The 72,089-nt window shown below is 43.2% G+C and overlaps 1 protein-coding gene across 2 annotated transcripts; it reads right to left on the reverse strand.

The window, feature by feature from the left end:
- Positions 1–326: 326 nt before the first annotated feature.
- Positions 327–40,885, reverse strand: ostn (osteocrin). Of its 2 annotated transcripts, XM_021587202.2 has the most exons (6): positions 40,549–40,885; positions 7,761–7,865; positions 4,195–4,287; positions 2,678–2,898; positions 1,189–1,311; positions 327–737 (listed from the first exon to the last, which is right to left on the reverse strand). In XM_021587202.2, the coding sequence occupies exons 1-5, from the start codon at positions 40,576–40,578 to the stop codon at positions 1,227–1,229; spliced, it is 534 nt and encodes a 177-aa protein (XP_021442877.1). In that variant the 5' UTR covers positions 40,579–40,885; the 3' UTR covers positions 327–737; positions 1,189–1,226. The 2 variants fall into 2 exon arrangements, with proteins under 2 accessions (XP_021442877.1, XP_021442878.1); XM_021587203.2 differs by lacking the exon at positions 7,761–7,865 and having other exon boundaries at positions 40,549–40,859.
- Positions 40,886–72,089: the final 31,204 nt, after the last annotated feature.

A 72,089-nucleotide genomic window follows, 5' to 3' on the forward strand; every position in this document is an offset into this window, starting at 1 on the left:
CAAGCATTTCGCTTCACTCGCATTAACATCTGCTAACCATGTGTATGTGACAAATCCATTTGATTTGATTTTTTTATTTGAACACAGGGATAAATACACAGGGGATAACAAGTGACACCTGGAGGGGGTGGAGACAATAATGAGGACAGGTGAAACTGATCAGGGTGTGACAGTCAATGTGCTTTCAACATTGTGAATTCAAATATAATCAATTTAACTTTACTCTGTCTTCTTAAGTATGTGTGTAAACTGTACTGTCAGAAATGAGCAATCACAGTACCAATGCAAAGTTGTACCAATACATGGGAGTAAAACACTTGAGTCAGTTGTTGTCTTATAATCAGTTTTTAATGTCAAGGCCATTGCCACCCAGTCAGCCTTCAGTCAAAGTGAACAGACAGACCATGTGTGCATGTACTACAAACGAGCAAAAAAGGCAAGAGTGCCCACAGGCATTATGGGTAAATAAGTGTGTTGCTATGTTAGTGATGTGCTTTTTAGGACATTGCCACACTGTATCCCCCCACAGTATCACCACTGAGGACGGGGAAAGGAAGTGGGGAGAAAGGGTGGGGGGAGGGTATTTTACTTCACATCAGAACTTTAACGAGGAAGTGATTTGTGCCATGGTGTACTTATGTAGGGTGATGGGGTGAGATGGGGGTTGGTAGGGCAAGAGGAGTTGTCGTGGGGTGTTGATGTGCTTTCCATGCGTCTTCTACCTGTGGTAGAATCCCCTGTGGAAAATTGAGAAAATAGACACAGATTACATTGAGTGGTCTTCATGAAAATTGTTGTAAGAATAAGTTATATCTGGTCTGATCCACTGTAGAGTTACTGTATTTTGTAGCTACGCTATGTATAAGAATGGACATGTTTTTCCTGACCTTGTGACCTGCTTTTCCTTATTGCCCATTATTAGGGCCCAAATTTGTTCCTGGTCAGGTCACAGGGCCCTATGTTATGAGTCATTCATATTACACTGTTGTGTAAAGTATATAATGGTGTGCGGTAAAACTGGGTCTTGTTCATTAGGCACTAAACGGAAGGAAATAGATTGAAACAAAGAGGGACTACCAAGACTTGTCCATTAAGAAACCCTATTTTTTCTGTAACAATACGTTTTAAAACTGTTGCATTCCCTAATGAACATGACCCTGTGTACACCTCTGTGGTCTTGTCCTTTACCTGTCCAAGTAAGGGGATGGGTGGATGGGGGGGGGGGTCTACCCTCGGCTGCTAGGTAGACGGCCCACTCCGATCCGGTCGATAGGAACACTCACTCGCCTCCGTGGCAGTTCAACAACTTTCCTGTTGGGGGATATAAACCGTCACCATTTACCTTTCACTTATCCTATGGGCCTGGTGTTTCCCAGATACAGGTGAACTTAACAAAAAGCTAATTGAATGGAGAATCTCCATTGAGAATGCTTTTCAGTCCTGGAATAAACATATTTGTGTCAACTGTCAATAACTAATTTGTGGTGAAACTGAAGCCAAATGTTCACATTGCGTGGACAATGACGTTCTTTCTAATTCTAATTGAATAATTTAATGCATATGAAAGTGTTGTTTCCCTTGGACATTTAGACTGCCATGCACTGAAATAGGAAGGTTGCTGTCCATTCTGTCCAGGGGTGTTATATCAGTGGTCATAATGCAACCTGTTTCCTCTGTTACGACAACGGCCGTCATCTGACATGGTGGTCTTATAACACCGTCATGTTCATGTCACAGTGAAATGTCAAATAAAGTGGAACTCACTAATACAATATATGCATTTTCAACAAATGTTTTATTTGTAAATGTCCAGGAGGTAAACCTTTCACAGGTCTCAACATTTATCATCGGTACAACTATGACTAAGGCACCAAGTCCATACAAATAATTTCAAACCTTATTTTAAATGCATGACTGATTTGACGGTGAAGCTCTGATAATTCATCATGACTTGGCACTAAATCTCACACAGTTCATTCGCTTGGAAGAAACAGCAAAGCCTTTATTCCACAATGCACTTGCCAATCAAAAGCCTGTTTTGATCTTCAACCAATCAAATCTGCCTGTGTGTAAGCTACAACCAATTAAAGCGGCCAGTGTTTTGATGCTCGTCCAATCGAAATGGCCAGTGTTTGGGCTATGATAGAAAGATAACAATATTATATATTTCATATCTTAAGTAATAAGTAAGAGAGAGAAGAGTGGGACTATTTACATTGACACCCCCCCGTCTCCATTTGTTTTGTACACTACTGCTACTCGCTGTTTATCATCTGTGCATAACTTCACCCCTACCTACATGTACAAATTACCACAACTAACCTGTACCCCCACACACTGACTTGGTATCGGTACCCCCTGTATATAGCCTCGTTATTGTGTTACTTAAATTATTTTTTACTGTGGTTTATTTGGTAAATATTTTCTTAACTCTTCTTGAACTGCACTGTTGGTTAAGGGCTTGTAAGTAAGCATTTCACGTTAAGGTCCACACTTGTTGTATTCGGCTCATGTTACAAATAAAGTTATATTCTGTGTCCCGGGAAACTGCCCCTTTAACTATACGTGTGTAGGTCTATTCATGTATGTGCGTCAGGTTGGAGTACGGAAGTGCTTTACTGATGTCTTAATAAATAGCATCAAAAGTAGTCTCTCTCTCTAAGTGGTTAGTACCTACCTCTGCTTGGAGCCCTTAGGGTCCATGGTGCTGATGGAGAGGCGGTCCAGTGGAGTGTTGGACCCTGGGAAGCTCCTCTTCATCTTGGTCTCGATGACATCGTTCTCCAGGCGGTCCAGGTGGTCAAGTAGTAGTAACTTGGCCGTCAAAGCCCCTGCTGCCTTTTGCTCACTGGACCGGGCCTGCAGGCCTGACTCCTCCAGAACCACCGGGTCCAGGTACTACAACAACAGCAATAGGAAAACACAGAAAGTCAATAAGAACTAATAACACTAGGTTGGAAGTAAAGAATGGGATAACATATTGAGGTCTGAAATAACCTTTACCACAAGGTCAAAATGGATGGTTAATCAAGATAATGCGCTCATTAGCGTTAGCTGTCACACAAAATGTTGTTGCTTTGTGGTATACTTAAAGTGATACTTAAAGATTTTGGCAATGAGGCCCTTTATTTACTTCCCCAAAGTCAGATTAACTTATGGATAACATTTTTGTGTCTCTGAGTGCAGTTTGAAGAAAGTTGCTAACTAGTGCAGACAGACAGACAGACAGACAGAACGTCCCCCGTCCCTCCCTTGTCCCTCTCTGACGTGGCTGTTGTTTCTGCCTCTCCTGGGAACAGCGCTGTGTGGTATTTATAGCTCAGCCCAGGCAGCGCCACAAAAGCGATGACAGACTGTCATCTCGCCATTTCGTTCCACATAATCAGATTGGGGGAGAGAAAATGTTCTGACCATTCCGATGAGAGACAGAATAACACAGCCACCACCGTCCGTGGCCGTGCAGATACAGTACCTTCCCCAACTCCTCTGCCTGGACCTCCCTCACTCTGCGTGCATGCGTGTCCTCAATCACTGACTCACTTACTAACAGCACTTACTCAGCTGGATCCAGGTTGCTCTTTGCACCTTCCCCTTGGCCCTAACCCTTCACCCTTCAGTGTTTGTAGATCGGAAGGGTCTAGATAGTTATAAGCAGTGTAATGATGGAGCTTCCACCATATTACTTCCACCTTACAGATCTGCAAACAATGAAGATCAAGGACTAAGGGGAAGGGGGACGCTCCTCCCCTCAGCCAGTTTACTATCCTGGGGTGGGAACGAGGAGTACACCACAATTGGGTTCCAATAGGATTTGCCTTCTTTCAAATACCTTGATTGTTAGCTTAAGCTTGCATGCCAGATTAATTTAGTTTGCACTTTTGGGACTATTCCATACGTTTCATTGCCCCCAAGCAAGCTCAATGAAGCACAGCTTGATACTATTTGAACACAAGTCTGGACCACACAGGTGTTAGGAGATTTATATAATACTATATATATTATATATAATATATTATATTATTATGTTCAGGGTCAGTGGTTCTTCCTGGTCAGGTCACTTGGCACCAGTCATACAGTAGTTACTGATACATGGAACTCATACGTGACCAGGTGAACCCACACCCACACACACACACACACACACACACACACACACACCCACACACACACACACACACACTATCCTGATCTCACCTCTGGGCTCTCCTGGGTGAGGCGAAGGCTGTCTACGCTGCAGTGGAACAGAGTCACCGTCAGGAGACACGAGAGAAGCACACACCCCAGCATCTGAAACACACACACACAGATCAGGATCAGACATACACATCTGTACTTTACAGTGTACAGAACATGAAATCAAAGCTATAACGTTGTAACATATTCACGAGTAACAATAATAGTTGTCACATACAATATACACTTTGTCCAAATTTAAGTAGTATAAACCATACATAGTTCTCACTTTGTTTTTTTTAATCGCTTTGGTGCAATTTTCAAAGGTATGTGGTACATTTTTACAAATCTTAGTACAAATCTCAAAACCAATCATCAAAAACGAAGTTGCTTAAAAACTCATTTCAAAACAAACAAAAAGTCAGTCACTTTTTCACCAAACTTAATCAGTGTTCCATTTAGAAATACATGTTTCACATTGCAATACATCTTCATATAAAGTCATTTTTTTGTTAAAACACATTGCAGTATTAATCTGACTGCTCTTAATTGATGATCACTGAATCGTTTGGTAAACCTATAGATTTGACATGTAAACTAATTTGTCTACTACAGATTTTGAGAACTACATATTGAAAATGTAAGTCTTTAAAGTAGAAACCTGAAAAGTACGATATACAGTACCAATCAAGAGCTTGGACACACCTACTCATTCAAGGGTTTTTCTTTATTTTTACTATTTTATACATTGTAGAATAAAAGTGAAGACATCAAAACAATAAAATAACACATATGGGATCATCTATCATCAATGAAAATATATTTTAGATTTTAGATTCCTCAAATAGCCTCGATGACAGCTTTGCACACTCTTGGCATTCTCTCAACCAGCTTCACCTGGAATGCTTTTCTAACAATCTTGAAGGAGTTCCCACATACAGTATGCTGAGCATTTGTTGGTTGCTTTTCCTTCACTCTGCAGTCCAGCTCATCCCAAACAATCTGAAATGGGTTGAAGTCATGTGATTGTGGAGGCCAAGTCATCTTATGCAGCACTCCATCACTCTCCTTCTCGGTCAAATAGTCCTTACACAGCCTGGAGGTGTGTTAGGTCATTGTCCTGTTGAAAAATAAATGATAGTCCCACTAAGTGCAAACCAGATGGGATGGCGTATCGCTGCAGAATGCTGTGGTGGCCATGCTGGTTAAGCGTGCCTTGAATCCTAAATAAATCATAGACCCCTGTGACGAGTCAGGAAGCAAGTTCAGGGAGTGAATAATTTAGTAAATGAACGAAATATGATACAAAACAAGAACCACGAACAACGTACAGGCATGAAACTGAAACAGAAACAATAACACCTGGGGAAGGAACCAAAGGGAGTGACATACATAGGGAAGATAATCAGGGAGGTGATGGAGTCCAGGTGAGTCTGACACGGTGGTGCGCTTAACGATGGTGACAGGTGTGCGCCATAACGAGCAGCCTGGAGACTTAGAGCGCTGGCGAGGGAGTATACGTGAAAACTCTGCCACAATCACACATGGAGAGATCATTCGTTCACCTACTCTGCGTCTCACAAAGACACAGCAGATCGAACCAAAAATCTAAAATATGGACTCAGAAATTGCAGCCCAAATAAAAGCTTCACAGTTAAAATAACAGACACATCTCAACATCAACTGTTCAGAGGAGACTGCTTGAATCAGACCAAAGGACAGATTTCTACCGGTGTAATGTCTTTTGCCCGTGTTTCTTGCCAAGAGTGTGCAAATCTGTCATTAAGGCAAAGGGTGGCTACTTTGAAGAAACTCAAATATAACATATATTTTGATTTGTTTAACACTTTTCTGGTCAGTACATGATGCCACGTGTTTTATTTCATAGTTTTGATGAAACTAGTAAAATAAAGAAAAACCCTTGAATGAGTAGGTGTGTCCAAACTTTTGACTGGTACTGTATACACAAATGTACAGTATTACAATGATGATGACTATTTAGATTTTTTTAAATCTGATATTGACAAGATCCAATGTACTCTAACAAATAAAATCAATGTTTATTGGTCACATGAAACGGATTAGCAGATGTTACAGCAGGTGCAGCGAAATGCAATACCAATACGTACAATGCAATACCAATACGCAAATAATTCAGAAAGCCCAAAACAAGCAAGTAATGCATACCCTGTACAGTAAACATGTATCCAAAATCTTATGAACTGAATCACATACAGGACCACTACAATACATAAGTACAATACAATACTGTAATATACACCAGTGTTCCAGAAGTGGCGGCCAACAGGCCAAATGGGGTTTTATTTGGCCTCCCAAGTACAAAAAAAGTATATATTTTTTTGTTGGATATTCAGCACTGTAAAAAACACCAGGAAATTTTGTGATGGGGGGGGTTCCTCTCTAGGTTTCTTCCTAGGTTCTGGCCTTTCTAGGGAGTTTTTCCTAGCCAACGTGCTTCCACACCTGCATTGCTTACTGGTTGGGGTTTTAGGCTGGGTTTCTGTACAGCACTTTGAGATATCAGCTGATGTAAGAAGGGCTTTAAAAATACATTTCATTTGCTTTGATTTGAAATCAGCTTCAAGTGATTTTAATTTTGGAAATCTGTTCTCACACATAATAGAGTGACGTGATTATATATAAATGTAAGCACAGTTTGAAATCATTATGTTTTCGTCAAATGTTATTTCTGTTTGTGCTTCTTGCGATCAATTTGAAGTCCACAAATGATTTGCAATTATGTTCCCCCCCCAACCATCCATAGTTGATGATCCCTGCAATACACGATTACAATATAGGTGGAAAATTAGCTTTACCACCCTCCTTCAGGCCATGGATGAGGCATGCAATGATTTCAATCCAGGTGCATAAACAATGAGGACATTTACTGCGATTTCGATGAGAACCTATGGGGATGCTCAAGACAGACTTGATGCCAACTAGTGCCTGCTAAAAATAGTTTAGTTCATTTCTTTAATTTGATTACATTGGAAATATGTTTTCAATGATCCCACGTTTGATCAAGGGATAGAAATTGTGGACATTTAATGTTCAGTCAATTTTAATGGGTAGTGCAATTGTGCACTGTAATTTATAGTACTGTATCATATCACATTCAAAGGGCAATTTTGAAAAATCTTACAGTGCTTGTTAAATAACAATTGTATTTTGGTCATTAAACCAATGTAGTTATTACATTTCATTGTTAACTTATATTTTGGATCAATTGTTGTGTGGTGAAATATGTCAGCAAACAAAATGAATGCACAATGAAAGGTTTTGAATATTAGACTAACTACATTACAGGTGTTACCAGTTTGGAGTTTTGTACTAATTTAAAAAAAAATGTCCCACATACTTGTGAAAATAGTACCAAAGCGATAAAAAATACTAACACATTCACACACCAATTACGAAGTCAGTAGTGTTTCTGTGTGTGTGTGTGTGTGTGTGTGTGTGTGTGCATACGTGCGTGTGTGTACTGTCTGTGTGTACCCCTCTCCAAGATGTCAGACGCAGAAACACTGGCCGTTTAGGGTTACTGCGATATAGAGCTTGGTATTTACCTTTACGCAGCCTCCATCTGTGAAAATACTGGGAGCTCGGCATGGCTCGCCGCCCTGAATGTGAGAATGGGGTGGATGTGGACCCGGACACACCTCATCCCTTCCCTTTACACAAACACATGACCACAGGATGTAACAGCCAACCCCAGTCTCCCCTAACCCTAGCCTGGATCAGTGACCGGGCTAGTCCCTCAGCTGACTCTACTGTGGAAAGAAGCACATCTTGTTGGGACTATAGGGGAGAGTGGGGACACAAGAAACAAGGGACCTCTGTAACAGGGTATGTACAAATAATCCCTGTTCTCCCCTAGTTCCCTATGGGTGACTTAGTTCCATATACACATGCCTACTGTCTGTCTGTGTCTCACCTATCCTGTATCACTGATATCTTAAGCTATTGGATAACACAGGGGTGGTGTCTCCTGGGACTTACATGGAGGTGGTTCCATCATCGGCCTGTTTGGTTTATTGTGCCCCCTTCTGATTACTATGTGTAATAACACCAGAACCATGATAATGCCACGACAATGCATTTGTGCTCCTGTTGTGAACTTCAGAATAGTTGTACATACGTACCAGGGTCTGGTGTAAATGTTATCTTAATTAAGTCAATTCAAGAAATGAAATTCCTATTGTAAATATGAAGATCATTTTTAATTAGAATTGGAATTTCAGTTTACTTTGTGAATGGACTGACTTCAGATAGAACTGACCAGAGCCTGATACTTAAGTTGTTTTAATAGTCGCTTATCTGTTATCATTTCATACTTCAAACTCTCACTAGAACACTAATTGGCCATGTCCAATTACCTGTACTTGCGTTCAGAGCCATTCCTAGCCTTTTGGGGGCCCAAAGCGAGATTTTCTTGGTAAATTCCTGCATTTCTACAGATTAACCCGCAAGGCACAGACAAAATGTTGTCCTCCGCTTTCTCTCTGTTTGATGCACTGGTGTGTGACTCGGCTGTGTGTTGCTTGTGTATTTGCCATTTCACTGGCTATGCTTGTTTCGGGAGGTGATTTGTGGGCTGTATTTGTGAACTCACTGTAGCTAAAAGCAAACTTTAAGAAAATTAATGTCAAGAAGAGAGACATGTAAGCCCAGCTAGGCAAGCTAGCCTAGCTAGCCTGTAGTTTAAACTGCAGGTCACTAACTAATGTTTTCAACGCTGCAGGAGCTGTGTTTATTTTGCTCTATTCTGGGACGATGTGGACCGTCTTGACATTCAATGCAGCAAATGTTTGCCTGCAGAGGACTACAGGGGCGAAGTGGCTACTCTTAGCAAACAAGTAGCGAACTAACACATGCTACTGGTGAATGCATGCCCACCTACTTTCTCTGTCTCTTCTACTCCAGTATCTGGATGCCGCTCTGAGCTGGTGGGAGTGTATGTGTTTTTATTAGGGATCCCCATTAGCTATTGCCAAGGCAGCAGCTACTATTCCTGGGGTCCAAACACATTAAGGCACTTACATTTCATATAAAACAGAATGTAAAATAGTACATCATATCATGTATGATGCTACAAGCTTGGCAGACCTGTACTGTATTTGGGGAGTTTCTCCCATTCTTCTCTGCAGACCCTCTCAAGCTCTGTCAGGTTGGATGAGGAGCGTTGCTGCATAGCTATTTCCAGGTCTCTCTAGAGATGTCGGAAAAACATCCCCACAGCATATTGCTGCCACCAACATGCTTCACCGCAGGGATGGTGCCAGGTTTCCTCCAGACGTGACGCTTGACATTCAGGCCAAAGAGTTCAATCTTGGGAGCTCTGTCAGAGTGACCATCGGGTTCTTGGTCACCTCCCTGACCAATGCCTAACTCCACCGATTGCTCATTGTGGCTGGGCAGCCAGCTCTAGGGAGAGTCTTGGTGGTTCCAAACTTCTTCCATTTAAGAATCATGGAGGCCACTATGTTCTCGGGGACTTTCAGTGCTACAGAACATTATTGTTACCTTTTCCCAGATCTGTGCCTCGACACAATCCTGTCTCGGAGCTCTACGGTCAATTCCTTCGACCTCATGGCATGGTTTTTGCTCTGACGTGCTCTGTCATCTGTGGGACCTTATATAGACAGGTGTGTGCATTTCCAAGTCATGTCAAATCAATTGAATTTACCACAGGTGGACTCCAGTCAAGTTGTAGAAACATCTCAAGGATGATCAATGGAAACAGGATGCACCTGATCTCAATTTCGAGTCTCATAGCAAAGGGTCCGGAAACTTTATATATATATATATATATATATATATATATATATATATATGTGTGTGTGTGTGTGTATAAATATAAATACATTTCCCCAATTCCAAAAACCTGTTTTTCTTTTGTCATTATGGGGAATTGTGTGTAGATTAATGAGGGGAAAAATATATTTAATACATTTTAGAATAAGGCTGTAACGTAACAAAATGTGGGAAATGTGAGGAGGTCTGAATACTTTGAGTTCCCCATAACATTATTACACCACTACATATCTACAATACAAAGTGTATTTGTATTTAATATGGATCCCCATTAGCTGCTGCCAGGCTAGCAGTTGCTAGTCCTGGGGTCCATCAAAATTAAGGAAGATATCAAATATTTATTTAAACATTACAATATATTCACATTCGATTTCACAACATATTAAGTGTGTTTCTTTAGGTTTCTGTAGTCTGCCACTACATATCTACAACCCAAAATCCATGTTAGCGTGTCTTTGCATGCACGTGTCGGTGCCTGTCTGTGTCTCATAACAGTACCCGCTGTTCCATAATGTGTATTTTTACCTGTTTTAAAAATATGATTCTACTACTTGCATTAGTCACCTGATGTGGAATAGAGTTCCACGTAGTCATGGCTCTACAGCTGAAGTCTGAAGTTTACATTCACCTTAGCCAAATACATTTAAACTCTGTTTTTCACAAATCCTGACATTTAATCGTAGTAAAAATTCCCTGTTTTAGGTAAATTAGGATCATCACTTTATTTTAAGAATGTGAAATGTCAGAATAATAGAAGTGAGAATGATTTATTTCAGCTTTTATTTCTTTCATAACATTCCCAGTGGCTCCGAAGTTTACATACACTCAATTAGTATTTGGTAGCATTGCCTTTAAAATGTTTAACTTGGGTCAAACGTTTTGAGAAGCCTTCCACAAGCTTCCCACAATAAGTTGTGTGAATTTTGGCCCATTCATTCTGACAGAGCTGGTGTAACTGAGTCAGGTTTGTAGGCCTCCTTGCTCGCACAGGCTTTTTAAGTTCTGCTCACACATTTTCTATAGGATTGAGGTCAGGGCATTGTGATGGCCACTCCAATACCTTAACTTTGTTGTCCTTAAGCCATTTTGCTACAACTTTGGAAGTATGCTTGGGGTCATTGTCCATTTGGAAGACCCATTTGCGACCAAGCTTTAACTTCCTGACTGATGTCTTGAGATGTTGCTTCAATATATGCACATAATTTTCCTCCCTCATGATGCCATCTATTTTGTAACGTGCACCAGCCCCTCCTGCAGCAGAGCACCCCCACAACATGATGCTGCCACCCCTGTGCTTCCTCCAAACATAACAATGGTCATTATGGCCAAACAGTTATATTTTTGTTTCATCAGACCAGTGGACATTTCTCCAAAAAGTACCATCTTTGTCCCCATTTGCAAACCATAGTCTGTATTTTCAATGGAGGTTTTGGAAAAATAGCTTCTTTCTTGCTGAGCAGCCTTTCAGGTTATGTCGATATAGGACTCGTTTTACTGTAGATATAGATAATTTTGTACCCGTTTACTCCAGCATCTTCACAAAGTCCTTTGCTGTTGTTCTGGGATTGATTTGCATTTTTCAACCCAGAGTACGTTCATCTCTACGAGACAGAACGCGTCTCCTTCCAGAGCAGTATGACGGCTGCGTGGTCCCATGGTGTTTATACTTGTGTACGATTGTTTGTACAGATGAACGTGGTACCTCCAAGTGTTTGGAAATTGCTTTTCCCATGATGTCAAGCAAAGAGGCCCTGAGTTTGAAGGTAGGCCTTGAAATACATCCACAGGTACACCTCCAAATGACTCAAATTATGTCAATTAGTCCATCAGAAGCATCTAAAGCCATTACATTATTTTCTGGAATTTTTCAAGCTGTTTAAAGGCACAGTCAACTTAGTGTATGTAAACTTTTGACCCACTGGAATTGTGATAAGGTGAATTATAAGTGAAATAATCTGTCTGTAAACAATTGTTGGAAAAATGACTTGTGTCATGCACAAAGTAGATGTCCTAACCGACTTGCCAAAACTATAGTTTGTTAACAAGACATTTTTGGAGTGGTTGAAAAGCGAGTTTTAATGACTCCAACCAACTGTATGTTGTACTGTGTTCCTCTGATAGTCTGGATTGTGAAGAGAACTCTGGTGGCATGTCTTGTGGGGTATGCATGGGTGTCCGAGCTGTTTGCTAGTAGTTTAAACATACATCTAGGTACATTCAGCTTGTCAACACTTCTTACTAAAACAAGTAGTGATGAAGTCAATCTCTCCTCCACTTTGAGCCATGAGAGATTGACATGAATATCATTAATGTTAGCTCCCCGTGTACTTTTAAGGGTGAGCCATGCTGCCCTGTTCTGTGCCAAAAGTCCCTCTTTGTGGCATCTGACCACATGACAGAGCAGTTGTCCATGTGTGACAAAACTAGGGCCTGTAGGACCTGCCTTGTTGATAGTGTTGTTAAGAAGGCAGAGCAGCGCTTTAATATGGAAAGTCTTCTCCCCATTTTAGCTACTGTTGTATTAATATGTTTTGACCATGTCAGTCCAGGGTAACTCCAAGCAGTTTTGTCACCTCAACTTGCTAAATTTCCACATAATTAATTATGAGATGTAGTTGAAATTTAGGGTTTAGTGAATGATTTGTCCCAAATACAATGCTTTTAGTTTTCAAATATTTAGGACTAACTTATTCCTTGCTACCCGTTCCAAAACTAACTGCAGCTCTTTGTTAAATGTTGCAGTCATTTCAGTTGCTGTAGTAGCTGATGTGTATAGTGTTGAGTCATCCGCATACAACAACACACTGGCTTTACTCAAAGCCAGTGGCATGTCATTACTAAAGATTGGAAAAAAGTAAAGGTCCTAAACAGCTACCCTGGGGAATTCCTGATTGTTCCTGGATTATGTTTGAGAGTCTTCCATTAAAGAACACCTCTGTTCTGTTAGACAAGTAACTCTTTATGCACATTATAGCAGGGGGTGTAAAGCCATAACACATGTGTTTTTCCAGCAGCAGACTATGATTGATCATGTCAAAAGCTGCACTAAAGTCTAACAAGACAGCCCCCACAAACATTTTATCATCAATTTCTCTCAGCCAACCATCAGTAATTTGTGTAAGTGCTGTGTTTATTGAGTGTCCTTCCCTATAATTGTGCTGAAAGTCTGTTGTCAATTTGTTTACTGTGAAATAGCATTGTATCTGGTCAAACAAAGTTTACTGAGGGTTGTAACAGGCTGATTGGTTGGCTATTTAAGCCAGTAAAGGGGTTTTTACTATTCTTGGGTAGCGGAATGACTTTAGCCTTCTTCCAGGCTTGAGGGCACACACTTTCTAGTATGGTTAATGTGGCAAATAGGAGTTGCAATATTGTCCACTATTATCCTCAGTAATTTTCCATCCAGATTGTCAGACTCCTGTGACTTGTAATTGTTGATAGACAACAATATTTGTTTACCTCCACACCTACTTCACGGAATTCAAAAGTACAATTATTGTCTTTCATAATTTGGTCAGATATACCTGGGATCTGTAGTGTCAGCGTTTGTTGCTGGCATGTCATACCTAAGTTTGTTTATCTTGCCAATGAAAAAGTAATTCAAGTAGTTGGCAATATCAATGGGTTTTGTGATGAATGAGCCATCTGATTCAATGAATGATGGAGCCATGCAGCCTTTTTTACCAAAATGTAATTTAAGGCGCTCCAAAGCTTTTTATTATCAATCTTTATATAATTTATTTTTGTTTCATAGTATAGTTTATTTTTATTTAGTTTCGTAACAGGATTTCATAATTTGCAGTACATTTGCCAATCATTTGGGTTGCCAGACTTATTTGCCATACCTTTTGCCTCATCCCTCTCAACCATCATTTTTTAAAATTCCTCATCAATCCAAGGGGATTTAACAGTTTTTACAGTCATTTTCTTAATGGGTGCGTGCTTATTAGTAACTGGAATAAGCAATTTCATAAATATGTCAATTGCAGCTTCTGGTTGCTCCTCATTACACACCACATACCAGCAAATAGTCCACTTACGCTAAGTGGGGAAATAGGTATAGCCAGTTACAATTGTAATGGCTTAGTAGATCATTAAAAAATAAGATACATTTTTACCTAGCTAAAAGCAAAATAATATAATATCTAATGTTTACAGGAAACTCATTTTACAAATATAGATGAGGTTTGGTGGAAAAAAGGACTGGAGGGAGAATTATATTTTTGTCATGGGCAAAACAATCTCAAAAGGGGTGATTATACTAATTCATATGCATTTTATCTGATTGTGCAAACTGAGCAAACAGATCCTCAAGGAAGATGGATTCTTTTAAATATTCTATTGGACCAAAAACTGATCTGGCTAATTAATCTACAGTATATGGGCCAAATAATGATAATCCACACTTCTTCCAAAATATGTATAATAATCTATTAAACTCAGATTATAATACGGTTTTAAGCACCTCAATGGATCGTAAAGGAAATCACACTACAAACTATCACCCTCAAGCACTTAAGGAGATCACGAAGATCATGGATACATTAGAACTAGTGGATATATTTAGGCTGAAAAACCATGCCCTAGTGAGATATACATGGAGAAGGCTTAATCAAGCTAGCCGTCTTGATTACTTCCTAGTCTCATTCTTGCTGGCATCAAAAGTTTTTAAAAAGTATTAATTCAGGAAAATGATGTCATGGCTTTAGAAGCTTCTAATAGCCTAATTTACATAATTTGAGTCAATTGGAGGTGTACCTGTGAATGTATTTCAAGGCCTACCTTCAAACTCAGTGCCTCTTTGCTTGACATCATGGGAAAATCTAAAGAAATAAGCCAATACCTCAGAAAATAATTGGAGACCTCCACAAGTCTGGTTCATCCTTGGGAGCAGTTTCCAAACGCCTCAAGATACCACGTTCATCTGTACAAACAATAGTACGCAAGTATAAACACCATGGGACCACGCAGCCATCATACCGCTCAGGAAGGAGACACATTCTGTCTCCTAGAGATGAACGTACTTTGGTGCGAAAAGTGCGAATCAATTACAGAACAACAGCAAAGAACTCTGTGAAGATGCTGGAGGAAACAGGTACAAAAGTATCTTTAGCCACAGTAAATGGAGTCCTATATCGACATAACCTGAAAGGCCACTCAGCAAGGAAGAAGCCACTGCTCCAAAACTGCCATTAAAAAAAGCGAGGCTACGGTTTGCAACTGCACATGAGGACAAAGATTGTACTTTTTGAAGAAATGTCCTCTGGTCTGATGAAACAAAAATAGAACTGTTTGGTCATAATGACCATCGTTATGTTTGGAGGAAAAAGGGGGATGCTTGCAAGTCAAATAACACCATCCCAACCATGAAGCAGCATCATGTTGTGGGGGTTCTTTGCTGCAGGAGGGTCTAGTGCCCTTCACAAAATATGTGATATGTGGATATGTTGAAGCAACATCTCAAGACATCAGTCAGGAAGTTAAAGCTTGGTTGCAAATGGGTCTTCCAAATTGACAATGATCCCAAGCACACTTCCAAAGTTGTGGCAAAATGGCTTAAGGACAACAAAGTCAAAGTATTGGAGTGGCCATCACAAATCCCTGACCTCAATCCCTTAGAAAATGTGTGGGCAGAACTGAAAAAGCTACCCGAAACGTTTGACACAAGTTAAACAATTTAAAGGCAACGCTTCCAAATACTGAGTGTATAAACTTCTGACCCACTGGGAATGTGATGAAATAAATAAAAGCTGAAATAAATCATTCTCTCTACTATTATTCTGACATTTCACATTCTTAAAATAAAGTGGTGATCCTAACTGACCTAAAACAGAGAGTTTTTACTAGGATGAAATGTCAGGAATTGTTAAAAACTGAGTTTAAATGTAGTTGGCTAAGATGTATGTAAACTTCCGACTTCAACTGTAGATGGTACTATAGAGGTACAAAATAGGTTAGATGAAAAACAAAAAGAAATGGAGGTACTTATGCAAGAACGATGAAGTGTAATGTATTAAAAAAATAAAGCGAATTGGATGGAAAATGGTGTTGGAAAATGGTGAAAAGGCACAACATTTTTCTTGAATCTTCAACATAGAAAAGCTACCAAAAGTAATTAACAGAAACTCGTTACAAATGATGGAGTCATCAATGATTCACCAAACTATATTTTGAAAGAGGAAGTAAAATATTTTTAGCATGTTTTCTTTTCAGTCTCCTCCATTTCCACTGAATGATGTTAACTGTGTGAATTTCTTTCCTAAAAAAAAATATAATAATAATATTAATGTAAAATTGACAAATTTACAGAAAGACCTGGGTGAAGGCCAACTTACAGAAGAGGAAGTTTGAGGCAATAAAATATGTTCAGTCTGGAAAAACACCAGTGCTGAAGGTATGCCAGTAGAGGTATATCAGACCTTTTTTTATGTACTCAAAGATTGATTATTAGCATGTTTTAAGTACTCAACAAGAAGGTCTGATTTCATTACTGCTAAAACAGGACCCAGGTGGTAGGTATAAAGATCCAGTCCATTTAAAATATTGGAGGCCTTTTACGCTTCAATGTTGTGATGCGAAAATCCTGGCAAAGTGCATAGCAAATAGAATGAAAAAGGTTTTTCCATATACTCTTCATCCAGATCAGACAGGTTTTTTACATGGACGATATATTAGAGATAATATACGACAATTATTTGAAACAATTGAACATTATGAAACATCAAAGATACCAAGCCTGATCTTCATAGCAGATTTGGAAAAGTTGTTTGATAAAGTACGACTAGAATGTATATATTAATTATTAATTATTCCTGGATAACTTTAATTTCAGTGACTCTCTTATACAATGGGTTAAAGTTATGTACAGCAACCCGAGATGTAAAATAGTAAATAATGGTTACTTCTCAGAAAGTATAGAGCCTTTAAGAGGAGTATAACAAGACTGTCCATTGTCTCCAAATGTATTTGTTATGGCCATTGAAATGCTCGCTATTCAAATTTGATCCAACAAGAACATCACGGGGTTAGAAATCCAGGGCATAAAAACAAAAACAAAAGTATGCCGTTGACTCTAGTTTTTCTTAAGTCCGCAATCTGGATCCCTGCACAGTCTCATTGAAGATCTTGATCACTTTTCTAGCCTCTCTGGACTAAAACCTAATTATGACAAGTGTACCATATTGCGTATTGGATTGTTAATAAAAACATTACCTTGAAGTTTAGCAATAAAATGGGCGGATGGTGAAATAGACATACTTGGTATTCACATCTCAAATAATATAAATGAACTTACCACAATCAATTTCAATAGAAAGTTAGCAAAAACAGATAATATTCTGCAACCATGGAGAGGTAAATACTTGTCTATTTATGGAAAGATCACAGTTTACTTAGCTACTAATGGCACTGCATACTCCAGATGACTCACTTTTTTAAATCATATGAGCAAAAAATATTGAATTTTATTTGGAATGCTAAGCCAGACAAAATTAAACATGCCTATTTATAAAATGCATATGAGTTTGGGGGGCTAAAATAATTAAATATTAAAGCTTTAAACCACTCACTAAAGCTTCACTTATACATAAATTATAATTAATCCCTAAATAGTTCTCAAGTAGATTATTAAGAAAGGCTTGTCCTTTGTTAAAAAATGGACTGTTTTGCCTTTATACAGATTAAAACTTCTAATTTCCGACTAATTGAAAATGAAATGTTGTTTAAAGTATCACCCTTTTTAAACAAGCCATACAAAGCTAGTTACAATTTCAGTTTTATCCTCCAGAAAAGATAGAACAAATATTTTAGCCCCCCCAAACTCATATGCATTGATTAAACTGAAATATACTGATTATTAATAAAAAAAAACATTCTTTATGGAAAAAATATGTAATTTTTTATTATATTTATTAATGATATTAGGAATAGAAACCTATGCAGCTATCAACAATATATGGGAATATTTTTTTTATTTTTTTTATTTCACCTTTATTTAACCAGGTACGCTAGTTGAGAACAAGTTCTCATTTGCAACTGCGACCTGGCCAAGATAAGGCATAGCAGTGTGAACAGACAACACAGAATTACACATGGAGTAAACAATTAACAAGTCAATAACACAGTAGAAAAAAGGGGAGTCTATATATACATTGTGTGCAAAAGGCACGAGAAGGTAGGCAAATAATTACAATTATGCAGATTAACACTGGAGTGATAAATGATCAGATGGTTATGTACAGGTAGAGATATTGGTGTGCAAAAGAGCAGAAAAATAAATAAATAAAAACAGTATGGGGATGAGGTAGGTGAAAATGGGTGGGCTATTTACCAATAGACTATGTACAGCTGCAGCGATCGGTTAGCTGCTCAGATAGCAGATGTTTGAAGTTGGTGAGGGAGATAAAAGTCTCCAACTTCAGCGATTTTTGCAATTCGTTCCAGTCACAGGCAGCAGAGAACTGGAACGAAAGGCGGCCAAATGAGGTGTTGGCTTTAGGGATGATCAGTGAGATACACCTGCTGGAGCGCGTGCTACGGATGGGTGTTGCCATCGTAACCAGTGAACTGAGATAAGGCGGAGCTTTACCTAGCATGGACTTGTAGATGACCTGGAGCCAGTGGGTCTGGCGACGAATATGTAGCGAGGGCCAGCCGACTAGAGCATACAAGTCGCAGTGGTGGGTGGTATAAGGTGCTTTAGTGACAAAACGGATGGCACTGTGATAAACTGCATCCAGTTTGCTGAGTAGAGTGTTGGAAGCAATTTTGTAGATGACATCGCCGAAGTCGAGGATCGGTAGGATAGTCAGTTTTACTAGGCTAAGTTTGGCGGCGTGAGTGAAGGAGGCTTTGTTGCGGAATAGAAAGCCGACTCTTGATTTGATTTTCGATTGGAGATGTTTGATATGGGTCTGGAAGGAGAGTTTAGAGTCTAGCCAGACACCTAGGTACTTATAGATGTCCACATATTCAAGGTCGGAACCATCCAGGGTGGTGATGCTGGTCAGGCGTGCGGGTGCAGGCAGCGAACGGTTGAAAAGCATGCATTTGGTTTTACTAGCGTTTAAGAGCAGTTGGAGGCCACGGAAGGAGTGCTGTATGGCATTGAAGCTCGTTTGGAGGTTAGATAGCACAGTGTCCAAGGACGGGCCGGAAGTATATAGAATGGTGTCGTCTGCGTAGAGGTGGATCAGGGAATCGCCCGCAGCATGAGAAACATCATTGATATATACAGAGAAAAGAGTCGGCCCGAGAATTGAACCCTGTGGCACCCCCATAGAGACTGCCAGAGGACCGGACAGCATGCCCTCCGATTTGACCGATTTGACACACTGAACTCTGCACACTGAATATCTGCTCAATCCCATATTTACAACCAACTGATTGCAGCATTAAGTAGGGAACTTGTTTGCCTGCCATATATTAATAAAGATTGGCTGAAAGGAATTGGCATAAATAGAAAAATATACCAGTTTCATTTGAGGACAAAAATGTTGACTGCTGTGCCATACAGGTTGCAAAATAAATGGGAAGAAATGTTTGATGTACCGATTCCATAGCACATGGTTTATGAACTGGTGCAAATATCAACACTTTATTCAACACTTAGAGTTTTTAAATTGAGATGATTAAATAAAATTATTTCCACCAACAGAATGCTGTATATATGGGGCATACAACAATCTCAGCTCTGTAGATTTTGCTGCAAAGAGACAGAATCACTAGATCATTTATTCTGGTGTTGCCCCTGTGTAGCTTGTTTCTGGTCACAGGTCCAGGGATGGTTAAAAAATCACAACATGCACTTAAAATTAACCTTACAAATAGCAGTTTTGGGCGATTTGGAAAGCCATAGTCAATAAATAACGTAATAATACTCGTAACATATTAATACTCATCTTTAGCTCACAATCTGTGGATACTATAAAAAGTATGTAAAACATCACAGCACAATAAAAAAATATATGGCACATGGAAACCAAACGAGGGTGGTCTATGGTGATAGGTGGGGTGGGCTGAGAGTGGCTGAGGGCTGGGATTAAAGAGCTTATGTTTGATAATGTTATTATTGTTATGTGATTTCTTCGTATAAAAGTACCATGTACAGTATGTAAAAGGTGAATGCAAAATGTGTACGTAAAATGAATGTATATGTAGCAGAAAAGCTGTAAAAAAAAAAGATGTTTGTCCCCCGAAGACAGGGGGGTGTGTCACGCCCTGGTCTTAGTATTTTGTGTTTTCTTTATTATTTTGGTCAGGCCAGGGTGTGACATGGGTTTATTATGTGGTGTGTTTTGTCTTGTTTTTTTTGTAGGTGTTGGGATTGTGGCTTAGTGGGGTTATCTAGTATAGTCTATGGCTGTCTGGAGTGGTTCTTAATCAGAGGCAGGTGTTTATCGTTGTCTCTGATTGGGAACCATATTTAGGCAGCCATATTCTTTGAGTGTTTTGTGGGTGATTGTTCCTGTCTCTGTGTTTGTTTGCACCAGATAGGCTGTTTAGGTATTTTTTTATTAAAAATAAATAAAGAAGTGTAGTTATTCCCTCCGCAAGGCAATCAAACAGGCAAAAGGTCAGTACAGAGACAAAGTGGAGTCGCAGTTCAACGGCTCAGGCACGAAACGTGTGTGGCAGGGTCTACAGACAATTACAGATTACAAAGGGAAAACCAGCCATGTCGCGGACACTGCCGTCTTGCTCCCAGACAAGCTAAACACCACACAACGCCCGCTTTGAGAACAACACAGTGCAACTAACGCGGCCCGCTCCCAAGGAGTATGGGCTCTCGTTCTCCGTGGCCGACATGAGAAAGACATTTAAACGTGTTAACCCTAGCAAGGCTGCTGGCCCAAAAGGTATCCCTAGCCGTCATCAGAGCAAATCAAATGTTATTTGTCACATGCACCAAATACAACAGGTGTAGTAGACCTTACAGTGAAATGCTTACTTACAAGCCCTTAACCAACAATGATTTAAGAAGTTAAGACAACAATTTTAAAAAGTGTTAAGTAAAAAACAGATACATATTTTTACTTATGTGCAGACCAGCTGGCTGAAGTGTGTATGGACATGGTTAATCTCTTCTTATCCCAGCCTGCTGTCCTCATTTTCTTAATAAAGACGTCCACCATTGTTCCTCTATCCAAGAAAGCATTGGTAACTGAACTAAATGACTGTCGCCACGTAGCACTCACTTCTGTCATCATGAAGTGCTTTGAGAGGCTAGTTATTAAGGATCATATCACCTCTACTTAGCTGACACCCTAAACACAATTTGCATACCGCCCCAATAGATCCACAGACAATGCAATCGCACTGCACACTGCCCTATCCCATCTGGTCAAGAGGGATACCTATGTAAGAATGCTGTTCATTGACTATAGCTCAGCCTTCAACACTATAGTACCCTCCAAACCAAAAAGATCATCAAGGACATCAACCACCTGAGCCACGACCTGTTCACCCCGCTACCATCCAGAAGGCGAGATCCAGTACAGGTGCATCAAAGCTTGGACTGAGAGACTGAAACAGCTTCTATCTCAAGGCCATCAGACTGTTAAATAGCCATCACTAGCCGGCTACCACCCGGTTACTCAATGGAACACTAGTCATGTTTTTAATAATGTTTACATACTGCGTTACTCATCTCATATGCATATACTGTATTGTATTCTACTGTAATTTGTACTGTAATAACTGCTTCTCCTAATGTTGATACATTTCTGAAATATGTTATTTTACTTTAGATTTGTGTGTATTGTTGTGAATTGCTAGATATTACTGGACTGTTGGAGCTAGGAACACAAGCATTTCACTACACCACAATAACACCTGCTAAATATGTATATGTGACCAATAAAATTTGATTTGATAATTATGCATTGAAAGTTGATAAACTTGTAACCTCACGTTTGTGAAAATGGCCCTTGAATATTTGGTGAAGGAATTTGTCAAAACACATTCAGCATTGTTCACACTCTCTTAAGCCTTAGCCCCATCTCTTTAAGCATTAACATGTAAGGCCATGTTGGAGTCAGCAGAAATCACATTATAAATATTCCCTTACCTTGAACGATCTTCATCAGAATGCACTCCCAGGAATCCTAGTTCCACAATAAATGCTTGATTTGTTCGATAATGCGCGTTTAGTACACAAATCCAAACGCTCGTGCAGGTCCATCCGAACGTCGGACGAAAACTTCAAAAAGTTATATTACAGGTTGAAGAAACTTGTCAAACTAAGTATAGAATCAATCTTTAGGATGTTGTTATCATAAATCTTCAATAAAGTTCCAACCGGAGAATTCCTATGTCTGTAGAGAAGCCATGGAACGCAGGTCGCCATCATGTGAAATGCGCTTGACCAGGACCTGGCTCTCTGCCAGACCACTGACTAAAAGAGCTCCCATCCGGCTCCACAACACAGTAGAAGCCTCATCAAGTTTCTAAAGACGCTTGACATATAGGTGGAACTTTATCCATATCCCACTGTGTATTCAATAGGGTCTGGGTTGAAAATCGACCAACCTCAGATTTCCCACTTCCTGTTTGGACTTCCTGTTCAGGTTTTTGCCTGCCATATGAGTTCTGTTATACTCACATACATCATTCAAACAGTTTTAGAAACTTCAGAGTGTTTTCTATCCAATACTAATAATATGCATATATTAGCAACTGGGACTGAGGAGCAGGCCGTTGACTCTAGGCACCTCTGGGCACCTTTCATCCAAGCTACTCAATACTGCCCCTGCAGCCATGAGAAGGTCAATTGTTTAACTTGGGTCAAACATTTCAGGTAGCCTTCCACAAGCTTCCTACAATAAATTGGGTGAATTTTGGCCCATTCCTCCTGACAGAGCTGGTGTAACTGAGTCAGGTTTGTAGGCCCCCTTGCTCGCACACGCTTTTTCAGTTCTGCCCACATATTTTCTAAAGGATTGAGGTCAGGGCTTTGTGATGGCCACTCCAATACCTTGACTTGCTGTCCTTAAGCAATTTTGCCACAACTTCGGAAGTATGCTTGGGATCATTGTCCATTTGGAAGACCCATTTGTGACCAAGCTTTAACTTCCTGACTGTTGTCTTGAGATGTTGCTTCAATATATCCACATAATGTTAGTCCCTCATGATGCCGTCTATTTTGTGAAGGGCACCAGACCCTCCTGCAGCAAAGCACCCCCACAACATGCTGCAGCTACCATCGTGCTTCACGGTTGGGATGGTGTTCTTAGGCTTGCAAGCCTCCCCCTTTTTCCTCTAAACATAACGATGGTCATTATGGCCAAACAGAAGACATTTCTCCAAAAAGTACGATCTTTGTCCCCATGTGCAGTTGCAAACCGTAGACTGGCTTTTTTTATGGCGGTTTTGGAGCAGTGGCTTCTTCCTTGCTGAGCGGCCGTTCAGGTCATGTCGATGTAGGACTCGTTTAATGTGGATACGGATGCTTTTGTACCTGTTTCCTCCAGCACCTTCACAAGGTCCTTTGCTGTTGTTCTGGGATTGATTTGCACTTTTCGCACCAAAGTACGTTCATCTCTAGGAGACAGATCGCGTCTCCTTCCTGAGCGGTATGATGGCTGCGTGTTCCCATGGTGTTTATACTTGCATACTATGTTTGCACAGATGAACGTGGTACCTTCAGGCGTTTGGAAATTGCTCCCAAGGATGAACCTTAATTATGTTGAACATAATAAACTGCTCTCTATCCACCGGATGTGTACCAAACTCACTAAAAGTGGCATTCAAGCCTCTCTTGGAAAAGCCAAACCTTGACCCAGAAAATTTAAAAAACATCGGCCTATATCGAATCTTCCATTCCTCTCTAAAATTTTAGAAAAAGGTAGTAAATTACCTTTAAATGGCGTCAGACCGAGGCTCTGCATCTGTCCTCGTGCTCCTAGACCTTAGTGCTGCTTTTGATACCATCGATTACCACATTCTTATGGAGAGATTGGAAACCCAAATTGGTCTACACGGACAAGTTCTTGCCTGGTTTAGATCTTATGTGTCGGAAAGATATCAATTTGTCTCTGTGAATGGTTTGTCCTCTGACAAATCAACTGTAAATTTCGGTGTTCCTCAAGATTCCGTTTTAGGACCACTATTGTTTTATTTTTTACATCTTTGGGGATGTCATTCGAAAACATAATGTTAACTTTCACTGCTATGCGGATGACACACAGCTGTACATTTCAATGAAACATGGTGAAGCCCCAAAATTGCCCTTGCTGGAAGCCTGTTTCAGACATAAGGAAGTGGATGGCTGCAAACTTTCTACTTTCAAACTCGACAAAACTGAGATGCTTGTTCTAGGTCCCAAGAAACAAAGAGATCTTCTGTTGAATCTGACAATTAATCGTGATGGTTGTACAGTCGTCTCAAATAAAACTGTGAAGGGCCTCTGCATTACTCTGGACCCTGATCTCTCTTTTGACGAACAAATCAAGACTGTTTCAAGGACAGCTTTTTTCCATCTACGTAACATTGCAAAAATCTGAAATCTTCTGTCCAAAAATGATGCAGAAAATGTATCCATGATTTTGTCACTTCTAGGTTAGACTACTGCAATGCTCTACTTTCCGGCTATCCGGATAAAGCACTAAATAAACTTCAGTTAGTGCTAAATACGGCTGCTAGAATCCTGACTAGAACCATCAAATGTGATCATATTACTGGCTTCCTGTTAAGGCAAGGGCTGATTTCAAGGTTTTACTGCTAACCTACCAAGCATTACATGGGCTTGCTCCTACCTATCTTTCCGATTTGGTCCTGCCGTACATACCTACGCGTACGCTACGGTCACAAGACGCAGGTCTCCTTATTGTCCCTAGAATTTCTAAGCAAACAGCTGAATGCAGGGCTTTCTCCTATAGAGCTCCATGTTAATGGAATGGTTTGCCTACCCATGTGAGAGATGCAGACTCGGTCTCAACCTTTAAGTCTTTACTGACCTCTCTTCAGTAGGTCCTATGATTGAGTGTAGTCTGGCCCAGGTGAAGGTGAACGGAAAGGCCCTGCCTGGCCGGTTCCCCTCTCTCCACTGGGATTCTCTGCCTAACCGTATTACAGGGGCTGAGTCACGGGCTTACTGGTGCTCTTCCATGCCGTCCCTAGGAGGGGTGCGTCACTTGACTGGGTTGAATCACTGATGTGGTCTTCCTGTCTGGGTTGGCGCCCCCCCTTGGGTTGTGCCGTGGCGGAGATCTTTGTGGGCTATACTCAGCCTTGTCTCAGGATGGTAAGTTGGTGGTTGAAGATATCCCTCTAGTGGTGTGGGGGCTGTGCTTTGGCAAAGTGGGTGGGGTTATATCCTGCCTGTTTGGCCCTGTCCGGGGGTATCATCGGATGGGACCACAGTGTCTTCTGACCCCTCCTGTCTCAGCCTCCAGTATTTATGCTACAGTAGTTTATGTGTCGGGGGGCTAGGGTCAGTTTGTTATATCTGGAGTACTTCTCCTGTCTTATCCGGTGTCCTGTGTGAATTAAAGTATGCTCTCTCTAATTCTCTCTTTCTTTCTCTCTTTCGGAGGACCTGAGCCCTAGGACCATGCCTCAGGACTACCTGGCATGATGACTCCTTGCTGTCCCCAGTCCACCTGGCCGTGCTGCTGCTCCAGTTTCAACTGTTCTGCCTGCGGCTATGGAACCCTGACCTGTTCACCGGACGTGCTACCTGTCCCAAACCTGCTGTTCTCAACTCTCTAGAGACAGCAGGAGCGGTATAGATACTCTCAATGATCAGCTATGATTAGCCAACTGACATTTACTCCTGAGGTGCTAACTTGTTGCAGCATCGACAACTACTGTGATTATTGTTATTTGACCATGCTGGTCATTTATGAACATTTGAACATCTTGGCCATGTTCTGTTATAATCTCCACCTGGCACAGCCAGAAGGGGACAGGCCAACCCTCATAGCCTGGTTCCTCTCTATGTTTCTTCGTAGGTTTTGGCCTTTCTGGGGAGTTTTTTCTAGCCACCATGCTTCTACACCTTCATTGCTTGCTGTTTGGGGTTTTAGGCTGGATTTCTGTACAGCACTTTGATATATCAGCTGATGTAAGAAGGCCTATATAAATACATTTGATTTACTTGTGGAGGTCTTGGCTGATTTCTTTAGATTTTCCCATGATGTCAAGCAAAGAGGCACTGAGTTTGAAGGTAGGCCTTGAAACACATCCACAGGTACACCTCCAATTGACTCAAATGATGTCAATTGGCCTATCAGAAGTTTCTAAAGCCATGACATCATTTTCTGGAATTTTCCAAGCTGTTTAAAGGCACAGTCAAATTAGTGTATGTAAACTTCTTACCCACTGCAATTGTTATACAATGAATTATAAGTTAAATAATCTGTCTGTAAACAATTGTTGGAAAAATTACTTGTGTCATGCACAAAGTAGATGTCCTAACCGACTTGCCAAAACTATAGTTTTTGAACAAGAAATTTGTGGAGTGGTTGAAAAACTAGTTTTAATGACTCCAACCTAAGTGCATGTAAACTTCCGACTTCAACTGTATATACTGTATTGTATTCTACTGTATTTTAGTCAACGCCACTTCGACATTGCTCGTCCTAGTATTTATTCATATATTTCTTTATATGTGTATTGTTGTGTACTGTTGGAGCTAGGAACACAATGTAAACTTCCAACTTCAACTGTACATGTCAATCTCTCTTGGTTCAAAGTAGAGGAGAGATTGATTTCATCACTACTTGTATTTGTGAGAAGTATTGACATGTTAAATTCACTGAGCTGTCTGTTTAAACTACTAGCACACAGCTCAGTCACCCATGCCTACCCCCACAAGACATGCCACCAAAGGTCCTATCACAGTCCAGAACAGAGTTTGCGAGGCGCATAGTACTACATAGAGCCATGACTATATGGCTCTCTATTCCACATAGAGTAACTCATGCAAGCAGTAAAATCAGATTTTAAAAAACATAAAAATACACAATATGGAACAGTGGAGATTGTGAAGAGACAAGCACACAGGCATAGACACACATATCCACACGTTAACATACAGAGTATTGGCCTGGGGGCACCCACTTAATGTGTTGTGAAATCTGTTGTGAATGTATAGATTTAGAAAAAAACATGGTACATAACTACCTTAATTTTGTTGGACCCCGGGAAAAGTATCTGCCGCCTTGGCATCCCTAATAGGGTTCCATAATAAATACAAAAACAAATATTAGGTTTGGCTGCTTTAGTTTGATATGCTACGTTAGGTTAGGGGTTAAGGGGTTAAGGTAAGGGTTAAAGGGTTACAGTTAGGGTTAGGGGAAAGGTTAGCTAACAGTGGTATAGATAAACGGAGTAAGTAGTTGCAAAGTTGCCGATTAGCTAAAACCTTCCATGATGAGATTCGAACGGGCAACCTTTGGGATGCTAGACGTTCGTGTTATACGACTGCCAATCCACCCTGACGGTTTGGATTACAAACTAATATGCCACTGTAGAAAGGGGAGACTCTCACAAATACGATGGTGTTCTACGTTTTGCACTACGACCCCCACAAGTATCGTGGGACTCCTCTGAAGCTAACGCATACAAAGGAATGGAAGTATGGAGGTAATTTTGTGCCAACAAAAAATAAGAGGTTAAATAAGTGTCCTCACCCCACCCGGCTTTTAGAGTCATACCAAATATAACATACAGTATCATACTGTACTGTACTGTATCATATATCTGTATATTTCAGTGTCCCGAATTTACGTATGTCATTTAAATGTAACCTAACGTAAAGTAACATATCATACTAAAAGGCGTGGCACGGATTTTAGTTAAATATAATATGTTTTGCTCTGAGACCAGGCTGAAAGATGGGGAAAAACACTTGCGCATTAGATGATGTCTTTGCAGTATGTACACTACCAAGGTTTTTCTTTTTCTGAAATAATGCATCATGCAGTAACCAAAAAAGTGTTCAATAAATCAAAATATATTTGAGATTTGAGATTCTTCAAATAGCCACCCTTTGCCTTGATGACAGCTTTGCACACTCTTGGCATTTTCCCAAGCAGCTTCATGAGGTAGTCACCTGGAATGCATTTCAATTAATAGGTGTGCCTTGTTAAAAGTTAATTGGTGGCATTTCTTTCCTTCTTAATGTGTTTGAGCCAATCAGTTGTGTTGTGACAAGGTAGGGGGATATACAGAAGATAGCCCTATTTGGTAAAAGACCAAGTTCATATTATGGCAAGAACAGCTCAAATCAGCAAAGAGAAACGACAGTCCATAATTACTTTAAGACATGAAGGTCAGCCAATAAGGAACATTTCAATAACTTTTAAAGTTGAAATGAAACTGGCTCTCATGAGGACCGACACAGTAAAGGAAGACCCAGAGTTACCTCTGCTGCAGAGGACAAGTTCATTAGAGTTACCAGTCTCAGAAATTGCAGCCCAAATAAATGCTTTAAGGAGTTCAAGTGACAGACACATCTCAACATCAAAAGTTCAGAGGAGACTGCATGAATCAGGCCTTTCATGGTTGAATCGCTGCAAAGAAACCACTAGTAAAGGACGCCAATAAGAAGAAGAGACTTGCTTGGGCCAAGGAACATGAGCAATAGACATTAGACCGGTGGAAATGTAACTTTTGGTCTGGGGTCCAAATTGGAGATTTTTGGTTCCAACCAGCATGTCTTTGTGAGACGCAGAGTAGGTGAACAGATGACCTCTGCATGTGTGGTTCCCACTGTAAAGCATGGAGGAGGAGATGTTATGGTGTGGGGTGCTTTGCAGGTGACACTATCTATGATTTATTTAGAATTCAAGGCACACTTAACCAGCATGGCTACCACAGCATTCTGCAGCGATACGCAATCCCATCTGATTTGGGCTTAGTGGGACTATCATTTGTTTTTCAACAGGACAATGACCCAACACACTTACAGGCTGTGTAAGGGCTATTTTACCAAGAAGGAGAGTGATAGAGTGCTGCATCAGATGACCTGGCCTCCACAATCACCCGACCTCAACCAAATTGAAATGGTTTGGTATAAGTCAGGCCGCGGAGTGAAGGAAAAGCAGCCAACAAGTGCTTAGCATAAGTGGGAACTCCTTTTTGGAAAAGCATTCCAAGTGAAGCTGGTTGAGAGAATGCCAAGAGTGTGCAAAGCTGTCATCAATGCAAAGAGTGGCTATTTGAACAATCTGAAATATAAAATATATTTTGATTTGTTTAAAACTTTTTGGGTGACTAGATGATTCCATATGTGTTATTTCATAGTTTTGATGTCTTCTCTGTTATTCTACAATATAGAAAATAGTACAAATAAAGAAAAACCCTTGAAATAGTAGGTGTTCTAAAACTTTGGACCGGTGGTGTATGTATGTATGTTGTATACGTTTTTAATAAACGTTACATTCTAAATGGTATGAAGTACAATTACTACACATGTAGGTTTAGTAAAATCCAATTGATTTACATAGGCCTTCTTACATCAGCTGATATCTCAAAGTGATGTACAGAAACCCCGCCTAAAACCCCAAACAGCAAGCAATGCAGGTGTAGAAGCATGGTGGCTAGGAAAAACTACCTAGAAAGGCCAAAACCTAGGAAGAAACCTAGAGAGGAACCAGGCTATCCTTGTCATGTACTGTCATGTTGTGTCTTGTCTCTGTCCTTTCCCTTCACCCTGTCTCCCTCTGCTGGTCGTTGTTAGGTTACCTTTTCTCCCCCGCTTTCCCCCAGCTGTTCCTTGTCTCCTCTTGACTACCTCGTCACCCCTTCTCCCACCTGTTCCCCTTTTCCCTCTGATTAGTCCCCTATATCTCTCTCTGTTTTTGTTCCTGTCCTTGTCGGATTCTTGTTTGTTGTGTTTCATGCCTGAACCAGACTGTCGTCATGTTTGCTGTAACCTTGTCTTGTCCTGTCGGAATCTGCCGGTCCGTCTGAGCCTACCTATGTTTGGTAATTAAAGAAGCTCTGTTTAAGTTCATTCGCTTTTGGGTCCTCATTCACGCACCGTAACAGAAGAATCCGACCAAGAATGGACCCAGCGACTTCGGATCCTCTCCACTCAGCCGTCGGGATCCAGGGAGCGATGCTAGGCAGACACGAGCAGGAAGTGTCTGCTGCTCGACATGCCGTTGAGACCCTGGCCACCCAAGTCTCCAACCTCACAGAACAGGTTCACCATCTCCGCCTCGATCCACCGGCCACTTCCAGGGCTTTCGAATCTCCGGAGCCCAGAATCAATAACCCGCCGTGTTACTCTGGGGAGCCCACTGAATGCCGCTCGTTCCTCACCCAGTGTGATATTGTGTTTTCTCTCCAGCCCAACACTTACTCCAGGAGCACTGCTCGTGTCGCCTACGTCATATCTCTCCTTATTGGACGGGCTCGTGAGTGGGGCACGGCAATCTGGGAGGCAAGGGCTGAGTGTACTAACCAGTATCAGGACTTTAAGGAGGAGATGATACGGGTTTTTGATCGATCTGTTTTTGGGGAGGAGGCTTCCAGGGCCCTGTCTTCCCTATGTCAAGGCAATCAATCCATAACAGACTACTCTATTGAGTTTCGCACTCTTGCTGTCTCCAGTGGCTGGAACGAGCCGGCCTTGCTCGCTCGTCTTCTGGAGGGTCTCCGCGCAGAGGTAAAGGATGAGATTCTCTCCCGGGAGGTTCCTTCCAGCGTGGATTCCTTGATTGAACTCGCTATTCGCATTGAGCGACGGGTTGATCTTCGTCACCGAGCTCGTGGAAAGGAGCTCGCGCTCTCCGTCGCTCCCCTCTCCGCATCACTACCATCTTCCTCTGCCGGCTCGGGTGCTGAGCCCATGCAGCTGGGAGGTATCCGCATCTCGACTAAGGAGAGGGAACGGAGAATCACCAACCGCCTCTGTCTCTATTGCGGTTCCGCTGGTCATTTTGTCACTTCATGTCCAGTAAAAGGCCAGAGCTCGTCAGTAAGCGGAGGGCTACTGGTGAGCGCTACTACTCCTGTCTCTCCTTCAAGATCCTGCACTACCTTGTCGGTCCATCTACGCTGGACCGGTTCGTCAGCTTCCTGCAGTGCCTTAATAGACTCTGGGGCGGAGGGCTGTTTTATGGACGAGACCTGGGCTCGGGAACATGACATTCCTCTCAGACAGTTAAAGGAGCCCACGGCCTTGTTCGCCCTGGATGGTAGTCCTCTCCCCAGGATTCAGCGTGAGACGCTACCTTTAACCCTCACTGTTTCTGGTAATCATAGTGAAACCATTTCTTTTTTAATTTTTCGTTCACCTTTTACACCTGTTGTTTTGGGCCATCCCTGGCTAGTTTGTCATAATCCTTCCATTAATTGGTCTAGTAATTCTATCCTCTCCTGGAACGTCTCTTGTCATGTGAAATGTTTAATGTCTGCTATCCCTCCTGTTTCCTCTGTCTCTTCTTCACAGGAGGAGCCTGGTGATTTGACAGGGGTGCCGGAGGAATATCACGATCTGCGCACGGTGTTCAGTCGGTCCAGGGCCACCTCTCTTCCTCCACACCGGTCGTATGATTGTAGTATTGATCTCCTTCCGGGAACCACCCCCCCCGGGGTAGACTATACTCTCTGTCGGCCCCCGAACGTAAGGCTCTCGAAGATTATTTGTCTGTAGCTCTTGACGCCGGTACCATAGTCCCCTCCTCCTCTCCCGCCGGAGCGGGGTTTTTTTTTGTCAAGAAGAAGGACGGGTCTCTGCGCCCCTGCATAGATTATCGAGGGCTGAATGACATAACAGTGAAGAATCGTTATCCGCTTCCTCTTATGTCTTCAGCCTTCGAGATCCTGCAGGGAGCCAGGTTTTTCACTAAGTTGGACCTTCGTAACGCTTACCATCTCGTGCGCATCAGGGAGGGGGACGAGTGGAAGACGGCGTTTAACACTCCGTTAGGGCACTTTGAATACCGGGTCCTTCCTTTCGGCCTCGCTAACGCTCCAGCTGTCTTTCAGGCATTAGTCAATGATGTCCTGAGAGACATGCTGAACATCTTTGTTTTCGTTTACCTTGACGATATCCTGATTTTTTCACCGTCACTCCAGATTCATGTTCAGCACGTTCGACGTGTCCTCCAGCGCCTTTTAGAGAATTGTCTTTTTGTGAAGGCTGAGAAGTGCACTTTTCATGCCTCCTCCGTCACATTTATCGGTTCTGTTATTTCCGCTGAAGGCATTAAGATGGATCCCGCTAAGGTCCAAGCTGTCATTGATTGGCCCGTCCCTAAGTCACGCGTCGAGCTGCAGCGCTTTCTCGGCTTCGCGAACTTCTATCGTCGTTTCATCCGTAATTTCGGTCAGGTGGCAGCTCCTCTCACAGCCCTTACTTCTGTCAAGACGTGCTTTAAGTGGTCCGTTTCCGCCCAGGGAGCTTTTGATCTCCTCAAGAATCGTTTTACATCCGCTCCTATCCTTGTTACACCTGACGTCTCTAGACAGTTCGTTGTCGAGGTTGACGCGTCAGAGGTGGGCGTGGGAGCCATTCTTTCTCAGCGCTCCCTCTCTGACGACAAGGTCCACCCATGCGCGTATTTTTCTCATCGCCTGTCGCCGTCGGAACGTAACTATGATGTGGGTAACCGCGAACTGCTCGCCATCCGGTTAGCCCTAGGCGAATGGCGACAGTGGTTGGAGGGGGCGACCGTTCCTTTTGTCGTTTGGACTGACCATAGGAACCTTGAGTACATCCGTTCTGCCAAACGACTTAATGCGCGTCAGGCGCGTTGGGCGCTGTTTTTCGCTCGTTTCGAGTTCGTGATTTCTTATCGTCCGGGCTCTAAGAACACCAAGCCTGATGCTTTGTCTCGTCTCTTCAGTTCTTCAGTAGCCTCCACTGACCCCGAGGGGATTCTCCCTGAGGGGCGTGTTGTCGGGTTGACTGTCTGGGGAATTGAGAGGCAGGTAAAACAAGCGCTCACTCACACTCCGTCGCCGCGCGCTTGTCCTAGGAACCTTCTTTTTGTTCCCGTTCCTACTCGTCTGGCCGTTCTTCAGTGGGCTCACTCTGCCAAGTTAGCCGGCCACCCTGGCGTTCGGGGTACGCTTGCTTCCATTCGCCAGCGTTTTTGGTGGCCCACCCGGGAGCATGACACGCGTCGTTTCGTGGCTGCTTGTTCGGTCTGCGCGCAGACTAAGTCCGGTAACTCTCCTCCTGCCGGCCGTCTCAGGCCGCTTCCTATTCCCTCTCGACCGTGGTCTCACATCGCCTTAGATTTTGTCACCGGACTGCCTTCGTCAGCGGGGAAGACTGTTATTCTTACGGTTGTCGATAGGTTCTCTAAGGCGGCTCATTTCATTCCCCTTGCTAAGCTTCCTTCTGCTAAAGAGACGGCACAAATCATCATCGAGAATGTTTTCAGAATTCATGGCCTTCCGTCAGACGTCGTTTCGGACAGAGGTCCGCAATTCACGTCTCAATTTTGGAGGGAGTTTTGCCGTTTGATTGGGGCTTCCGTCAGTCTCTCTTCCGGCTTTCACCCCCAGTCTAACGGTCAAGCAGAACGGGCCAATCAGACTATTGGTCGCATCTTACGCAGTCTTTCTTTTCGTAACCCTGCGTCTTGGTCAGAACAGCTCCCCTGGGCAGAATACGCCCACAACTCGCTTCCTTCGTCTGCGACCGGGCTATCTCCTTTTCAGAGTAGCCTCGGGTACCAGCCTCCGCTGTTCTCATCTCAGTTCGCCGAGTCCAGCGTCCCCTCCGCTCAGGCTTTTGTCCAACGTTGCGAGCGCACCTGGAAGAGGGTCAGGTCTGCACTTTGCCGTTATAGGACGCAGACTGTGAGGGCTGCTAATAAGCGTAGAACTAAGAGTCCTAGATATTGTCGCGGTCAGAGAGTTTGGCTCTCCACTCAGAACCTTCCCCTTAAGACGGCTTCTCGCAAGTTGACCCCGCGGTTCATTGGTCCGTTCCGTATTTCTCGGGTCATTAATCCTGTCGCAGTTCGACTTCTTCTTCCGCGATACCTTCGTCGCATCCACCCGGTCTTCCATGTCTCCTGCATCAAGCCCGTCCTTCGCGCCCCCGCTCGTCTTCCCCCCCCCCCCCCATCCTTGTCGAGGGCGCACCCATCTACAGGGTCCGTAGAATTTTGGACATGCGTCCCCGGGGCCGTGGTCACCAGTACCTCGTAGATTGGGAGGGGTACGGTCCTGAGGAGAGGAGTTGGGTTCCCTCTCGGGACGTGCTGGACCGTGCGCTGATCGAGGATTTCCTCCGTTGCCGCCAGGTTTCCTCCTCGAGTGCGCCAGGAGGCGCTCGGTGAGTGGGGGGGTACTGTCATGTACTGTCATGTTGTGTCTTGTCTCTGTCCTTTCCCTTCACCCTGTCTCCCTCTGCTGGTCGTTGTTAGGTTACCTTTTCTCCCCCGCTTTCCCCCAGCTGTTCCTTGTCTCCTCTTGACTACCTCGTCACCCCTTCTCCCACCTGTTCCCCTTTTCCCTCTGATTAGTCCCCTATATCTCTCTCTGTTTTTGTTCCTGTCCTTGTCGGATTCTTGTTTGTTGTGTTTCATGCCTGAACCAGACTGTCGTCATGTTTGCTGTAACCTTGTCTTGTCCTGTCGGAATCTGCCGGTCCGTCTGAGCCTACCTATGTTTGGTAATTAAAGAAGCTCTGTTTAAGTTAATTCGCTTTTGGGTCCTCATTCACGCACCGTAACAATCCTGGTGGCCTGTCCTCTTCTGTCTGTGCCTGGAGGAGATTATAACAGAACATGGCCAAGATGTTCAAATGTTCATAAATGACCAGCATGGTCAAATAATAATAATCACAGTAGTTGTCGAGGGTGTAACAAGTCAGCACCTCAGGAGTAAATGTCAGTTGGCTTTTCAAAATGTCAGTTGGCTTTTCAAAATGTCTCTCGACCTGTGCACCTACATTGTAAACTTTCATTCATAGGCTAGGTTGTAGCAATCTCATGTTGTGTATAGGGAAAATGTGAGTATCATGTAGTAGCCTGAACCTATCGATGTTACATTGAGCTGGGGGATTGGAATATGACTGACAGTCATCCAGTATGCTGTAATAGAAGTAAGGCCATGATCATAAAATAAATAATTGTCCTCCCTCATCTTAAATGGCACTGACCGGCAAACACACACATACACTTTCACACTTTTCAACACACTGCTGCTACTTTGTTTATTATCGATACTGATTGCCTTGTCACTTTTACTCCTACCTACATGAACACAGAAATGGCTTCTAGAACGTGAACTTTCATAAGCCTTAAAGTGTATGCAATCTGTAAATATAAATTAAATTGTTAAATTACAAGCCTAGTTTGTTTGGCCACAAAAACAGACAGCAACCTTCCCGCTAGCCATGATTGGCTGAGATAATGAGGGGGCTGGACACGCTGAGAGATCGAGTTTTGAAATCAGTGGAATTAAAGTATGATAGCTAAGGAGATGGAGAAATCGTCTGTCTCCGGATTACATATTCAAACTAAGGGCATCCGTGACAGAGAGGGAGAAGCGTCCATCCATGTACAGTATACTGGTAAGATAGTCTAGCTAGCCACATTTTCAGATATTGCACGTTTCTAATTTTAATTTCAAGTAAAGTGTACAGTTAGTTAGCTAGCTAACGTTAGCTGGCTGGCTCGCTAGCTAACCTTACATGTATGATCTGTGTAGTAATATTATTTGTGTCTCGGAGCCATTTGCTTTGCTAGTTATAATCTAATGTTTGTATTTGTATGTATTATGTAACTCCATTAGCTGCTGCCAAGAATAAAACTTCTTACCGTCCCACCTGGCCAACATCCGGTGAAAATGCAGAGTGTGAAATTCAAACTACAGAATTATAAAAATTTAACTTTCATAAAATCACAAGTGTAATACATCAAAATAAAGCTTAACTTCTTGTTAATCCAGTGTCAGATTTCAAAAAGGCTTTACGGCGAAAGCACTCCATGCAATTATCTGAGGACAGTGGCCCGCTTACAAAAGCATGAAAAACATATTTCAACCAAGCAGGTGCGTCACGGAAGTCAGAAATTGCAATATAACCTTATAAGCCTTACCTTTGATGATCTTCTTCTGTTGGCACTCCAAAAGGTCCCAGACATATCACAAATGGTTATTTTGTTTGATAATGTCCTTCTTTATATCCATAAAAACTCAGTTTAGCTGGCGCGCTTCAGTCAATAATCCACCCAGTTTCCCTCTGTCAAAATGCATACAAAATGAATCCCAAACGTTACTAATAAACTTTTCGAAACAAGCCAAACAACGTTTATAATCAAACCTTAGGTACCCTAATACGAAATAAATGATAACATTTAAGACGGAGAATCGTTATTGTCTTTACCGGAGAAAGATACCAATACCGCTCTCTTCCAAGCACTTGAAAACAGTTAAGCCAAAATGGGAGCCACCTAGAAAAACTACAATTTCTGGCTAATTTTTCCAAAAACCAGCATGAAACTCTTTCTAAAGACTGTTGACATCTACTGGAAGCCCTAGGAACTGCAATCTGGGAGTATTTCGCCTTATAATAAGAGTAACAGCCATTGAAAACAGTGGTAGGCTGAAATTGTTTGGGGGGGATGGTTTGTCCTCGGGGTTTCGCCTGCCATATCAGTTCTGTTATACTCACAGACATAATTTTAGCAGTTATAGAAACTTCTATCCAAATCTATACAGACAGCTCAGTACCTTCAGCTTGTCAACACCTCTTACAAAAACAAGTAATGAGGATGTCAATCTCTCTTCCACTTTGAGCCATGAGAGATTGACATGCAATGTCATTAATGTTAGCTCTCCGTGTACTTTTAAAGGCCAGCTGTGCTGCCCTGTTCTTTTATCGTTGTTCTTTTTTCTTTCACCTTTATTTATCCAGGTAGGCTAGTTGAGAACAAGTTCTCATTTACAACTGCGACCTGGCCAAGATAAAGCAAAGTAGTGCAACACAAATAACAACACAGAGTTACACATGGAATAAACAGGCGTACAGTCAATAACACAATAGAAAAAAAGAAAGTCTATATACAGTGTGTGCAAATGGTGTGAGGAGGTAAAGCAATAAATTGGCCATAGTAGTGAAGTAATTACAATTTAGCAAATTAACACTGGAGTGATAGATGTGCAGATGATGATGTGCAAGTAGAAATACTGGTGTGCAAAAGAGCAGAAAAGTAAATAAAAACAATATGGGGATGAGGTAGGTAGATTGGATGGGCTATTGACAGATGCGCTATGTACAGCTGCAGCGATCGGTTAGCTGCTCAGATAGCTGATGTTTTAAGTTAGTGAGGAAAATATAAGTCTCCAGCTTCAGGGATTTTTGCAATTCATTCCGGTCAACTGCAATTCTCCCAAGTCCCTCTTTGTGGCACCTGACCACACGACTGAACAGTAGTCCAGGTGCAACAAAACCAGGGCCTGTAGGACCCTAGTGTTGTTAAGAAGGCAGAGCAGCACATTATTATTGACCGACTTCTCCCCATCTTAGCTGCTGTTGTATCAATATGTTTTGACCATGACAGTTCAACAGTCCAACTTGTTCAATTTCCACATTATTCATTACCAGACGTAGTTGAGGTTTAGAGTTTAGTGAATGATCTGGACTAACTTATTCCTTGCTATCCATTCCAAAACTAACTGCAGTCATTTCAGTCCCTGGAGTAGCTAATGTGTATAGTGTTGTGTCATCCGCATACAACGACATACTGGCTTTACTCAAAGTCAGTGGCATGTCGTTAGTAATGATTGAAAAAAGCAATGGGCCTCAACAGCTACCCTGGGGAATTCCTGCTTCTACCTGGATTATGTTTGAGTAGAAATGCTGGTGTTCTGTTAGACAAGTAACTCTTTATCCACATTATAGTAGGGGGTGTAAAGCCATAACACATACTTTTTTCCAGCAGCAGACTGTGATCGATAATGTCAAAAGCTGCACTGAAGGCTAGCTAACATTGAACCTGGTTGGTTTGAGACCTGCAGAGTCATGCAGGGTAGTAACATTATGAGTTTGGATTATGGTTCTTTGTTTAGCTAGCTACATGTCTTAACAATAGACTTCACTATGAAAGTAACCATTTCAATAGAATGTTCAAGATGTCAATTCAACAACTGTTGATAGACGTAGCTGGTAAATACGCTCTGGCTATCTACTCCGATTTCAGAGCACTCTCGTCCGAGTGTGCACAAAATAACTGATGAATTTACGAATGCTCAACACCCTTTGAATACGGCCAGTGTCAGTAAACGTTGGCTAAAAAAAATAATAATAAATTGTTGCCAGCAGCACAGTTGCAGTCACCAATGCTTTGGATAACATAAAAACAGCCTAACCTGTTCTGCTAGGGCAAGTAAAATGGTCAATATTTAAAAATAAATAGTTTCACCATATAGAAAAAAAGAGTTCAGTTCACTTAAATGAATCACTAACCACATTAAATAAATAATAATCTTTAGAAATTACTTTGTCAAAGCAACACACTAACTAGGGCAGAAATGTTGGGGTTAAGTGGGTTAAAACGTCCTAGAAGTGACACGGTTGATGGAGGGACACGTCAAAATGTGGAAGTTTGGCACTTTAGCAAGTATTTACTCATATCAGATTTATTGAATTCCCCATGTGGTTGGTTTATATTAAAGGGCACTATAGTATAGTATACCATTGTTCCTCATTCTCCCCTACACACACTTGGCAACGTACTATTACTACTCAGGCTTTCTGAACACTGTCTGGATACACATACAGTATGTACACACACACTGCTCTACCCATTCTCACTTAATACTCCACACTCTAGCCTGGTTTATACCTGGTGCTAACATGCGTCCTTTGTCCAACACTTATTACTCAACACAAGCTATTAGACCCCGTCTCAGGGATGGATAACTCTGGAGATCCTTTCGATCTCCACTGAGTTAGGTAAATCTGCTTCTAGTTTTTTTGCGGCCATTATGTGAAACAATTTACAGAGTTGGAATAATCCTCAATGCTCTCTAAATTTGGAAGAGTTGGCGCCTCCAGGGATATTCAGAAGGCTGATTAAGGAATTTATTTTATGAAGAATGAGTTTGTTTTATATTATTTTGTGTATGAATGTGTATATTGATGTGTATAGTGTATATTAATGTGTATGCATGATACAGGTCTCAGCATTACTCCCTGTCAGAATAAAGATTAAATAAAATAATTAATAAAATAAAAACACTGTAGAATTCAAAGGACTATATCCTATTCTCTAATACCAATAGGGTATTAAAACTCCTTCACAGCGTTTTTACCATACATGTAGTATTCCAATCCCTATCACTCTACAAGGGTCCAACTAATACCCCAAAACAACCCAAAATTACCCCAAATTACTCAAAACAGCTACCCAAAACAGTAGGACCTCTCTACAACAAACACTCTGCTGCTGTCCCAACTTTCAACACCCTTCACTCGCTTCCAATAGCTGTAACCAACCTTTGGCACCTACGAGAGAAACATTTGATGGTCCAATTTAGCAATGGAATATACCCACATGATGTGTGGGATTTGAGCAATTAAACACATGATTTGAGCAATTATACACTCTCATCATTAAATGTACAAAAACACAGTTCCACACATGGATATCTAATCTTTATCTAGTCTATATCTATCTATACCAAGTGTATCAGTCTACCCCGAGAGCACTTGCATTCTGGTCCAAATGACCGAGCAGTAAATCAACCGAAAAGCTGGTAAAAATAACTAAATGTCTCTATTGCTCCATAGAATACCTTTTGGAACACCTTTCTCAAACTGTAAAATCATGCGGTCCTGTTTGAAACCATGCCGTGTTCAATTCCCCCAAGGTTTTCACAGTGTATGTTTTAGACTTGACTGGCAAAGGGTATTGTCTAGCAACATCAGCTAATTTTAGCATTTTCCATTCCCGAAAATAAACACCTCCACCCATCACATGCACTCTCCCCAATGTACGTACACCAACATTCTCTCAAAGACACACTCACACTCTCCATACGTCACAAACATTCTTTACGCACACACAAAGACACTCAAATTCTTCCATTCACAAAAATACAGATACAATTCAAAGATCAAACAAATGTTCTCACAAATTGTGAACTTAGGCAAGGTCTACAACCACCACTTAACAAAACTGTCACTCATCATTCACTCATCTTTCTTCTACTGTATTCTATATTGCACACATAAACAACATCTCTCAAGAACACCTGCACACATACACATAGGTGTGATGAACATACACTCTTAGAAAAAAGGGTTCCAATAGGGTTCTGGGGCTGTCCATACAGGAGAACACTTTTTGGTTCCATGCAAAACCCTCTGTGGAAAATGTTCTACATGGAACTCAAAATTGTTCTATCTGGAACCAAAAGGGGTTCTTCGAAGGGTTCTCCTATGGGGACAGCCAAAGAACCATTTTTGGTTCAAGATAGCACCTTGTTTTTCTAAGAGTGTACACACCTGCGCTACATTCATGCGTTTATGCATACATATATCCATGCATGTCTGAGTACCCACTTGTGCACAGAGAGCCCCATTCGTTCTACTGTACTCGTTCGTTCTATTGTACTCACCTTTGGTTTTAGATAGTCTGGAACACACATTTACACACACACAGGAGAAGAGAGAGGATGTTGAAAAGTTCCTGGAATTTCTCACGTTCCAACTTTTCCCTCCCTTTGCTTGTTCCTGGTGTTGACTTTCCCCGTTTTATAGGCTCTCTTCTGGAATCTCCACTCCAATCGGTGGTCGCGATTCCTCTGACATCATTTCTCCTCGTTTTCCACTGCTCCACTGCTCCTTTCCCTAAACCCTCTCACTCTGACATTTTCATCCTCATCACCCCAGGGCTGGGGTTATTACCTGCTAATGGGAACTCTGGGGAGTAGCTGGGTGGCCGGGGGAGGTGAGGGCTGTTGCCCCCCCTCCCTCTGCTGGGCAACAGAGTCAATGTCCCAGAGATCAGAGGGAAAGGTCAGGTACCGTTGCCTGATGAGGTGCATGCTGTCGGAATGACGGTCCTTAAAGCCACAGAGGCGAGCGGGCGATGTAGGTAGAGAGATCAGGGGAGGAGAGTGTAGGTGACAGGCAAGGTTTATCTTTCCATACCGCCTGCGGATGATCAGATCGCCTGCGGATGATCAGATCGCTCAGCCCAGGCTTGTATCTCCCCTGTCCGAAATAAAGTCATGATAGCTAATCCTTGTCTAAACTAAAGTCAGATCCTCCTGACCTATACACTGACTGTATGCTATGTAGCCTAATATCATGCCCAATGAACCATCTAGGTCTCCATCTAGGGCTCTGTCTGTCTGTCTGTCTGTCTGTCTGATCTAAACCTATGGATCCTGTGTCCCCCTATGCCCAACTCCTGGACCTCCCACTTAACTTGTCTTCAGTACAAACTCACATCTCATGTCGGTTGATCTCAACAATAAATCCAGGCTTGACCAAACCAAAAACCAACCATTGTAAAACTGGTCCATAAGAGTTCTTGCTACCTGTTATACCAAAACTGGTACAAAATTGGTTCAACCTGTTTGAATTCCTTCTGTTTGAATTCTGAATCAATGTTTTCCCAGGTTTAAACAATATAACACAGAGCTAGTGAGAGACACACTCTATAGCCCCTCTGGATCTCTCTCCTTAGACTGAGGGCAACCTGCAGCAAATCCAGCTGACTTATCACACACTATAATTAAATATAAACAGACCACCAATCACTTTTTATTGCCAACAAGTTATATCAAGATCCTCAGAGGGAGCAATGCATAGTAAAAAGGCAATGCTGTTTGGCAACCCACAAAAGCTGAGACACATAGGCAAAAGTGTCACAAGAACAGACGGACAAATCAGTCATGAACAAGTAAACGCGAAGTACCTGGGGATGAAGTTGGACCCACACCTACACTGGACTAAATAAGCCAGCCTGATCACAGTGAAACTGCTGTCTGGGCTTGGCACTCTAAAAATGACAAGAGACTTCATCTCCAAGGACATCCTCCACAGCATGATAACAACTCACCTGGAGTACTGTGCCATCAGTGCAATAAGGTGTGTGTGTGTGTGTGTGTGTGTGTGTGTGTGTGTGTGTGTGTGTGTGTGTGTGTGTGTGTGTGTGTGTGTGTTTGTGTGTGTTTGTGTGTGCGTGCGTGTGTGTGTGTGCGTGTGTGTATGGCGTGTGTGAGAGCAAAGAATTCACCCCAGTCATGACCCCAATGCTACTCTGAAACTCCATTCAGAGCAAAAACTCTATCCACTCGTTGATTCTATTAAAAGCCCTGGGCTGTGTGTGTGTTTTCATTTGTGCGTGTGTGTATGTATGCGCCCGTGTGTAGGTCTGTGTATGAGAGCGAAGAATGACCGCAGTGCTGGGTGCATGGACATCTGTCCATTAGATGCTGAGCGCTGTTGGAAACCTTGAACTGCGTCTCCCAGACTATGCTCTTTTAAGCAGAGAACACTGATTCTACCTCAGCCCAAACATCCGCGGCTGGCAGGCTCACAATCAATGATCGCTCCCACTTCAATTGCACCTAATGGCTTTCACAGCAGACATACTGTAGCTTCATTCAACTCTCACACACACACACACACATCACATGCACGTGGTCAGACACACACATGCACATGAACACGGTCAGACACAAGCACACAGGAACGCACGCACTCACTAACATCACTAACTCCTCTTGTTATTCACTCTGTATTTATTCCTTGTGTCACTATTTCAATATTTATTTTATTTTTATCTTTGCATTGTTGGAAATTGACCTGTAAGGAATCGTTTCACTGTTAGTCTACACCTGTTGTCTACAAAGCATGTGACAAATAACATTTTATTTTACTTCGTTTTTCTCTTTTTATGTGTTTTCACATACACACTTGTGCCCTATAACTATGTACAGTGCATTGTTGTTGCAGTGTTGCATTACTTTTAAGCGTGCCATTGAACCCCAGGGTTGTATTCAGCTGACAGTGTTAGAACCCACTGGTGGGGAGATGGAGTGTGTGGAGGGGGCTTCATCACACCAGGCAGGCCCTGCTCTGTCATAAACACACACACACACACACACACACACACACACACACACAGCCCACAGCTTTTAATAGAATCAATGAGTGGATAGAGTTTCAGCTCTGAATGGAGTTTGACCTCTCAGCACTTTGCCTGTGCTAATTAAATCATGTAAGCGGCCATATCCTGATCCTCTGCGTGTGTTCGGATTGTGTAAAAATAACGCATGAAAGGGGGATTCTATGCGACGCTATGCTTGACAGGTATCAAGTGTTTGGGATATATGGTTGTTGTGGTTAGCCAAACAGGGACGGCATGTGTGTGTGCGTATGTGTGTATTGGAGGATCTTCTGTTGCCGGCAGCAACACCCTTTCACATCTCCCAGCTGGTTTCTGACAGACTCTATTCAGCAAAGCAGAAGAAGAATTTGGTCATTGAAAAAACACACCTGCGTTAATAATGACACGGTTAATACTCAAATAATGTCGGAAAAAATTACCCTCGCTCCGGATCACACTCCACTTCACCCCCTCCCCTTTTCCCGTTCACTTTCCGCCCCCCGCTCTCCCATCATTAGCGAAGACCTTCTCAGCTCATGATGTCATGCACCTCAACCTGCGGTTGCTATGGAAGGAGGACTGAGAGAGCTAAGGAGATGAGGTCACAGGGTTATGAGGTCACAGCCACTCAGTGACTAGGGGCGACAAGAAGCCAAGTGAAGTAGCCAACCCAGACCATTGACCTATGACCCCCCCACAACAGTCCCAAAGGGAGGGAGACACACACACACGCATGAAAGAAATACACACACACACAATCCCCCACACACATAGAATCCCTGCGCTGGAAAAAGTGACACACAGCCCTGAGGATAATTGCGGATACCTACTGTAAGAGCCGTGTGAGGAAGGCAGGTTGGCGGGCGGGGGGGGGGGGGGGGGGACAGAGCTCTGCCCCTTGGCTATTGGCACTGTTGTTTTAGTGGTGCTGATCCTAATCTCCTTTGAAATGTCAATTTTCACGCAATCAAAACACCATCTATATTTAGTTTCCTGATGGCGGGCTATTATGCTTTATGAGTTATGCTTCATATCGCAGCTGAACACACTATCACAGATATAACCACCCTGCTCACTCTAAACCGACTCTGTGCAAGGCCTATCCAGTGCCATTTCAAACACTAACTCTAACTCATCCCATACAATCTGGGTTAAACAACTTAATTTGGTTGTAGATTTTCAACTACAGTGAAATGGATGATTCAACCCAAAAGTCATTGTGAGCAAAAACAACACAGGCAAAATCAACCCTGTCCAACGATCGTTTTCCTATCCAGCTTTGCCGGCCGTCCGGGTGTGTGTTTACCTTGTGTGAGTCGGCCTCGGAGAGTGAGAGGGAAGCCGTGGCCCGCAGCTGTGCAAGCGGACACAGAGGGGGAAACCTGATAGGATGAGAAGCCCGGAGAAAGACTGCTCTTTTGTTTAAGTCTCTTCCCCAGCAGATAGATCGGGATGGTTTTCTCAGGCTGTTGTTTTAGGGTCTGAGAGCAAAACCATGTGTGTGTTTTTCTCTGGCTCCTTGTTACAGCCCCAGTGCTGTAAGCAGTGTGTGTGTGTGTGTGTGTGTGTGTGTGTGTGTGTGTGTGTGTGTGTGTGTGTGTGTGTGTGTGTGTGTGTGTGTGTGTGTGTGTGTGTGTGTGTGTGTGTGTGTGTGTGTGTGTGTGTGTGTGTGTGTGTGTGTGTGAGCATGTGTCAGAAATGACCCTCTCTCCTCTGCTGACTCCAGATCAGTGCTGGGATGCCCAGCTTGCTCAGAGAGAGAGAGCAAAGTAACAAATAGGCTGGCGTGGTGTGTGGTCAAATAGGATCCTTTCAAAACAGATGGCCTGGTTACAAGATATCAGACAGTGTTATAATGGAAGTTCAGGTTTACATTGGGAAGCCACACATGCTCTAGTGTCCATGCAGAAGATATACTGTATATCAGGATAATAATAACAGAAGCCTATCATGTTCCAGGGGTAGACAGTACAGTGGACTTTTGGCACATGACATCATTTTCTGGTTGGGAAGACGTCACGCAACCAGATTACAACCAATTGGTCTCTGTTGTAACCCTCTAGGCTTTAAGCCATTTTTGCACCATCTCTACTAAACTAACATCTGGAATTGTTGAAGATCGTAACCATCTAGGTATTTTAATTTGTATTTTAGGACCCCTGGGGGTATCAGAAACAAACATATTAAAGCAAATTGATGAAACAATGATTTTGGCCTTACTGCTATTAGCCGTGATCAATAAAATGTCACAATATGGTGCAGAGCAATTCAATTTGGCAGCTGGGGGCAGAGTATGTGAACGGAGTGGAGCTGGAGCAGAGCGAGGAGCGGAGCGATCCCAATCATATCTGGCCCTGTGTCCTCTGAATCGTGGCATTGAACGCTTTAGTCGGATGCTTTCTCTTCACTACTGGCTATGTGATTATTGCAGCTCAATTGGTGTAACTTTTGTTGACAATTTCGATACCTTTTGGAAACAAAACATGTTTTAAAAGTAGGATGGGATCCACCCAAATCATTTGGGTTCCTGGATCCTTTCACAACATTATAAGGCAGCATTGAGACAATGACTTATCATTGATCCAAGCCCAGCTCAGTTAAACCCGACCATTGTGTCGCTGAGTCATCATAATGCTTTAGCAAATGTACATTATCCTCTTAAGGATCCGCCCCTTTTTTTTTCCATTTTCACCTAAAATGAACTGCTCAGGACCTGACGCAAGGATATGCATATTATTGATACCTCTTGAAAGGAAACACATTGAAGTTTGTGGAAATGTGAAATTAATTTAGGAGAATATAACATATTAGATCTGGTAAAAGATAATACACACCCTCTATGTGTGCTGAAAGTCTGTTGCCAATTTGTTTACTGTAAAATAGCATTGTATCTGGTCCCCAATAAAGTCAATGAATAGCATTCTCACATACAGTGGGGCAAAAAAGTATTTAGTCAGCCACCAATTGTGCAAGTTCTCCCACTTAAAAAGATGAGAGAGGCCTGTAATTGTCATCATAGGTACACTTCAACTATGACAGACAAAATGAGAAAATAAATTCCAGAAAATCACATTGTAGGATTTTTAATGAATTTATTTGCAAATTATGGTGGAAAATAAGTATTTGGTCAATAACAAAAGTTTATCTCAATACTTTGTTATATACCCTTTGTTGGCAATGACAGAGGTCAAACGTTTTCTGTAAGTCTTCACAAGGTTTTCACTCACTGTTGCTGGTATTTTGGCCCATTCCTCCATGCAGATCTCCTCTAGAGCAGTGATGTTTTGGTGCTGTTGCTGGGCAACACGGACTTTCAACTCCCTCCAAAGATTTTCTATGGGGTTGAGATCTGGAGACTGGCTAGGCCACTCCAGGACCTTGAAATGCTTCTTACGAAGCCACTCCTTCGTTGCCCGGGCGGTGTGTTTGGGATCATTGTCATGCTGAAAGACCCAGCCACGTTTCATCTTCAATGCCCTTGCTGATGGTAGGCTTTTGACCTCACGGGGTGAGATCATGTGTGGAGCCCCAGATCGAGGGAGATTATCAGTGGTCTTGTATGTCTTCCATTTCCTAATAATTGCTCCCACAGTTGATTTCTTCAAACCAAGCTGCTTACCTATTGTAGATTCAGTCTTCCCAGCCTGGTGCAGGTCTACAATTTTGTTTCTGGTGTCCTTTGACAGCTCTTTGGTCTTGGCCATAGTGGAGTTTGGAGTGTGACTGTTTGAGGTTGTGGACAGGTGTCTTTTATACTGATAACAAGTTCAAACAGGTGCCATTAATACAGGTAACGAGTGGAGGACAGAGGAGCTTCTTAAAGAAGAAGTTACAGGTCTGTGAGAGCCAGAAATCTTGCTTGTTTGTAGGTGACCAAATACTTATTTTCCACCATAATTTGCAAATAAATTCATTAAAAATCCTACAATGTGATTTTCTGGATTTTTTTTCTCATTTTGTCTGTCATAGTTGAAGTGTACCTATGATGAAAATTACAGGCCTCTCTCATCTTTTTAAGTGGGAGAACTTGCACAATTGGTGGCTGACTAAATACTTTTTTTGCCCCACTGTAAGTGTTCCTTTTGTCCAGGTGGGAAAGGGCAGTGTGGAGTGCAATGGAGATTGTATCATCTGTGGCAACCCAGATTTGTTGCAACCCCTATTACCAGTCTGTTCAACCTCTATTTCGTATCGCCTGAGATCCCTAAAGATTGGAAATCTGCCGCAGTCATCCCCCTCTTCAAAGGGGGTGACACTCTGGACCCAAACTGTTATAGACCTATATCCATCCTGCCCTGCCTTTATACAGTCTTCGAAAGCCAAGTTAACAAACAGATCACTGACCATTTCGAATCCCACCGTACCTTCTCCGCTGTGCAATCCGGTTTCCGAGCTGGTCACGGGTGCACCTCAGCCACGCTCAAGGTACTAAACGATATCATAACCGCCATCGATAAAAGACAGTACTGTGCAGCCATCTTCATCGACCTGGCCTTGGCAGCAGCTAATGGGGATCCATAATGAATACAAATACAATAATTTGACTGGAGCACCGAGCTCCAGTAGCGCTCACTTCACGAGCTCAGCATGCATTTGTAGTCTACTTGTGTGCTGCTATTGCCCCTTGCTTTAGTTACTGTCATGGAGTTCGCTAAATATTTTCATGACGAAACTGATAAAACACAGGTGCAAAATCAAGGTGATTTACAAAGATGAGGACTAAGAGCAAGAGAGGGAGTGCAGTGATATAGTGTCCACAACTGATCATTGCGGGATCTGAAAAGACACGATGGTGTACTTACTACATGCACATGCTAAAAGAAAGGAATGAGGTGGGTAGATAGCTCAGTTGTAGCGAAGTATCTATAAACCAAAAATCAGATCTCTTAAATGTTTTATTCATTTTTGTTCTATTATCTATACAATAAGCCATAATTGATATTCGACCAATAGGCATGGCATATTCCCAAGTTCAAGAAGCTTTCTGTTTTGATTGGGTTATTTTGCCTAAAAACCTATAGTCCTACCTTTAGAAAAGAAGAAAAAAAACTCTGCATCTCTGCCCAGCCTGTCAAGAATGGCCAAAACGATGTTTAGCATCCCCAGTGGATCTGCAAGTGTGAAGAGGATATTCTCCCCTGCTGGCCTGCTCTCTAGACACCATTGCATGAGCCTGAAGCCACAGACTGGCCAAACTAATTTTTTCAGTTAATTTGTATTTAATTTGTATTTAATTCTAAGTAAGTCACAGCCTATATGCAACATGTATAGGTTATGTAATACAACAAAATGTTGTTTAAATGCTGAGCCAATATTGAGATATTGTATCTGAAATTACATGATCAATTGACATTTACTGATCATGAAAAGCATGCAGTTGCTTTCTGTATAACTCTGACGATAGAGATACATGTGCACAATTGTTTTGCACGGAATAATCTGGCATTTCTTGTTCTGACTATGCTCTTCAAGAGTTGACAATATTACAACCAAACATTTAACAGATATTTAACAATCCCTTGAAAATGGCTAGCAGTTGTCCATGGTTTTAGCAGAGCTGAGGGTCTCCTTGCCCCCAAGCAGGTAAGTCTCCTTGCCCCTCTGCACCTTATTCTGACGGTTTATTGATAATGACCTATTAGCCCATATAAACGCACAGAATAACACACAAATACATAACAAATAAAATAGAACAAAATATCAGAAGGAAGTATGGTTTGAAGTGTCTGAAATATATCAAAGAGCTCCGGAAACCAGGTAAAGATGTCTTCTTCTTTCTTTACAAGATATAGACAAAACGTCCTTATACAACTAGTATACAACCTGACCATGACATCCCAAAATACCTCATAATCACATAAATTCAACCAATTTTGCCCACTCAGATGACCCTTTGAAGACACTGCTCCTTACCCACTTATTTCTTACCCTCTTAGCAACAAGCCCATACTGTACTTGACACTATGACAAACCTATGCCTGTCTTACTGATTGCCTGACTCACGGTCATACTGCTTTAGTCTGAATCGGTCTGACCTGCTCGAAGCACAAAGGAATGTGTTTTAAGTAGATTGGGGAGGCAGCACCTGCCATTTCCTGGGGCCGCAGCATCACTTTCTCCACTGTGGGAGTGAGATGAACATTATACACATTCTTTCCTAATTTTTTACCGGTAAATGCTCCTCTCGCTCTTGGCGCATGTGTCAGGGGTGGGGGATGGAGAGGGAGTATGGAGAGACAGAGAGGAGAGAGGAGAAATCAAATCCCTCTCCCTATATTTTACTCTATTTCTTTTCATCCCTATCTTTTTCTCTGTCCCTGTATCTCACTCTTTCTTTTTCAGCTTCTCTCTCTGTCCTTCTCTCCCAGGAAGGGGAGACCAGAAGGAAATTGGGTTCTGTGCTTACAACCGGCCAAAATGTAAAGTTTCCCCAAATGTAGACCTTGTGATTCAGTCAGCCTGCTGGTCAGGTCGGGTTACAGCAGCTCCATGGTGGGGCTGGGCCAGGCTGGGCCCTCATGCGACGGTACCTCCGGGAACCCACTGAGGCGTGTGATTGCACTCATTACTGGGTAAACAAGCTGGGGACACAGTCAGACAAAGAAAACAAGCCCTCTTCCTCTTTCCCAGCAAACGCCGGGAGCCTCCTAAGTAACCGATGCATGCACACTGCCAGATGTGAGACTACTATCGAGGATTCCCATCATCTGTCTGACTGACAACACAGGTGGCGGAGTGAAGATTATTGTCACGCCCTGACCTTAGAGAGCCGTTTATTTCTCTATTTGGTGAGGTCAGGGTGTGATGTGGGGTGGGCATTATATTTCTTTGTGTTTGGCCGAGTGTGGTTCCCAATCAGAGGCAGCTGTCTATCGTTGTCTCTGATTGGGAATCACACTTAGGTAGCCTTTTTCCCACCTATGTTGTGGGATCTTGTTTTGTACAGCGCTTGTAGCCTATGGAACTGAACGTTCGTTTTGGTTTCACTTTGTTGTTTTGTTACAGGTTCTCATTTAATAAATATGATAACCACAAATTACGCTGCGCCTTGGTCTCCTTCAGACAACGTTCTTTACAGAAGATCCCACCACAAACGGACTAAGCGGCGTGGCCGGGAGGAGCAGACAGAGTGGACATGGGAAGACATTCTGGAAGGAAAAGGATCCTGGACGTGGGAGGAGATCCTGGCTGGAAAGCTACTCAAGGGGACCAGCGTTACTTAGGGTCAAGGCTAGCACAGAAGCCCGAGAGGCAGCTCCAAAAAAATGTTTGGGGGGAGCACACGGGGAGATTGGTGGAGTTAGGGTTTAGACCTGAGCCAACCCCCCTGTGCTTACTGTGGGGAGTGTGGTACAGGTCAGGCACCATGTCATGCGGTGTCTCCAGTGCGCGTTCACAGCCCGGTGCGCTACATTCCAGCTCCCTGCATTGGATGGGCTAGAGTGGGCATCCAGCCAGGATGTATGGTGCTGACTCAGCGCTCCTGGCCTCCAGTGCGTCTCTTCGGCCCAGGATATCCTGCGCTGGCTCTGCGCACTGTGTCTCCGGTGCGTCTGCACAGCCCAGTGCTTCCTGTGCTAGCGCCCCGCATTTGCCGGCCAAAAGTAACCATCCAGCCAGGACAGGTTGTGCCAGCTCTACGCTTGAGACCTCCAGTGCGCCTCCACGGCCCAGTGCATCCGGTGCCTGATCCATGCACCAGGCTTCCAGTGCATCTCCCCAGTAAGGTAAGACCTGTTCCGATTCCACGTACCAGGCCTCCAGTACGCCTCCTCAGTCCGGTGAGACCTATACCGGCTCCACTTAGGAGGCCTCCAGTGATGATCCATGGCCCGAAGCTTCCAGTGATGATCCATGGCACGAAGCCTCCAGTGATGATCCATGGCACTAAGCCTCCAGTGATGATCCATGGCACGAAGCCTCCGGTGAGGATCCATGGCATGAAGTCTCCAGTGATGATCCACGGCCTGGAGAATGCAGTGAGGATCCATGGCACGAAGCTTCCAGCGTTGATCCGCGGTCCAGAGCCTCCAGCGACGGTCCCCAGTCCGGAGCCTCCAGCGACGGTCCCCAGTCCGGAGCATCCAGCGACGAGCTGCAGTCCGGAGCCCCAGCAACATTCCCCAGTCCGGGGCCTGCAGCGAGGGTTCCCAGTCCGGGGCCTTCAACGAGGTTCCCCAGTCCGGGGCCTTCAACGAGGGTCCCCAGTCCGGGGCCTGCGGCGATGGTCCCCAGTCTGGGGCCTGCAGCGATGGTCCCCAGTCTGGGGCCTGCGGCGAGGGTCCCCAGTCTGGGGCCTGCGGCGAGGGTCCCCAGTCCGGGGCCTGCGGCGAGGGTCCCCAGTCTGGGGTCTGTGGAGAGGGTCCCCAGTCCGGGGTCGGTGCCAGAGGTGCCACCAAAGTGGGGGGTGCCAGAGGTGGAGCGGGGTCTACGCCCCGTACCGGAGCCGCCGCCAAGGGTAGATGCCCACCAGGGTAGACCCTCCCCTATAGGTTCAGGTTTGTGGCCTGGAGTCCGCACCAGTTTGTTACAATTATTATGTGTGTGGACTGTGTTTATGTGTTTGTGTCTATGTGTGTGCAGTGGGTATAGTGTGTTATAGTGTTATTGAAGTACTAGTCGGTCAATGGTAACAGCAGCAGGAGTAGTGATTGTAGTGCAATGCCATGATTAAAACAATGATAGAGGTACTGTATATGATTGTTTATCATGGGTCTTGCAGCCCTCCCACTTTACTAGACTGTATTACACTGGGCAATGTCAGAGATAGCTCTGAAAAAAGATCCTGGTTTCTCAAGCTGGATGGTTCATAAGACCCTCACAGACACTCGATCTCTCACTCACTCACTCACTTACTCACTTAATCACTGTGAGTTAACACATATACTGTTTAGACGTGTATTTGTGTGTGTGTGTGTGTGTGTGGGGGGGGGGGGGGGGGTTGGTGTGGGAATAAATACAGGCATTGCTGATGATGCTGAGGGGTAATGACAAGTGTGGTGGGGGGACTATATAATAGAGATGGGGGATAGATAATGACATAATACTGAGCAAGGGTAGCTGATGATGGTGAGAGGGAGGATAAATCATACTTTTTTTGCCATTTAGCAGACTTACAGTAGCAGTTAGGGTTAAGTGCCTTGCGCAAGGGCATATTGGCCAATTTTCCACCTACTCAGCTCAGGGATTTGAACCAGCAACCTTTCAATTACAGGCCCAATGCTCTTAACCGCTAGGCTACCTGCCGTGATGCACCAGGCGGACCAGCCTGCACAGGCTATACCCAGGCATTCATTTCGTGACACAGGGCCATCAGCAGCGTGTGCGTCAGCCACAGATGTCCCCCCTTCCTCATCTCCTGTCTTTACTGCCGTTAGTCTATTTGCATTGCAAACGAGGATGGCTCAGCCACCAGTCTGCCGCGGGCACCTTTTATTGACGAGAGGCGAAGATCATAGGCTCTAAAACAATGAGCTGTAAACACCCTGCATTGACAGCTCTTTATTTATAGGCTCTGTAAAAAAAAAAATCATGGTACTACTATAGTGCTTTAAATCATACCATGGTTTTCTTTTGGTTATTTGAAAACGAAATGATCTCCAAAATATTTTTCTTTTTTAAACAAGCCATAGAAAGTTGTTTGCAATTTCAGTTTAATCCACCATAAAAGACAGAACAAATAATACAACAAATATTGTGGTTAAACTCAAATATACTAATTGATCAAAAAAACTATATTTGTCGATAACATTGGGGGGAAAAAACTATCTTTGTAAATTATATCATAAATAGGACTGGTGGAGGTCACACATGCAGCTAACACAAATATGTGTACATGTCTGTGTAACCGGTGTGAAATGGCTAGCTAGTTAGCGGGGTGCGTGCTAATAGCGTGTCAATCAGCGACGTCACTCGCTCTCAGACCATGAAGTAGTTATTTCCCTTGCTCTGCAAGAGCCGTGGCTTTTGTGGAGCGATAGGTAACGATGCCTCGAGGGTGACTGTTGCAGAGGGTCCCTGGTTCGAACCCAGGTAGGGGCGAGGAGACGTACGCAAACTATACTGTTACATCTGCTCTATCCAAAATTACAACCAACTAATTTCAGCATTACCACAAAAATGGAAGAGGCACGTGGAAGGGCGAAAACAGTAAGGAACTGGTCTGTCGGCTCTGCATTAATGATCAAAATTGGTTAAAGAAAATTGTGAGATATAAAAATATATACCAGTTTCATTTAAGGACCAAACAATTGACAGCTGTGCTATATAGCATGCAAAAGAGTTGGGAAGAGATTTTCGATGTACTGATTCCATGACACGTGGTTTATGAATTGACACGCAAAATGACGTCTGTTTCAAAACTTTGAATTTTTATATTTAAATTATTATACAACATTTTTACAACCAATAGAATGTTATATACACTGCTCAAAAAAATAAAGGGAACAATAAAATAACACATCCTAGATCTGAATGAATGAAATATTCTTATTAAAAACTTTTTTCTTTACATAGTTGAATGTGCTGACAACAAAATCACACAAAAATGATCAATGGAAATCAAATTTAGCAACCCATGGAGGTCTGGATTTGGAGTCACACTCAAAATTAAAGTGGAAAACCATACTACAGGTTGATCCAACTTTGATGTAATGTCCTTAAAACAAGTCAAAATTAGGCTCAGTAGTGTGTGTGGCCTCCACATGCCTGTATGACCTCCCTACAACGTCTGGGCATGCTCCTGATGAGGTGGCGGATGGTCTCCTGAGGGATCTCCTCCCAGACCTGGACTAAAGCATCCGCCAACTCCTGGACAGTCTGTGGTGCAACGTGGCGTTGGTGGATGGAGCGAGACATGATGTCCCAGATGTGCTCAATTGGATTCAGGTCTGGGGAACGGGCGGGCCAGTCCATAGCATCAATGCCTTCCTCTTGCAGGAACTGCTGACACACTCCAGCCACATGAGGTCCAGCATTGTCTTGCATTAGGAGGAACCCAGGGCAAACCGCACCAGCATATGGTCTCACAAGGGATCTTAGGATCTAATCTCGGTACCTAATGGCAGTCAGGCTACCTCTGGCGAGCACATGGAGGGCTGTGCGGCCCCCCAAAGAAATGCCACCCCACACCATGACTGACCCACCGCCAAACCGGTCATGCTGGAGGATGTTGCAGGCAGCAGAAAGTTCTCCACGGCGTCTCCAGACTCTGTCACGTCTGTCACATGTGCTCAGTGTGAACCTGCTTTCATCTGTGAAGAGCACAGGGCGCCAGTGGCGAATTTGCCAATCTTGGTGTTCTCTGGCAAATGCCAAACGTCCTGCACGGTGTTGGGCTGTGGCACAACCCCCACCCGTGGACGGCGGACCCTCATACCACCCTCATGGAGTCTGTTTCTGACCGTTTGAGCAGACACATGCACATTTGTGGCCTGCTGGAGGTTATTTTGCAGGTATCTGGCAGAGCTCCTCCTGCTCCTCCTTGCACAAAGGTGGAGGTAGCGGTCCTGCTGCTGGGTTGTTGCCCTCCTACGGCCTCCTCCACGTCTCCTGATGTACTGGCCTGTCTCCTGGTAGCGCCTCCATGCTCTGGACACTACGCTGACAGACACAGCAAACCTTCTTGCCACAGCTCGCATTGATGTGCCATCCTGGATGAGCTGCACTACCTGAGCCACTTGTGTGGGTTGTAGACTCCGTCTCATGCTACCACTAGAGTGAAAGCACAGCCAGCATTCAAAAGTGACCAAAACATCAGCCAGGTCTGTGGTCACCCCCTGCAGAACCACCCCTTTATTGGGGTGTCTTGCTAATTGCCTATAATTTCTACCTGTTGTCTATTCCATTTGCACAACAGCATGTGAAATTTATTGTCAATCAGTGTTGCTTCCTAAGTAGACAATTTGATTTCACAGAAGTGTGATTGATTTGAAGTTACATTGTGTTGTTTAAGTGTTCCCTTTATTTTTTGAGCAGTGTATATGGGAGATGCAACCTTACCAGCTTTGTAGATTTTGCTGTGAGGAGGCAGAGTCATTAGATCATTTATTTTGGTACTGTCCGTATGTAGCAAATTTTTGGTCACAGGTCCAGGAATGGCTGAAGAATTGCAACACCTACGTGGCGCTAACACTGCATATAGCAATACTGGGTGATTTGAAATGTCATAGTCAATCGATCAATAATATAATAATTATTTTAGCAAAAATGTTTTACAATCTGTTGAAACTATGAGAATATAATGGTTCAGAACATTTGTGAAGAATCACAGCACAGTTTGGAAATGTATACGACAAATAGAAATCCAAAATGGATAGTGTTAGGTGATAGACCTGAAGGGTGGGACTAATAACAACAAGATAACAAATGTAAAATATACCGGGATGGTAAAATGTATATACAGTTGAAGTCAGAAGTTTACATACACTTAGAGTGGAGTCATTAAAACTAGTTTTTCAACACTCCACAAATTTCTTGTCTACAAACTATCGTTTTGGCAAGTCAGTTAGGACATCTATTTTGTGCATGACAAGTAATTTTTTTACAGACAGATTATTTCACTGTTTCATAATTCCAGTGGGACAGAAGTTTACATACACTAAGTTGACTGTGCCTTTAAACAGCTTGGAAAATTCCAGAAAATGATATCATGGCTTTAGAAGCTTCTGATAGGCTAATTGACATCATTTGAGTGTACCTGTGGATGTATTTCAAGGCCTACCTTCAAACTCAGTGCCTCTTTGCTTGACATCATGGGAAAATCTAAAGAAATCGGCCAAGACCTGAGAAGAAAGATTGTAGACCTCCACAAGTCTGGTTCATCCTTGGGAGCAATTTCCAAACACCTGAAGGTACCACGTGCATCTGTACAAACAATAGTACGGAAGTATAAACACCATGGGACCATGCAGCCGTCATACCCCTCAGGAAGGAGACGTGTTCTGTCTCCTAAAGATGAACATACTTTGGTGTCAAAAGTGTAAATCAATCCCAGAGCAACAGCAAAGGACAGTGTGAAGATGCTGGAGGTAATGGATACAATTGTAACAGCGTTCTTCTGTGGATGAAGGATCGGACCAAAACGCAGCGTGGTTAGTGTTCAACATGTTTAATAAAGAAAATAAATGTGAACACTACAAAATACCAAAACAACAAATGTGAAAAACTGAAACAGTCCTATCTGGTGCATAGACACAAAGACAGAAGACAACCACCCACAAAACAGGCTACCTAAATATGGTTCCCAATCCGAGACAATGACTAACACCTGCCTCTGATTGAGATCCACATCAGGCCAAACATAGAAACGGGAAAACTAGACACACATAGAAATCCCCTCAGCTCACGTCCTGACCAACACTAAAACAAAGAAAACACAAAAGAACTATGGTCAGAACGTGACAGTTACACCCCTCCCCCCCAAGGTGCGGACTCCGGCCGCAAAACCTGAACCTATAGGGGAGGGTCTGGGTGGGCATCTGTCCTCGGTGGTGGCTCTGGCGCAGGACGTGGACCCCACTCCACCATAGTCTTTGTCCGCTTAGTCTCCTCCTAGGAATGGCGACCCTCGCCGCCGACCTAGAATTGGCAACCCTACTAAATGGCTCCACTGGACTGAGGGGCAGCTCCGGACTGAGGGGCAACTCCGGACTGAGGGGCAACTCCGGACTGAGGGGCAGCTCGGGACTGAGGGGCAGCTCGGGACTGAAGGGTTGCTCAGGACAGGCTGACGGCTCTGGCAGCTCCTGGCTGGCTGGCGGCTCTGGCAGCTCCTGGCTGGCTGGCGGCTCTGGCAGCTCCTGGCTGGCTGGCGGCTCTGGCAGCTCCTGGCTGGCTGGCGGCTCTGGCAGCTCCTGGCTGGCTGGCGGCTCTGGCAGCTCCTGGCTGGCTGGCGGCTCTGGCAGCTCCTGGCTGGCTGGCGGCTCTGGCAGCTCCTGGCTGGCTGGCGGCTCTGGCAGCTCCTGGCTTGCTGGCGGCTCTGGCAGCTCCTGGCTTGCTGGCGGCTCTGGCAGCTCCTGGCTGGCTGGCGGCTCTGGCAGCTCCTGGCTGACAGACGGCTCTGGCAGGTCCTGGCTGACTGACGGCTCTGGCAGGTCCTGGCTGACTGACGGCTCTAGCAGCTCTGGACAGGCGAGAGACTCTAGCAGCTCTGGACAGGCGGGAGACTCTAGCAGCTCTGGACAGGCGGGAGACTCTAGCAGCTCTGGACAGGCGGGAGACTCTAGCAGCTCTGGACAGGCGGGAGACTCTAGCAGCTCTGGACAGGCGGGAGACTCGAGCAGCTCTGGACAGGCGGGAGACTCGAGCAGCTCTGGACAGGCGGGAGACTCGAGCAGCTCTGGACAGGCAGGAGACTCGAGCAGCTCTGGACAGGCGGGAGACTCGAGCAGCTCTGGACAGGCGAGGCGCACTGTAGGCCTGGTGCGTGGTGCTGGCTCTGGTTGTACTGGGCCGAGGACACGCAACTCAGGGTGAGTGTGGAGAGGAGGAACAGGGAGTACTGGGCTATGGATAAGCACAGGAATCCTGGTGCGGGGGGCTGCCACCGGAGGGCTGGTGCGTGGAGATGGCACCGGATAGACCGGCCCGAGAAGGCGTACTGGAGATCTGGAGCATCGAGCCTGTCCAACCTTACCTGGTTGAATGCTCCCGTAGCCCGCCCAGTGCGGCAAGGTGGAATAGCCCGCACTGGGCTGTGCAGGCGAACCAGGGACACCATGCGTAGGCTGGTGCCATGTATGCCGGCCCAAGGAGACGCACTGGAGACCAGATGCGTAGAGCCGGCTTCATGGCACCTGGCTCGACGCTCAACCTAGCCCGGACGATACGAGGAGCTGGAATGTACCGCACTGGGTTAAGCACGCGTACTTGGGACACAGTGTGCTCCACCGCATAACACGGTGCCTGACCAGTATGATGCCCTCTCTCACTCCGGTAAGCACGGAACCTGGCGCAGGACTCCTACCTGCCTTGGCCACACTCTCCGTGTACAATACATTTTTGGGGCTGCTTCTCAGGCTTCCCTGCCAGCCGTGTTCCCTCGTATCGCCGGTTCCTCTCTCCGGCTGCCTCTGCTCTCCTAGCTGCCTCCACCTGTTCCCATGGGAGGCGAACCTTTCCCCCCAAGATCTCCCCCCATGTGTAGCAACCCTTGCCGTCCAAAACGTCCTCCCATGTCCATTCCTCCCTATTTTGCTGCTCCTGCTGCCGCTGCCTGTTACCACGCTGCTTGATCCTTGGTTGGTGGGTGGTTCTGTTACGGCTTTCTTCTGTGGACGAAGGATCGGACCAAAACGCAGCGTGGTTAGTGTTCAACATGTTTAATAAAGAAAATAAATGTGAACACTACAAAATACCAAAACAACAAATGTGAAAAACTGAAACAGTCCTATCTGGTGCATAGACACAAAGACAGAAGACAACCACCCACAAAACAGGCTACCTAAATATGGTTCCCAATCAGAGTCAATGACTAACACCTGCCTCTGATTGAGAACCACATCAGGCCAAACATAGAAACGGGAAAACTAGACACACATAGAAATCCCCTCAGCTCACGTCCTGACCAACACTAAAACAAAGAAAACACAAAAGAACTATGGTCAGAACGTGACAGTTACACCCCTCCCCCCCAAGGTGCGGACTCCGGCCGCAAAACCTGAACCTATAGGGGAGGGTCTGGAAGAAACCACTGCTCCAAAACCACCATTAAAAAGCCAAACTACGGTTTGCAACTGCACATGGGGACAAAGATTGTACTTTTTGGAGAAATGTCCTCTGGTCTGATGAAACAAAAATAGAACTGTTTGCCATAATGACCATCATTATGTTGGGAGGAAAAAGGGGGAAGCTTTTTCCCCACACGACATCTTTCCTTCTCACTGTCACGCATTAGTTACGCTTCCCCACCCGCCATTTAAAAAAAGACCCGACGGAGCTCATTGCCTTCTTGAATCATGCAGAAAAGGGCAGCGTGGAGGTCTCGTCATGGAATTTGTTGGAAAGCGGAGAAATTGTGCCTTACAATGGCTTTGACATTACAGTTGATCTGGAAGTATTACGTTTTTTTGGGTGCTAAAATAATTGTACGATTTCATGCTGAAGCCTGAAAATTCAGCATTTTAACATGTCCCTCCTTGCACAGTCTGTATGGAATGCCATTTGGGTCTTTGCATGTCAAAAATGATACACGTCAAATAACACAATTCTATTATAGAATTTTGTGTGTGCTGAATTTGCACTTGCAAGCCAAGCTCCACCACTACGATCAGTAGCACTGACAAAGCTGTATAAAAAAGAAAAGTCTGCAAACAAGCACACACCAGCCACGAAGATGTGTTTACATTACTGCGTTGGTAATAAGGCCTTATTTGTTCGACTGAATGGGAAAACGTTTGTGTGAGCATTTGAAATAAGATCAGATTTATTTTTTCGCAAATATCTTTGATACAGATGTTATTAGCAACTTTTGTGGTAGTTAGCTAGCTTTAGCTTGGTACCTAGCTAGCACCAATGAAACCAGCCTGAAAACAATGACCAGAAGAAACTGGGTAGCTAACTTAGGTAGCCACTTGTTGTTGAACTTCAGTTCATGAAAATAACTAGCTAGCTAGGGACTTAACCATGTTGCTCACAGCTGACTTTATGAGCAGCCAGCTAGCTTCTTCTGGCTAGTGAGGCTTGACTGGACCGGGTTAGGTTTTGTGAAGCTTGCCACAATAAGGATTAGCCACAATAGTGGAATTTGCGATTGGCCTTCAAAATAAAAGTCCCTCCCTCAAGTGATGCAGAAGGTTACAATTGGTGGAATCATGCCATATATATATATTTTTGTTTTAAGTGTTTTAAGAACAAATTCTTATTTACAGTGACAGCTGACTCCAGCCAAACCCAGATGACGGTGGGCCAATTGTGCGCTGCCCTATGGGACTCCCAATCACAGCCAGTTGTGATACATCCTGGATTCAAACCAGAGTGTCTGTAGTTACACCTCTGGCATTGAGTGCAAGGCAGTGCCTTAGACCGCTGTGCCACTTGGGAGCACAAGTTAGACTAGATCATGTTAAACAAGGTTGGAGTGTTGTAATGTGTAGCAATGAAATGGGGTATCAGTCTACTCGGTGACACCCACAGAACACAACTGTGAAGAGTTTACACAAATATTAGAGTATTAGCTCCTTTCAGGGACTTTGACTGTGGGAAATCACCTCCCCAGTTAGCCTATTGTGCATACTGACAATCATATTGCACTGTACAGCCTTACCTAAGGACTGGGGATCAATGAAATAGGGTATCAGTCTATTCAGCACCTAAGTGTTTTTTTCCCAACGTCCTCCTCAGAGTTATCAGACTTCAAAACATTAACCTTGTATGGCTTTTCCTCTGGAATAGTGTTCAATACACATAGTAGGTTGACTGGTACAGTAAATGTGGCTCAATTCAGTGGTTTCAGAATCCCGTAATAAGAGCTACGACGCTAATGTACTCTGGGTGTCACTGAGTAGACTGATAACCCATGTAATTGATCCACAATCCACAGGTAAGGCAGTACAGTGAAATAACTGCCCACAATGCAATTCTAAAGTTTAATACATCCAGTGTGATTTCAACAGATTTTTGCCAAATTAACAAATTATTGTCTTTTTTAAAATTTATTTAACAACATTCCAATCTCGTTTAGCATGAGCTATTCAATGACAGAATTTTATTTTGAAGGCAAACCGCAAATTCCACTAATGTGGCTCATAGTTTTATTTTTATGTTATTTATTTTTAATGTAACCTTTTATTTAACTAGGCAAGTCAGTTAAGAACAAATTCTTATTTACAATGACGGCCTACCAAAAGGCAAAAGACCTCGTTTGGGGACGGGGGCTGGGATTAAAATAAATAAATGGCAAAACACACATCACGACGAGAGACAACACAACACTACATACATAGAGGCCTAAGACAACAACACAGCATGGTAGCAACACATCATGACATCAACATGGTAGCAACACACTATGGTACGAGCACAAAACATGGTACAAACATTATTGGGCACAGACAACGTCACAAAGGGCAAGATGGTAGAGACAACAATACATCACGCAAAGCAACCTCAACTGTCAGTAAGAGTGTCCATGATTGAGTCTTCGATTGAAGAGATTGAGATAAAACTGTCAAGTTTGAGTGTTTGTTGCAGCTCATTCCAGTTGCTAGCTGCAGCGACCTGAAAAGAGGAGCAACCCAGGGATGCATGTGCTTTGGGGACATTTAATAGAATGTGACTGGCAGAACGGGTGTTGTATGTGGAGGATGAGGGCTCCAGTAGATATCTCAGATAGGGGGGAGTGAGGTCTATGAGGGTTTTACAAATAAGCATCAAACAGTGGATCTTGCGACGGTTATACAGAGATGACCAGTTTACAGAGGAGTATAGAGTGCAGTGATGTGTCCTACAAGGAGCATTGGTGGCAAATCTGATGGCCGAATGGTAAAGAACATCTAGCCCTCGACAGCACCCTTACCTGTTGATCTATAAATTATGTCTCCGTAATCTAGCATGGGTAGGATGGTCATCTGAATCAGGGTTAGTTTGGCAGCTGGGGTGAAAGAGGAGTAATTACGATAGAGGAAACCAAGTCTAGATTTAACTTTAGCCTGCAGCTTTGATATGTGCTGAGAGAAGGACAGTGTACTGTCTAGCCATACTCCCAGGTACTTGAATGAGGTGACTACCTCAAGCTCTAAACCCTCAGAGGTAGTATTCAAACCTGTGGGGAGAGGGGCATTCTTCTTACCAAACCAAGTAATTGTGAAGCTAGCCAAATACTTATTGTGGCTAGCTTCACATAGGTGGGTCCGACCACCATTAATCAAAAAATAATTGGTCTTTTAGATGATGACATCTATCTAGATAGTTAGCTAGGTAACTACAGCTACTGAAACAGATTGTCATTTTCCTATGTTTAGAATATTGTTTGCATCAATCAGCTAGCTAGCTTTTTTTTATGACCAGCGCTATCCAGAGTTTGGGAAGGTGTGTCTGCGTTTGTGCGGCAGCGGCAGGTGCGCGAGACAAAACTTTACCAGCATCGTAGCATACGTATTGGTGAATCGTGTTATTTGACGTGTATCTTTTTTGACACGCAAAGACCGAAACGGCGTTCCATACCTCTGACTTCTAGTAAGATTTTAAGCCACTTAACCCAAAAATATCTAAAAGTTTTCACCATCATTGTAAAGCCCTAATTATAGTCATTTTTGATTATTTGTTTAATGTGATTAGTAATTCATTTCCAACTGTCCCTCATTTTAAGGTCAACCCTCTTACGTGAACTGAATTCACGTTTTAATATGGTGAAACTATTCCTTAAAAAAAAAAAAAAATCTAAGGAAACATTGAACATCTGACAGTCAAATCATATTGTAAAAGTCTACTATTTTAGGCCATTTTCTGGTATTTTGTGGTGGAAAACTGAGCGGGTCAAGCATAATACATCAACCCTGTTACCCATAGATAGACAGCCTAGAAATGTCAATTGCCTCTCCCTGTTGCACACAACAAGCTTCCTTTCCCCCTGTCAAAAGGGGATTTATGGCTGATTTAAGATGAAATCATCAACCCTGTTATGGTCAACCCTATTAAGTTCAACCCTGTGACATTATTTGGCTACTTAATATTTATTTAACATCTTGAGATGTGAAAATGTCTTTTTCATTATTCTTCATGACAGAATGTAAAATTAGCTGAACTCAAACGTTTTTGGGACAAAGTTACACTTCAAGGTCGAATGTGTGGAATGACCCAGCTACACCCTATGTTTTGGGGGGTTTAGTGCCTCCCTAGGTGACCCTGTCGCAGGACAGCTGAGTGAGTGTTACTGGGAACTGTTCAGGGTGTGAATGGGCGTCACACTAAGATCTCATTCCCTATGGACCACAGGCTCCATTCTCTAGTCCAGCCCACTTGTGTTTCCATCACTGAGCCTGAAAGAGACCCAAGATTTCCCATGTGGAGATCCAAGAGTGTCTGGTCTGTCTCTCTCTCTCTCTCTCTCTCTCTTTTTCTCTCTCTCTCTCTCTCTCTCTCTCTCTCTCTCTCTCACACACTCGCTGTCACACTCTCTGTCACACACACACTTGTTGCACAGCCTTTGAGGTGCCGGTACTGTGATGTTCTCAATGTTTTTTTTAAAGAGAAGTTAAAGTACTCACAACAATTTAGTTTTTCAGCCAGGTTTATCACCCACTGATAGAGTACCCTCATCATGAAAAAGTGGCACAGCGCATCTTTCTGCCTGCAGGTGGGGCCAGAGAAGTGCTGATAATAAGGAGACGCAGTACCCAACCGAAGGAGCAACTGTAGATATTGGAACATGACAACTTTTTAAAACTCACAATCATTGTAATTCTGCGTCATATAATTGGACATGCATGATTATTGAGACAACCCAGTACTTGAAAAACTCCCCACATTCATACACAGACCTAGGTAGGTATCCATGTACACTGACCTCCACATCCACATCTAGGGAGCTTCTCGACATCTCTGCATTGTCTGAGGTCTGTACAACTGATAACAGTTGTTACATAACCAAGGAAGGGTATATCTCGTGTTGTAAGTTCTGGGCTGGCTATTTATCCCTTAGTCCTTTTCTGTCCCTCTCTTTCTACAATGTCACCCCTTAAGGCTTGGCCTCTGTCCAGACCTAACGCCTTTGAGCCTGGCGTCGGTTGAGTCCAAGCCCCAGCACAACTCCCTCTCCCCTTAATCCTTATTTGGGTTGGAACCCCCATACCAACTCCACACTACCACCACTCCTATTCTTTGCCTTGCACATGTTTTTGTGGGTTAGGGGATGGCTGTGGGAGTTTTTTTGGCTTTAATAGTAGTGGTATGGTGGGGGTGGTACTATTTTGGCTAGCGGGGAGGGAGATGGCAGGGGGGCACTATTGGCTATTGAAAGCCAGGGTTGGGGCCAGTGCCAAGGGCCCCCTCAAAGTGCGAACTCTGAAGGGATTAGGAGCAGTGATTGGAGGGCTCTCCTCTGGTCCAAGCACCCGCTGGACGACTGGCAGCACTTCATTCTCTAGGCGACGTTCAGACACACCGCCTTTCCCCCTCCATGTCCTACAGACAGGAACTTCTCAAATGTCTCCACTGATGGGTGCAGAATATTCATCGTAGTTATTCAGCAGACACTCTCATCCAGAGCAATTTACAGTCATCAGCAGTGCGTTCAACCAAGGTAGGTAAATCCATATCACATTGCAAGTAATCACACTTCAGAAATAGGCCCTGTTATACACTGAGTATACCAAACATTAGGAACACTGGCTCTTTCCATGAGATAGACTGACTAGGTAAATCCAGGTGAAAGCTGTGATCCCTTATTGATGTCATTTGTTAAATCCACTTCAATCAGTGTAGATTAAGGAGAAGAGACAGGTTAACAAATCATTTTTAAGCCTTTAAACAATTGAGACATGAATTGTGCATGTGTGCCATTCAGAGGGTGAATAGGCAAGTCAAACAAGTGCCTTTGAACAGGGTATGGTAGTAGGTGCCAGGCGCACCAGGTTTGAGTGTGTCAAGAACTGCAACGCTGCTGGGTTTTTCACGCTCAACATGTCCCGTGTGAATCAATAATGGTCCACCACCCAAAATAAAATACAGCCGACTTGACACAACTGTGGTAAGGATTGGAGTCAACATGGGCCAGCATCCCTGTGGAATGCTTTTGACACTTTGTAGAGTCAATGCCCGATGAATTGAGGCTGTTCTGAAGGCAAAAGGGGGTACAACTCAATATTAGGAAGGTGTTCCTAATGTTTTGTACACTCAGTGAATATCTGAATGTAGGCATACATTTAAGATATACAATATACCACACCACATTCCATAAATTAAACTTCACCCACTGTCACAAGACACCATTACCCACTTACCCCAAGGCGGTTAATCTTACCCTGTCCCTATGCTCAATTTACCCCATACCAAGAGACCCCTTTTTTTTGGAGAAGCTATGTTTTCAAAACTGTTATGTTTACATGAATTGTGGTTATTTCCAGTGAGATACAACATCCTAAAATATATGTAGATATCTGTGTTAGAAAGAATACAATATTTCCCTTGACGTAGTGATGCTGATTGTAAAAAAATGGCTCATCTTACCCAACTCTCCCCTATAGACACAACCATCTATTACAACTCCTTTAGGCATTAAGAACTGCAGGTCCCATGTACAGTGTCACATGAACATGTTCATCTATCTGGGAAATAAACAACAGATAGTCAACTTTACTGTTGTTACCATAGTGGCAGGTGGGGAAACTAGCACCCTCCCCAGCACCAACAGAATAGCAAGTAATCAAAGCCTCCTCAACCCTCTAAACAAACATAAAAAGTACCCACCAAAACTACAGCTCTCCACCCCCTAAAAAACACAAGCATGGACTCTCTCACCTCCCCCTTTCCCCTTCCCTCCTCTTCTGTAGTGTCCCAGTGTAGGGTTACTTTGGGGCATCGAGCCTGAAGCAGAAAAGAGCTCTGCCACAGACACACAGGCCCAGACCTGGGCCATCAGCCATCCCCAAAACATAGCATGAATACTGAAAGAACCTAGACCCCCAGGTCACAGAGCTGCTATGGTATGGTACAGTATGATACAAATGTCTCAAAGTTAATGTACAGTACACAATCTAAAGCTATGACTAAGTAAAAAAAGTTGAGACAAAACACATAAAAGAACTGAAAATGAGCTCTGTATTATTATTAAACAAATCATTTGGCCTTAATTGGCAAATAAGTATATAATAAAACCATAAAACATGTGTAATCTCTAATAAAAAAGCTAAAGAAGCAAACAATAGTATTGCACAATCACACTATGACAATAACCGTCCTATCTTGTAGTCTTTATCCATTCACTTATTTACAAACCGTATCTATCTATTCAGTCCATTGAATTGTGGGGTGTGTGTGGTTTTGATGGGCTGTCCATGATGCGACAGTATGTACTTAAAAGATTTTAGTAGAGTTGAGTAGTTCATTGACAATATTGTGTGTGATGTCACCTCATTGACTGGCCAGTAGGGGGCGCTGTGATCCTAATCAGTCAGTCTGGTCTAGTGTAGTGGCTAACATGTTGAGGTCACAATGCCATAATGAGCAAAAACGTAGTATACTCTGTTCATTCTGTTACAGATTTACCAGACAAATAAAACAAGTAGACCTACAATTAATTTACAGAATTATTACATGACACCGACAGTTGCAGTATTTTTTTTGTAAAAACTGTAGGCCTTAGTTCAGTGGGCTAACAGTCTTGAATCCCCCCAGACAACAAGGGTTCGATACCCAGTTGGTAAAAAATAGATCAGCCCACACGCAAGGTGTTAGTGGGCCATAAGCTGATATGGAGATAGTATTGAAAGGAGAGGTGCATGGGAGGTGTTACAGCAATGTAACAAAGCAAGTATAGGGTGTGTGAGAGAGGGCAAAGCAACTTGTAAAGATGAGAACAATTGGATTAGCAAGACGACACTGCCAACCCCTGTTTTTATCTCCTGTTTTACCTGCTGCCAAGTGTCTCTCCAGTCCATGGCTATGTCCCAAATGGCACCCTATTCCTTACATAGTGTACTTCTTTTGATGCTGGTCAAAAGCAGTGCACTATATTTAGGGATTAGTGTGCAATTTGGGATGCTGACCATGTCAACTGTGTTTCATATTGTCCTTTAATGTTCACCGTCTAAGTGTGAAGCACTTATCAAATATATCAATTATGCGATTACACTTTGTTTGTAACTGAAGGTCCATCAGTTGGTACTCTTTGACATGTTATCCCTTTGTCAGTAGATTATCTGATAAAAATTTAAATAGTGTTTCTGGGGACAGTGATTTCTAAAGTGTAACCCCTGTCAGTCAGTCAGTCTCCTAGCTTGTCCTTTTGAAGACCTTGAGGCATACGGTGGTGTGCTAATCCTTGTAATACTTAGATCACGCTGCCTGTGTCCCAAATTACACTCTATTCCCTGTAATATAGGGTGCCATTTGGACATACAATTGTTGATACCAGTCTGTCCCTGCTCTTGTCTGGCTATCTGGTTCCACTACTTTAAGTCGTCGGTATTCTGACATATCTGGGTTCAAATACTGTTTTCTTTCATATACTGTTAGCGTTTGACTGAGCCTGCTCTTTTGTGACTACTCTGTTGGTTCCACCACAACAGGCAAGCTCAATCGAGGCAGAGCTATAGTATTTCAAAGAAGACGATGACTATTTGAAGCCAGGTGTGATACCTGATCAACTTGAATGTCATGGTTCTGTGGTTCTGACTTGAAAAGCCTTACGGTCAGACTCCAAAATGCACCTCTCTGCAGGACAGGGTCAAAGGTCAGAGTTCAGCTCAGTCTCACGTAACCAGCCGTCGTAATCTCATTTTTGCTATGAGGGAGAAGCCTGGAAATTTAAGCTAAATTCAGGCTGACTATCGCGGAGCATGCCACACATTTCTGAGCATTCCACATGCATTTTAAGCATGACTAGAGGGGACTATGAGACAGGTATATCATGGAAAGAAAGTTTAAGAGTCTCTCTCTCTCTCACAAACACACACACATATTCACAGCGTGCCAAATGTCTTGGACTGTTTAAAAAATATGTACTGCTCTGTTAGAAAATGTTGCTGTCTTAAGACAAGTGTGCTAATATGGAAGTAATGAAAAGTTGTGGGCCAGATTAGGTATTAGGAGGAGTTAAATGGATTCCTGTTGGGATTAGGACAGATTACACGCAAAATCCCTGCTGAGGTCTAGGCCGCGGTCCACCTCTAACTTTCATCCTTCTCAAGTGTCTCCCTCTCTCAAGATTTGCCTTTCTCTATATGAAATAATAATAATCACATAAGTAAGAAGACTGAATTCTGCTCTCTTCAAAAGAAAAGAGAGAGACTCGTACCCAGGAGAAGCACGGCTATGGAGAGAGACAGGAGAGAACACGATGGCTGCATTATAACGCTCTAACCTTCTCCAGAACTCTCTGTCCAAGGCTGAATTCCAAATCTACACCTAGCCGTAGCCCCTACTCCCTAGGCACTCCTGCAGATCCAAAAGTATTGATTAATCTTTGTCCTCTGATAGGCTGGCTGGAGGTTTTAATTTTGATTTGTTACTTATACTATCAGCATGTTTACTATATTACTTATCAGCATGTCTTATTTTGTTATCATCCCCTATTTAAGAGTGTTTTTCACTCGTGTGCTGCGTTATTTACAACAATTGCCTTTCACTTAACTCCTCACATTCTCAGGTGTGAAATTTAATTGAATTGCATATTTTCTTGCTTTGCATGATGTGCTGTGATTGTACAGATAGACATGGACTATATTGACTATGAGACAGCTGTTGCCAATCCCTATCACCTTCTCCCTCCCAAAATGAATTGCCAAACACGCTCCAGAACTAGACACAAAAGGAAATGTACACTTCCCAGCTAGCACATAATGTTTTTTAGAGCTTGGTGAGAGCGTGGATGTCCCAAGGTATTTTGCATACAACCTTTCCACAATGTTCTGGGAATGGTGCAGAATACCCAGCCAGCATATAACATTCTGAGAACCATATGTTTATTAGGTGGGAATTTCAGTATATCAGCATAATGTTTCCTCATGGGTGCTTGTTTCCTTTGAAATGGGGTCTGTTTGAATAGACTAAAATTAAGAGCTTTGTATGAGTTAAAAAAAACATGCTAGCTCCATCCTGGTGGCATGGTGGACTAATTCCATGGATAGAGAACAGAAGATCATAGGTTTGAATCTCACTGACTCCGTGCCACAATAAAAATAAAGGTATTAGCTTGCTTAAATGCCTAATCAAATTAATACATGTGTCCTATCTGTGCTTGGAGTTCAAAACAGTTCATCCAAACTAAGCTAACAGTGTTATTAGAAGTCTTATTGAATCGTGTTCTAAGAACGTTATTTAATTACCTTCAAATAAGCTATACTTTCTATTCTCAGAACGTTAATACAACCTCACAGGAAAACTTTCAGGGAACCATAGTAAAAATGTCTCAGTACCTCCCTGCAACCAAAACATTTATGTTCCCAGAACAGCCTAAATTTTCACTTCTGTTCTCAGAACGTCAAAAAAAACGTTCAGTTTTACCAGCCAGGAAACATGCTTTGTTCCCGGAACCAATATGAAACCAAATACTAACGTTCCAACAACTTCCAATGAACCAAATGTGCTAGCTGGGTTACCTTCGATAGGAACCTCTTCACCGACACCCGTCTGACTCCTCTCTGCTCATCGATAGCTGTCCTTCTCCACTGATCACCTTACTCTTTGGGAAAAAAGACCCCATTACAATGCTCTCTATACCACTATTTTTAAAGGAAAGAGCTTATTCCTTACTTGTGAGTGTGACTCCAAATGTGTGTTTGTAACAAAAAGTCGTCAAAATTAATAAAAGGTCAAACACAGTTCTGAAATGTACAGCTGCAGTATGGAGTAAGATAATTTACTATTTTTAATAATAAAAAATAAATGAAATATTGACTGTATTATAGCACATAAACAATTGTATATGAGAGACAGAACATCTATGGAATTCAGACATTTCGGTGGGACTTTACTTTTTTTCTTCTTTGTAATGATACATGTCAAAGTTTTTAAACCACATTTGGCCTTTGTGTTTTGTTATTATATTGATAGCATAATAACATTTAAAAATCACTTGCATTTACATATAGGCACAATTTCATACATTTGCATGAAAATACACTCTATCCAACTAGCTCTTACTAAGGTACTGCCCCAAAGAGAATTTGTACCTGCCCCCTCACAATCTCCCATCAACTTTCATCATGGCTTTCTCCCAAACACAAGGCGGAATGTTTTGTACCAAAATAATACCTACCAGTTGTGAATATCACCATATATTGCTCTAGAATTAACCAATACATATTTATTTGACAATAGGGGAAGATCCAAGATTGCGCAATTGATTTAGATTTTTTTTCTTTTGTTTTCTCAGTAGCGACTTTGTTTACATTATGATCAACAATTTTCTATCCCACGAAGGGGAACACTTACTTTAAGTAGACCCTTTTCTCTTCTCTCTTTTCATGTAGTTGCAGTGTCTGTGTGTTTAATCGCCATGGATATATTAGCTGTGATATACACGTGGGTCAAAACCCCATCCTTTTGAGACATTGTTTCACACTTTCCTCCGATAGTGAAGTCAAAGAGAATGGATGGTTTGCACAGGTAATCATATGAATATTGTCAGTTTCTATTTTAAAAGCAATCAGTGAAGTGACAATTAGTTGACAAATGCATTATCCACTTCTCAAACAGCTGAACAGAACTGTATTCTCAGATGGGCGTGGCTTGAGCCTTGCTAGTGCTTCATCTCTTCTCCGTCCTGGGTCTGGCCACAGTACTTCGTCCACATCACAAATCAAAATCAAATCAAATTTATTCGTCACAAACATGGTTAGCAGATGTTAATGCGAGTGTAGCGAAAGGCTTGTGCTTCTAGTTCCGACAATGCAGTAATAACCAACGAGTAATCTAACCTAACAATTCCACAACTACTACCTTATACACACAAGTGTAAAGGGATAAAGAATATGCACAAAAAGATATATGAATGAGTGATGGTACAGAACGGCATAGGCAAGATGCAGTAGATTGTATCGAGTACAGTATATACATATGAGATGAGTAAAGTGGCATAGTTTAAAGTGGCTAGTGATACATGTATTACATAAAGATGCAGTAGATGATATAGAGTACAGTATATACGTCGACATATGAGATTAATAATGTAGGGTATGTAAACATTATATTAAGTAGCATTGTTTAAAGTGGCTAGTGATATATTTTACATCAATTCCCATCATTAAAGTGGCTGGAGTTGAGTCAGTGTGTGGCAGCAGCCACTCAATGTTAGTGGTGGCTGTTTAACAGTCTGATGGCCTTGAGATAGAAGCTGTTTTTCAGTCTCTCGGTCCCAGCTTTGATGCACCTGTACTGACCTCGCCTTCTGGATGATAGCGGGGTGAACAGGCAGTGGCTCGGGTGGTTGTTGTCCTTCATGATCTTTATGGCCTTCCTGTGACATCGGGTGGTGTAGGTGTCCTGGAGGGCAGGTAGTTTGCCCCCGGCGGTGATACAGCCCGACAGGATGCTCTCGATTGTGCATCTGTAAAAGTTTGAGAGTGTTTTTGGTGACAAGCCGAATTTCTTCAGCCTCCTGAGGTTGAAGAGGCGCTGCTGCACCTTCTTCACGATGCTGTCTGTGTGGGTGGACCAATTCAGTTTGTCTGTGATGTGTACGCCGAGGAACTTAAAACTTACTACCCTCTCCACTACTGTCCCACCAATGTGGATAGGGGGGTGCTCCCTTTGCTGTTTCCTGAAGTCCACAATCATCTCCTTAGTTTTGTTGACGTTGAGTGTGAGGTTATTTTCCTGACACCACACTCCGAGGGCCCTCACCTCCTCCCTGTAAGCCGTCTCGTCGTTGTTGGTAATTAAGCCTACCACTGTAGTGTCGTCCGCAAACTTGATGATTGAGTTGGAGGCGTGTGTGGCCACGCAGTCGTGGGTGAACAGGGAGTACAGGAGAGGGCTCAGAACGCACCCTTGTGGGGCCCCAGTGTTGAGGATCAGCGGGGTGGAGATGTTGTTACCTACCCTCACCACCTGGGGGCGGCCCGTCAGGATGTCCAGTACCAAGTTGCACAGGGCGGGGTCGAGAACCAGGGTCTCGAGCTTGATGACGAGTTTGGAGGGTACTATGGTGTTAAATGCTGAGCTGTAGTCGATGAACAGCATTCTCACATAGGTATTCCTTGTCCTTGTCCAGATGGGTTAGGGCAGTGTGCAGTGTGGTTGAGATTGCATTGTCTGTGGACCTATTTGGGCGGTAAGGAAATTGGAGTGGGTCTAGGGTGTCAGGTAGGGTGGAGGTGATATGGTCCTTGACTAGTCTCTCAAAGCACTTCATGATGACGGAAGTGAGTGCTACGGGTA

Source organism: Oncorhynchus mykiss, chromosome 27 (genome assembly GCF_013265735.2).
Source record: "Oncorhynchus mykiss isolate Arlee chromosome 27, USDA_OmykA_1.1, whole genome shotgun sequence".
Classification (NCBI taxonomy): Eukaryota; Metazoa; Chordata; class Actinopteri; order Salmoniformes; family Salmonidae; genus Oncorhynchus; species Oncorhynchus mykiss.

Excerpts from the sequence above, each read along its gene's own strand:
- ostn (XM_021587202.2), bottom strand. The coding sequence starts at position 40,578 with ATGTGTGTTCCAGACTATCTAAAACCAAAG. Across the intron at positions 2,899-4,194 it reads TCACCCAGGAGAGCCCAGAG|TACCTGGACCCGGTGGTTCT; the intron begins GTGAGATCAGGA and ends CTGTTGTTGTAG. Across the intron at positions 1,312-2,677 it reads CCTAAGGGCTCCAAGCAGAG|GAAAGTTGTTGAACTGCCAC; the intron begins GTAGGTACTAAC and ends ATCCCCCAACAG.